A 71750-nucleotide genomic window follows, 5' to 3' on the forward strand; every position below is an offset into this window, starting at 1 on the left:
GGGAGGACCTAGGGCAGGGAGCAGAAGGCGGCGGCCGATCGATGTGGAACAGCGACCGTGCCGATATGTGTACGATGTAACTTATGTCCCGGGATTTGTGCCAGATTCGATCGCGTAACTTTAGGCGTTGAGGGGTTATGACTTTCTGTAGTTTTTTAAATCTAGGCCGTTTACTTTTAGCTGGTTAATCCAAGCCATTAGTTGTCTTGTGTTTTAATAATATAATAGATGAGAATATAAGATTGATGGCCGAATTGCGTGCTAGGTGGGATAGAGAAGAAAATGAAAAACTAGCTAAAGAGAAAAATGTAGCTAAAGTTTGGACTATTACCACCACAAGCAATGTTGATTCTTCACATGTTGCAGCACCTCCTACTATTAATGGTAAAATAATTGGTGTTGGCAATGTTTCTACTCCTAGTGCAAAGCGTACAAAACTTCCTGAAATTGCTAAAACTGCTGAAACTGCCTATGATAGAACTGCTGAAATTTTTTCCAACATTGGGGATGATGATCCCATTGCTTTAGATTATAATGGTTTGAATTTTGATGATTGCCACATGTCTGAAGTTATAAAGTTCTTGCAAAAACTTGCTAAAAGTCCTAACGCTAGTGCTATAAATTTGGCTTTCACGCAACATATTACAAATGCTCTCATAAAAGCTAGAGAAGAGAAATTAGAGCGCGAAGCCTCTGTTCCTAGAAAACTAGAGGATGGTTGGGAGCCCGTTATTAAGATGAAGTTTAAAGATTTTGATTGTAATGCCTTATGTGATCTTGGTGCAAGTATTTCCGTTATGCCTAAGAAAATTTATAATATGCTTGACTTGCCACCGCTGAAACATTGTTATTTGGACGTTAACCTTGCTGATCATTCTACAAAGAAACCTTTGGGAAAAGTTGATAATGTTCGCATTACCGTTAACAATAACCTTGTCCCCGTTGATTTTGTTGTCTTGGATATTGAATGCAATGCATCTTGTCCCATTATATTGGGAAGACCTTTTCTTCGAACCGTTGGTGCTATCATTGATATGAAGGAAGGTAATATAAAATATCAATTTCCTCTCAAGAAAGGTATGGAACACTTCCCTAGAAAGAGAATGAAGTTACCTTATGATTCTATTATTAGAACAAATTATGATGTTGACACTTCGTCTCTTGATAATACTTGATACACACTTTCTGCGCCTAGCTGAAAGGCGTTAAAGAAAAGCGCTTATGGGAGACAACCCATGGTTTTTACTACAGTACTTTGTTTTTATTTTGTGTCTTGGAAGTTTTTTAGTACTGTAGCAACCTCTCCTTATCTTAGTTTTGTGTTTTGTTGTGCCAAGTAAAGTCGTTGATAGTAAAGTTCATACTAGATTTGGATTACTGCGCAGAAACAGATTTCTTTGCTGTCACGAATCTGGGCTGTTTTCTCTGTAGGTAACTCAGAAAATTATGCCAATTTACGTGAGTGATCCTCAGATATGTACGCAACTTTCATTCAATTTGAGCATTTTCATTTGAGCAAGTATGGTGCCTCGATAAAATTCGTCAATACGAACTGTTCTGTTTTGACAGATTCTGCCTTTTATTTCGCATTGCCTCTTTTGCTATGTTGGATGAATTTCTTTGATCCATTAATGTCCAATAGCTTTATGCAATGTCCAGAAGTGTTAAGAATGATTATGTCACCTCTGAACATGTATATTTTGATTATGCACTAACCCTCTAATGAGTTGTTCTAAGTTTGGTGTGGAGGAAGTTTTCAAGGATCAAGAGAGGAGTATGATGCAATATGATCAAGGAGAGTGAAAGCTCTAAGCTTGGGGATGCCCCGGTGGTTCAACCCTGCATATTCTAAGAATACTCAAGCGTCTAAGCTTGGGGATGCCCAAGGCATCCCCTTCTTCATCGATAACATTATCAGGTTCCTCCCCTGAAACTATATTTTTATTCCATCACATCTTATGTGCTTTTCTTGGAGCGTCGGTTTGTTTTTGTTTTTGTTTTGTTTGAATAAAATGGATCCTAGCATTCACTTTGTGGGAGAGAGACACGCTCCTCTGTTGCATATGGACAAGTATGTCCTTAGGCTTTACTCATAGTATTCATGCCGAAGTTTCTTCTTCGTTAAATTGTTATATGGTTGGAATTGGAAAATGATACATGTAGTAATTGCTATAATGTCTTGGATAATGTGATACTTGGCAATTGTTGTGCTCATGTTTAAGCTCTTGCATCATATACTTTGCACCCATTAATGAAGAAACACCTAGAGCTTGCTAATTTGGTTTGCATATTTGGTTTCTCTAAAGTCTAGATAATTTCTAGTATTGAGTTTTGAACAACAAGGAAGACGGTGTAGAGTCTTATAATGTTTACAATATGTCTTCTATGTGAGTTTTGCTGCACCGGTTCATCCTTGTGTTTGTTTCAAATAGCCTTGCTAGCCTAAACCTTGTATCGAGAGGGAATACTTCTCATGCATCCAAAATCCTTGAGCCAACCACTATGCCATTTGTGTCCACCATACCTACCTACTACATGGTATTTCTCCGCCATTCCAAAGTAAATTGCTTGAGTGCTACCTTTAAATTTCCATTCTTCACCTTTACAATATATAGCTCATGGGACAAATAGCTTAAAAACTATTGTGGTATTGAATATGTACTTATGCACTTTATCTCTTATTAAGTTGCTCGTTGTGCGATAACCATGTTCACTGGGGACGCCATCAACTATTCTTTGTTGAATATCATGTGAGTTGCTATGCATGTCCGTATTGTCTGAAGTAAGGGAGATCTACCACCTTAATGGTTGGAGCATACATATTGTTAGAGAAGAACATTGGGCCGCTAACTAAAGCCATGATTCATGGTGGAAGTTTCAGTTTTGGACATATATCCTCAATCTCATATGAGAATAATAATTGTTGCCACATGCTTATGCATTAAAGAGGAGTCCATTATCTGTTGTCCATGTTGTCCCGGTATGGATGTCTAAGTTGAGAATAATCAAAAGCGAGAAATCCAAAATGCGAGCTTTCTCCTTAGACCTTTGTACATGCGGCATGGAGGTACCCCATTGTGACACTTGGTTAAAACATGTGTATTGCGATGATCCGGTAGTCCAAGCTAATTAGGACCAGGTGCGGGCACTATTAGTATACTATGCATGAGGCTTGCAACTTGTAAGATATAATTTACATAACTCATATGCTTTATTACTACCGTTGACCAAATTGTTTCATGTTTTCAAAATCAAAGCTCTAGCACAAATATAGCAATCGATGCTTTTCCTCTATGGAGGACCATTCTTTTACTTTTATTGTTGAGTCAGTTCACCTATTTCTCTCTACCTCAAGAAGCAAACACTTATGTGAACTGTGCATTGATTCCTACATACTTGCATATTGCACTTATTATATTACTCTATGTTGACAATATCCATGAGATATACATGTTACAAGTTGAAAGCAACCGCTGAAACTTAATCTTCCTTTGTGTTGCTTCAATGCTTTTACTATGAATTATTGCTTTATGAGTTAACTCTTATGCAAGACTTATTGATGCTTGTCTTGAAGTACTATTCATGAAAAGTCTTTGCTATATGATTCACTTGTTTACTCATGATACATTGTTTTGATCGCTGCATTCACTACATATGCTTTACAAATAGTATGATCAAGGTTATGATGGCATGTCACTCCAGAAATTATCTTTGTTATTGTTTTACCTGCTCGGGACGAGCAGAACTAAGCTTGGGGATGCTGATACGTCTCCGACGTATCGATAATTTCTTGTGTTCCATGCCACATTATTGATGATATCTACATGTTTTATGCACACTTTATGTCATATTCGTGCATTTTCTGGAACTAACCTATTAACAAGATGCCGAAGTGCCAGTTGCTGTTTTCTGCTGTTTTTGGTTTCAGAAATCATAGTAACGAAATATTCTCGGAATTGGACAAAATCAACGCCCAGGGTCCTATTTTGCCACGAAGCTTCCAGAAGACCGAAGAGGAGACGAAGTGGGGCCACGAGGTGGCCACACCCTAGGGCGGCGTGGCCCAGGCCCTGGCCGCGCCGACCTATGGTGTGGGCCCCTCGTGCCGCCTCTTTACCTGCCCTTCCGCCTACTTAAAGCCTCCGTCGTGAAACCCCCAGTACCGAGAGCCACGATACGGAAAACCTTCCAGAGACGCCGCCGCCGCCAATCCCATCTCGGGGGATTCAGGAGATCGCCTACGGCACTCGCCGGAGAGGGGATTCATCTCCCGGAGGACTCTACGCCGCCATGGTCGCCTCCGGAGTGATGAGTGAGTAGTCTACCCCTGGACTATGGGTCCATAGCAGTAGCTAGATGGTTGTCTTCTCCCCATTGTGCTTAATTGTCGGGTCTTGTGAGCTGCCGAACATGATCAAGATCATCTATCTGTAATTCTATATGTTGTGTTTGTTGGGATCCGATGAATAGAGAATACTATGTTATGTTGATTATCAATTTATATCTATGTGTTGTTTATGATCTTGCATGCTCTCCGTTACTAGTAGATGCTCTGGCCAAGTAGATGCTTATAACTCCAAGAGGGAGTATTTATGCTCGATAGTGGGTTCATGTCTCCGTGAATCTGGGGAAGTGACAGAAATCTCTAAGATTATGGATGTGCTATTGCCACTAGGGATAAAACATTGGTGCTATGTTCGAGGATGTAGTTACTGATTACATTACGCGCAATACTTAATGCAATTGTCTGGTGTTAGCAACTTAATACTGGAGGGGGTTCGGATGATAACCTGAAGGTGGACTTTTTAGGCATAGATGCATGCTGGATAGCGGTCTATGTACTTTGTCGTAATGCCCAATTAAATCTCACTATACTCATCATAATATGTATGTGCATGGTCATGCCCTCTTTATTTGTCAATTGCCCAACTGTAATTTGTTCACCCAACATGCTGTTTATCTTATGGGAGAGACACCTCTAGTGAACTGTGGACCCCGGTCCAATTTTCTATACTGAAATACAATCTACTGCAATACTTGTTTTACTGTTTTCTGCAAACAATCATCTTCCACACAATACGGTTAATCCTTTGTTACAGCAAGCCGGTGAGATTGACAACCTCACTGTTTCGTTGGGGCAAAGTACTTTGGTTGTGTTGTGCAGGTTCCACATTGGCGCCGGAATCTCTGGTGTTGCGCCGCACTACATCCCGCCGCCATCAACCTTCAACGTGCTTCTTGACTCCTACTGGTTCGATTAAACCTTGGTTTCTTACTGAGGGAAACTTGCCGCTGTGCGCATCACACCTTCCTCTTGGGGTTCCCAACGGACGTGTCAACTACACGCATCAGCCCCCTCGGCTGGCCTCCGACGCCCTCCTCTGGACTACTTAAACGGTTCGATCTAAAAACGCGAGGCACGAAGTCGAAGTCGCCAGAAACCCTCCAGAACGCCGCCACATCGCGAAACTCCGTCTCGGGGACCAGAAACTCCGTTCTGGCACTCCGCCGGGACGGGGAATTGGAGGAGATCATCGCCATCATCACCACCTACGCCTCTCCATCGACCAGCAATATTTCCCCCATCCTTGTGTGAGTAATTCCCTCGCTGTAGGCTGAAGGGGATGGTAGGCATTGGATGAGATTGGTCATGTAATAGCATAAGAGTGTTAGGGCATAGTGCCTAGTGTCCGTAATTGGTACTTTGATGATATTGTTGCAACTTGTTATGCTTAATGCTTGTTACTAGGGCCCGAGTGCCATGATCTCAGATCTGAACATGTTATTATTTCATCATGATATGCATTGTTTTATGATCTTACCTGCAAGTTGTATACACATGTCGCTGTCCTGAACCCGAGGCCCCGAAGTGATAGAAATCAGGACAACCGGAGGGGATGGCAGTGATGTGAGGATCACATGTGTTCATGGAGTGTTAATGCTTTGCTCCGGTACTCTATTAAAAGGAGTACCTTAATATCCAGTAGATTCCCTAGAGGCCCGGCTGCCACCGGCTGGTAGCACAAAAGATGTTGTGCAAGTTTCTCATTGCGAGCACGTACGACTATATACGGAACACATGCCTATGGATTGCTTTGTACTTGGACACCGTTTTATTATTATCTGCAAATGCCCTGCTTTGATTGTTACATGAGTTTCTCTCATCCATGCATTGCCCGTCATCCATCCCTGTGCCTACAATATTTTAATCCTGCTGTTTACTATAATCACTACTGCTGTCTCTGTTCCACTGCTGCTATTATTTCACTACTGCTACTGCTATGAACTGTTACTACTGATAAACTCTTGCGAGCAAGTCTGTTTTTAGGTGCAGCTGAATTGACAACTCCGCTGTTAAGGCTTTCAAGTATTCTTTGTCTCCCCTTGTGTCGAATCAATAAATTGGGTTTTACTTCCCGCGAAGACTGTTGCGATCCCCTATACTTGTGGGTCATCACTCACACAAGGCGATAAATGTGGCAAAGCAACTATATGTAGGAAAATGTTGCAATGCACTAGAGAGACGCTAGCAAAGCTCAACGAGACAGACACAAGATTTCTCAACTACGGGTGCAGTAAAGTAAACTTAGGCCCTCTCTTAATTCTTCTAGCACTTCACTTTCTTTTTGTAGTTTTCTTTTTGTAGAACACGCAACTATGTAGCTCTTTTTGCTTCTTTTAAATTTTCTATTTTTTTATATATATGACACAACTCCTTGATAACACGGCCAACAAGATATGCAAAGCACCAAAACCCTAATGAGCAGCCTGTCAAGCGGTAAAACTAGTCTCTTCTGGGGAAGTTCCTAATCACTTATATCGAAAGGCTGTGTCTATGGTTGGGAACAAGCACATTGTACGCTATGTGGACTCGGAGTAACAAAACTGAAACTTGATAATAATAGAGACTCAAACCCTAACAATACTATATGCAAAAACAAGATACGCAAAAACAATTACGAAAAACAACTAAAACTCAAAATTAGTGCAATCTAAGGCTATGGCAAACCCTAACCCTAATATTTTTTTGGGTTTTTCTGGATAGGAAACACTCACAACTCAACTATGGGGTGGATTGTGGATGGCTTACCGAGGAAAACTGGAAATCTGATACCAAGATGTTAAGGGGTGGCCCGATCTTCTCAGTAAGCAACGGTGGTGATGATGATCACGGGGTGATAGCAGCGGAGGAACATGACGATGTAGTGGATGATAACTTGTATGACGCAACGAGATCTCTCGATTGGTCCCTGTCGCTAATGCAACAGCTCTCAACCCTGCAAGATATTCACAACTCCACACACTTGTGCACGTAGCCGGCGACCACGAAGCGGTAAGTTGCAACCGTCTAATTCCCAATGGAACAGCAGATCACACAATACTTTACCAGGATCTACACAATATCAAGCAATATGGTGTAGGAAATTCAATAGTTTTCCAGAGCAAACAACTAAGACCTAGGGTTTATCTTAAACGTGGTCTAAAGCAGCTAGGGGGCGTCCTGGGCACTTATATAGGTATCCAGGACGACTTCTGGTCGAAAAGATACAAGAATAATCGACCCAGAATAGATCTGATCGAGAAAGACTCGGACACAGCCGATCTGGGGGCCGGTCGACTGGGCCTGGGACCGGGCTGGCCGGTTCAAACCGGGCCAGGGACCGGATTCCAACCGGGCTCGAGAATTGTGGCACAGTAACGTCCCCGGTTGGCATCAGCGTGGCGCCCGGTTGGCGACGGGGTGGATCCGGCCTGCCGCCCGGTCGGACAGGGCCAGGGACCGGGCGCGCCGGCATGGCGGCCGGTCTGACCGGGTGCTGGGCCGGCCTGGACTTTACCTTCTCCTCTCGCGCATGCCTCCCGCTCCTCCCTCGCGCGTCCATGAGATTTCTTCATGTCCAGCTCCTTGTCCAGCTCCACGTCCATCTTCACGTCCAGCTGCTCTTCTCCTCCTCGTGCGATGCTTGTCTCCTCTTCATACCTGATGATACATAAGTAATGGTACTTAGGTAGTATAATGTTTTGATCAATCAAAGTATCGTTTAAGAACAAGTTCACCTGTTGTTTAAGTAGATTCGCACGAGCCCTTGTAATAGGTCCAATCCGAACTGCATTGGACTTGACCTTCACAGCAGGTTCATCTTCAGTTGGTAATGACGAAGGTGGTAGTGAGGTAGGGATGTCCTCATCATTGACTCCATCTGGATCCGACATACCGTGCAAGCCGCAGAGCTTTGACAAGATCCGTGTGACATTCTGCCTGATGGATCTGACCTGCAGCGTAAGATGGATTCGAAATCACACCAAGACATGCTTAGATGAAAAGGTGATCAACACAATAGTTGTTTGTATCTTAGTGGTGTACAAATTTTCCTTTTGCATCATCTCCATCTGAGTTACAAAGCAATTTTCAGAGGCAAGACAAGAAGCAGAACAATAAACATAGTTGTATCCAAATTCTATCCAACTTAGGGTAGGTGTAGGGTATTTGAGCGGAAATTAGAAGTCTGTTTCTTGTACGAAACGTGTAAAAAGTTGTCCCAAACTTGCATGGGAAGTTCAGCCACCTCATATATATGATATATATGTAAACGGTGACGGCCGATTGAAATTAAGCAAACAATCGACAAACATCAGTATATCTACTTTTTTCTCATACCTTTGTTCTTGCTTCTATTCTTCGGCAACTTCCCATAGATTTTACCTGAGATCGATAACCGAGCTTGGAGAAGTCAAATCCATCCAAGTTCAACCCATAGTCTACGGAACCTCCGACGAGGTCCCTCCGGGTTGTCTTGCGTATCGCACTTCCAGCCAACCACCTTCGACGTGAGTTGTGGTGTATCGCCAGCGGCGTCGAGGGTGCACGAGGACGTGCTAGTGCAAGCCAAAATATTTTACGCCCTAGCATCGAACCATCGTCCTTCTCGAGGTCTCGCATCTAGTCGGAAACTTTCAGGCCCAACAAATAGTTAATTCTAAATTTTAGCTGTGCGTGAAAGCAAAAATTTAACGGAAGAGGTTTTAGCGGCAGTTGGCGAATATTGAAAGGCAAAATATCTAGTTCAATAAAAGCCAGATTAGGGAGACACATGTTCGTCGTATCAAAATCCTAGGGTGGTCCAAGCACTACCCTTGCTACCCTCTAGAGCTTGCACATGCGCTTAGGCCCTATGAATCGGGACAGAGGAAGTATTACGAAGAGGCACACTATGACAAGACAACTCTATATTTTTTATAAAGCAAAATCCTTATAACTATAATTAGTATGTCTATATATACATTCAAGCTATCCACATCATCTATTTCAAGCCAATCAAATATCCATGTTATCTCCACTAACATTCATGATGTATTTTTGCATGCAAGCTATCCATGTCAACTATCCACATAACTAATTTACTGTAAAAGTTCAGAAGAGATTGGTTTCGGCGTGCCCCAATGGGTGCCGATGGCTTTCCTTATATATGCCTCAATGGCTACAACATCTCAACAGATTACAAGATAGTTAGCACCGGATTCAATCTAACAAACCCCGGTGTCTATCTCTAACTATTCGTGGAGTACAAGCCAAGGTATATCTACATACGGTTACAATCTAACCTTCTAGAACAACTCGTTTAACACGCCCCCTCAAACACAACTCTCTAGATTGAGGTGTCGTTTGAAACCTTCGAGTTGCTTCACTGGAAGGGGTTTGGTGAAGCCATCCGCCACTTGATCACCATAAGGAATAAATCTGACCTCCAACATCCTCTTTGCTACACGCTCTCGAACAAAATGAAAATCCACTTCTATATGTTTTGTTCTGGCATGGAACACAGGATTGACAGATAAATACGTTGCTCCAAGGTTGTCACACCAAAGACAGGCAACCTTCGGTTGAGATACACCAAGCTCTCCAAGAACTGACTGTACCCAAATAACTTCTGCAGTGGCATTGGCTAATGACTTATACTCCGCTTCTGTGCTAGAACGTGATACAGTTGCTTGCTTTCGCGCACTCCATGATATTAAATTAGGACCAAAGAACACAGCAAAACCTCCCGTAGAGCGACGATCATCCGGGCATCCCGCCCAATCAGCATCCGAGAATGCACTGACCAATGATGAGGATGATCTTCGAATCTTCATGCCAAGATCCATACTGTGCTTCAAATATCTGATAATTCTCTTCACCGCAGCCCAATGCAGGCTAGTAGGCGCATGCAGGTATTGACATACCTTGTTAACTGCAAAAGAAATGTCCGGCCGCGTCATGGTGAGATATTGCAAGGCTCCAACTACACTCCTGTACCGAGTCACATCATCAGGTTGTAGCACAACACCTTCATAGGCCGAGAGTTTTTCAGAAGAAGACATAGGAGAGGTTACACCTTTACATGTACTCATACCAACACGCTTGAGCAAATCCTTAGTGTACCTCCCTTGCAAAAGTGTGATGCCATCATATGTCTTCTTCACCTCAATGCCCATAAAATAATGCAAATCTCCCAAGTCCTTTAATGCAAAGTCTCCTCTAAGCTGCTGAAGTAAAGATGTTACTGCTGTAGGAGTAGAGCTCGCCACTATTATATCATCAACATATACCAAAACAAACATAGTGATCGCAGGCTTTGCAAGGAAAAAGAGAGATGTATCAGAAATTTGATGGTGTAAAGCCAAGAACTTGAAGCTTTGCACTTAATCTAGAATACCAAGCACGAGGGGCCTGTTTCAAGCCATATAGTGCCTTGTCCAATTTGCACACTAAACCATTGCCTTGCTCAAAACCAGGAGGTTGCCTCATATATACCTCTTCCTCCAGAACGCCATGCAAGAACGCATTCTGAACATCTAGCTGCCTGAGTGTCCACCCTCGGGAAACTGCAATGGAGAGAACAAGTCTAATGGTGGCAACCTTGACTACAGGACTGAATGTGTCTTCATAGTCAATTCCATACCGCTGCTTGAAGCCTTTAGCTACTAGCCGAGCCTTATACCTCTCAATGGTACCATCAGACTTTCTTTTAATTTTATACACCCACTTGCAGTCTATAATATTCCTTCCTTGTTTTGCCGGCACAAGATGCCATGTCTTGTTCCGTTGAAGAGCCATGTACTCCTCTTCCATAGCACTCTTCCACTTTGGGTCGCCAAATGCCTCTTGAACATTTTCAGGTTCACCAGTGGCAGCAAAGTTCGCATATCGGATCATTCCTTCAAAGAGTTTTACTGGTTTCTGAATTTTATTCTGCAATCGGGTCAGAGGTCGTCCAGCCACAGAAGATCTGGGAGGCTCTAGCGCAGTGGATCTGCCAGCAGATGGCTGCTCTGCCTTCCTGGACGATGCAGCGGATTCGGTGTGGGCAGCCGAGCCGTGCGGCTGCGAAGAAGCGGACGACGTCGCCGCAGACGATCCCGTGGCCTGTCCCGAGGCAGACCCGCGCGTGTGCCGTGGGCTGCCTGGCGCGTCCGCGCCTGACGCGTGGCCCAACGGAGAGCTGGGAGCAGAAACCGCGTCGTCAGCGGTCCCGCCTGACCCTGGCGATGACGATCCCGACGAAGATTGTGTCGGAGAGGTGGAGCCGCCAAGTGAATCTGCATCGGAGTCAGCGTCCGAGACTCCTGCTCCGTGTACACCACCCTGCGTACCAGAAACACTTCCAGAACCGGAATTAGCAGGATTAGCAATTAACAGGTCATCAATTAATTCCCCCCTTTGATCAAAACGGGTTGACGTGAGAAGATCTGTGGGTAGAAGTAGAATTTCGGCATGAAGACGCGCACCGGCATTGGGATTGAGTTCCGAGAAGGGGAAGACATTTTCATCAAAAGCTACGTCTCGGGATATATATAATCTGCCACTAGAAATATCCAAGCATTTGTATCCCTTGTGCAAATTGCTATAGCCAAGAAAAGCACACCGGGTAGATCGAAACGAAAGTTTGTGGGAGTTGTATGGACGTAAATTGGGCCAACACGCACATCCAAAAGTGCGCAAGAAGGAGTATTCAGGCTTTCGTTTAAAGAGACGTTCTAATGGTGTTTCATGATGAATGACTTTGCTAGGAATACGATTAATGAGGAAGGTGGCAGTTAGGAATGCTTCATCCCAATATTTCAGTGGCATGTGGGCATGGGCTAGGAGAGACAAGCCTACTTCGACAATGTGTCGATGCTTTCTTTCAGCAGACCCATTCTGTTGATGGGCATGTGGACAAGAGACATGGTGTTCGATGCCTATACGCTGAAAGAAGGAGTTTAACTTTTGATATTCACCTCCCCAATCAGATTGGAGAGCAAGGATCTTCTTATCAAAGATTCGTTCAACATGGTTTTGGAAGTCATGAAATCGAGCAAAAACATCAGACTTATTCTTAATAAGATAGATCCAAGTAAACTTGCTATAGTCATCAACGAAGCTTACATAGTACTTGTGACCTCCAACAGAAGCACAAGCAGGACCCCACACATCCGAAAAAATGAGCTCTAAAGGAGCACTAGAGACACTACTTGACCTAGGATAAGGGAGTTGATGACTCTTCCCTTTTTAACAAGCATCACAAATAAAATTTTCTGAATCATCCTTGAAAGAAGGAAGATCATTATTCCTAAGGAATCTTGAGACAACTTCAAAAGAAGGATGCCCTAAACGCCTATGCCACCGAGAGGTCGATGGTTTATTGACTCCAAAAGCTTGTTTCGATGACGAGGGAAGACTTGGTGGGAAGGGATAAAGGCCACCATGACCTCTACCGTGAAGAATGGTTCTCCTCGTGCCCTGTTCCTTGACAAAAAAGGAATTTGGATGAATTTCAACAAAAGCATCATTATCGTATGCTAAACGATGGGCAGAAACAAGACTTTTTGTGGCTTGAGGGGAATGAAGAATGTTGTTTAAGTGAAGTTGTTTATCACAAGGGGTAGGAATAATCGAATGACCTATATAATTGATATCCATACCTGCTCCACTCGCGGTGTGGATTTGCTCGTGGCCGTGGTACCTGTCGCGGACCGTGAGCTTCTCTAGCTCGCCCGTGACATGATCGGTCGCACCGGTGTCCAGGTACCAATTGGTGTCGACGCCGTACGCCGACGATGATCCAGCCGGCTTCTCCTCGCCGGTGTACTCCTTGTTGAAGCGCTTCCAGCACTTGATCACCGTGTGCCCGTACTTGGCGCACACCTGGCACTGTGGGCGTGGGTTGCCATTGGCATCAAATGGCTGTTGGCTGTTGGGGCGGCCAGAGTTGTTGGTGAAGTTGCCGCCCCCGTTGCCGTTGCCGCGCCCACCATCGCCGCGTCCGCGGCCGCCACCGCGACCACCGCCACGATAGCCTAAGCGACCACCACCGCAGGAGGCAAGATTGACAGAGGAGGTACCACGGCCTCCTCCTTGCAGACCACCGAAGCTGAGCGGGCCACCTGATCCCTGAGCCCCGCCGTTCTAGATGTCGAGGCGGGTCTCAAAGTTCAGGAGGTGAGCGTAGAGCTCGGACAGCGGAACCGGATCGGCCCTGGTGGTCATCGACGTGACGAGCGGATTCCAATCCGCATCCAGTCCGGCGAGGATGTACGCCGTCAGATCGTCCTCGTCCATCTTCTTCCCGGCGGACACCATAGCGTCGCCGAGGCTTCTCATCCGAGCGAAGTACTCGGAGACCCGCTTTTCTCCCTTCTGGGCGCTTGCAAGTTGCATCCTGATCTGCATCACCTGCGCCCGGGATTGCGATGAATACATCGCCGTCAGTGCCGCCCACACTTCGGCAGAGTGTTCCAGGGACGACACTTGGATCAGCACCCCCCTCGTCAGCGAGGAGAGGAGGAAGCCCAGGACCTGCTGGTCCTGAGCCACCCACGTGGCATACACGGGATTGGGGACCACCAGAGTCTCCGTGCCGCCCTTCTCGAGATCGACCTCAACGTCGATGGTCTGGGGTGGCTTCTTTGCCCTGCCATCAAGGAAGCCAACAAGTTGGCGCTCCCTCAGAGGCGGCATCACCTGCGCCTTCCAAAGAGGAAAGTTATCCCCTCCGAGCTTCTCTGTCACGACACCGGCCTGCGGAGCCGAGAGCTGCATGGGGGAGAACGAGGATGAGGAGGAGCTAGACATGATGGAGGAAGTAGGCTCTGATACCATGTAAAAGTTCAGAAGAGATTGGTTTCGGCGTGCCCCAATAGGTGCCGATGGCTTTCCTTATATATGCCTCAATGGCTACAACATCTCAACAGATTACAAGATAGTTAGCACCAGATTCAATCTAACAAACCCCGGCGTCTATCTCTAACTATTCGTGGAGTACAAGCCAAGGTATATCTACATACGGTTACAATCTAACCTTCTAGAACAACTCGTTTAACATTTACAACCATCAATTTACAAGAAAATAATAAAAAATAAATTTAGCATATCGACTACTTTGACCAATTAATCATGCATACTTCTATATTTAATTTGTATTCATGTGTATTATATCATTTTATTTATATAATATATTTTCTTAGAAGATTTTGGCAGAACCGCCAGCGCATGTACTAACTTAATCACAGCATCACAATCAATTGCGCAGCTGTTAGACAGTCAAAGGGTCAAAGCCATAAAGATTTTGTCACTGCCCCCGCCATAAAGGTTTTATCACTCGCGTCGCCTTTGCTTCTCTTCTCCGTCTCCCTTCTTTCACTTGGCTCCCCCTCTCCTGTCCATCGAGCGACTTCTTCTGCTACGGTCGTACGAGTAAGAGTTCATCTCTTCCGGATCTCTTGTTTCTCTTTATCTGCAGAGGACGACCTGGAGTTCATCAGCTTTATTCTCACAGGACGGGATTCAGATTTACCTTTCGGTCTCTCTTCTACTTACCTTTTCCCCTGTTGTTTCCTCTGACACGATGTTCATCTTGAGCACGGCTGTTTTCTTGAAACTCCAGTGGGGAATCGGTGCTGACCTAGCTCGTTTGCTGTCTTCACTCCTTGATTTCTTGGTTCACTTTATTTCTCTCTTCCTAGATCTTGCTTATACCATGCGTTTCTGTGACGAAGCTATTGAGCACTCTTCCATCTGCCCCCTTTCCTTCCCTTTCACCAGGCTGCAGGAGTAGCAGGGAACAATGGCGGCGGCGTCGAAGTCGTCAATCGAGAACGTGACGGCGGTGGACTCCACCGCATTGGACTGCGGCGTATGCGAATGTCCACTGAAACCGCCGATCTTCCAGGTACACATGCGAATCTACACGGGGGCAACACCCGCAGATTTCAGTTTCACCTGGTATGCATTTGTTCTCTGTCTAATTTAGCTCCAAATTAACTGCAGTGTGAAGTGGGACACATGGTGTGCTCAGAGTGCAAAGAGAAGATGGCAGCAGCGAAGACGTGCCATGTGTGCCGGCGCACCCTTGCCGGTGGCTACAAGCGGTGCTACGGCGCGGAGCACATCGTGGAGTGCCTCAAGGTACCGTGCCCCAACACGGCCAACGGCTGCCCCGCCAAGCTAGCCCGCTACGCCGAGAGCGCGCACCTCCAGGTTTGCAAGTACCGGCCGTTCCAATGCCCCGTAGAGGACTGCACCTTCGCCGACCGATACCTGTCGGCGCTCAAGCACCACTTGAAATACACGCACAAATGGCCGTCAACCAACGTCTACGATGGCACCTCGAACCTGGCCCTCGTCGACGGCTTCAATGTAATCATACCCTGCCCCGGTTCCCGACCGCAGCCAACTGAAACTCTATGGCCATACTTTGGGATTCCCGTTTATCACATGCTCATCCTAAAGGTGACCCGGGAGTCGTATGGCCGCGTCGTCACTCCCGTCCACATACGTGCTCGGGACGCCAAGGAATGCCGGCTGAAGCTCGCGTACGAAACTCCTTGCGGCACCCATCGCCTGGAGTATGCATTCAACGTGCCGTCCACTGATGTCTCCGCCTCCGGTGGGGGTGGGCTGTCTTCTCCGGACGACCGCTTTGACTTCGTCGTCCCAAAATCCGTTCAGCCGCTCGACATGGATACTATCAAGGTAGCATTCTCATGCTGGTACCTTGACAATGTCGAGTCCTAAGTCATAACCAGAGCAAGGACTAGTCAGAGACCTGGAGGGTTAGTTTGGACTGCTCTTAAATTGTTGCGGGGCTAGTTTATGCATTTTGCTGGCGAGAAGAACTGTTACTCAGTGTGGTGCAGCCTGTTGATCTGGGCAAGACTAGTTTTTATTTTGTTAACCTCAGCCATGAACTATCTATAAGCTTAATCTGCTACTATGTCTATGTGCTACTCCACTACTCCTGCTATGTTCCTATGTGTGATGCATGGCTCCTTTTGTAATATGTTGGTGCTGCATCTATATCAAGTTTATATCTGCTATGGAATGAGCTCCTGAGGTCCTGGATCTGTTCGCTTAATCTACTTTGTGCTCCTGTATTTTTAACTCTGTTTCTTCTCCATGGCCGGTTTGTTACTCAAGTCTTGTGAAATTTCTTTTCTTCCTGGATTGTCCAACTTCTTGCTATAGTTTCTGCAGCTGTGGACTGGTTCCAGGTCTAACAGTTTGCAATCGCTGACTGATGCCCAGCTGTATGTATCAATGCATAGAAGCACGTTCCCTCTTTAGCCTGAGGCAAAAGCTATGGTGATTCTTGTTTTTCATGGTACATTCAGTTTCTGGATTGCAAATTACTACATGACATGAACTGACCAGAATACCTGGTGTATGTAAAATGAAATATGTTGTGTTGGAACATTTGAAGCCGTAAAATATCTTGTTTTCCAACTTCTTGCTATAGGGCGCGTTTGGTAGGCTGTGAGTCCTTTGGCTCGCATCGGCCTAGCAAAAATCAGCCCGTTTGGTTGCCTGTAAGAGGTTCACGTTGTAACCCAACTGGTTCTTAAAGAACCCCTGGGACAGGCTCTGGAGGAATGTCCGAATTGGCAGTTTCCAGCTGGCATGTCCCGTTGTCGTGCCATTTTGCACGCCCGCATGCATCGGTTGCACGCGTGGAGAAGCGCGGGAGACAGCGCGTTGTCTTGGTCCTCGCTCCCCACTTGACCTCACCGGTTCGTTCCTTCTCTCTCCCCGTTCACTCCTGGCATAGACAGCACCGCCCTGTCCCATCAATCGTCGCCATGGCCTCCTCGCCTCCTCCTCCGGCATCCTCTCCAGCACTGACGGATCCTGCCATACGGCCGATGGCCACCAGGTCCAACGAGGCGCTCCTGCGCCTCATCCGCGAGTACAAGGCAGGAGGCGGCGACTCGGCAGCTGATGACCCACAAGTATAGGGGATCGCAACAGTCTTCGCGGGAAGTAAAACCCAATTTATTGATTCGACACAAGGGGAGACAAAGAATACTTGAAAGCCTTAACAGCGGAGTTGTCAATTCAGCTGCACCTGGAAACAGACTTGCTCGCAAGAGTTTATCAGTAGTAACAGTTTTATAGCAGTAGCAGTAGTGAAATAATAGCAGCAGTGTAACAAAGACAGCAGTAGTGATTAAAGTAAACAACAGGATTAAAATACTGTAGGCACTGGGATGGATGACGGGCGTTGCATGGATGAGAGAAACTCATGTAACAATCAAAGCAGGGCATTTGCAGATAATAATAAAACAGTATCCAAGTACTAAGCAATCCATAGGCATGTGTTCCGTATATAGTCGTACGTGCTCGCAATGAGAAACTTGCACAACATCTTTTGTCCTACCAGCCGGTAGCAGCCGGGCCTCTAGGGAATCTACTGGAAATTAAGGTACTCCTTTTAATAGAGTACCGGAGCAAAGCATTAACACTCCGTGAACACATGTGATCCTCACATCACTGCCTTCCCCTCCGGTTGTCCCAATTTCTGTCACTTTGGGGCCTCGGGTTTCGGACAGCGACATGCGTATACAACTTGCAGGTAAGATCATAAAACAATGCATATCATCATGAAACAATAACATGTTCAGATCTGAGATCATGGCACTCGGGCCCTAGTGACAAGCATTAAGCATAACAAGTTGCAACAATATCATCAAAGTACCAATTACGGACACTAGACACTATGCCCTAACAATCTTATGCTATTACATGACCAATCTCATCCAATCCCTACCATCCCCTTCAGCCTACAGCGGGGGAATTACTCACACATGGATGGGGGAAACATGGCTGGTCGATGGAGAGGCATCGGTGGTGATGATGGCGATGATCTGTCAACACCCGGATTTTTAAAGTTCGGATGCCTATTATGTCATACATCGCAATCCCAGGAAATTGTTGTTGCGAGGCATAATAGTTAAGTATCACAGTCATCATTCATTACAAACCATAAAGTCTTACAAATTGGAATCACATGATCCATATTACACAAATAGTTGATCTAATGATCAACGAACAAACACAAGTTCATAGCGGAAGCGTAAGATACAAGGACTCTCTAGTCCACAGGCCAACGCTTGACGTTAGAAGCTCCTAGTTGTGGTAGACGTCCTGCTGATCGTCCTCCTCGTACTGCTGCTCGGCTTCATATTCTGGCCATTTGAATAGCCAGGGACAAAGCCGTGAGTACTTTAAGTACTCGCAATCTAACACTAAAGTAAGTACTAGCATTGACATAATGGTGTTCTAAGCTCTAAGTTTATTTGCATAAAGCCAATTTTATTTCATAAACACTTTTGTAAACAACTCCCCATGTGCTAACTAACTCAAGTGGGAACATTAGTGTCATTCCCACAACTCAGTTGTGATTCAAAGTCAAAGTCACCGTTCAAGTTCAAGTTCAAAAACACCAGTCACAAAGATATAAATTCTAATGACGGAAACAGAATGGCCTTTCCAATTGTCCATATCCGCGGACGCGGCTATTCGAATAGTTCTACACTCTGCAGAGGTCGCACACTTGTGCCACAACATTTGATTACATCCGTCAGGGATAAAACCCTGAATAATCATAACTCAGTACGCGGATCATCAACCGTTAACCTTTCACTTACACACCCTAGTATAGGCACCTCTCCCCATGAGCTTGGCCTCCCGGTGAAAACCAACTGTTAACCCGGGAACTGCACAGGGCTTGGGCCGGACATTCACCTCATATTCACGTCATATCACATCATTTCTTTTGTTGTAGAGGCAGCTTTCGGCATAACCCCGATGACGCTTGTTTAGAGGGAACCCATACTAAGACACATAAATTTCCGTCTAAGCCCTACCCATAATCAGGTATTGTGGGGGTACTCAAAAATTGGAAAGGTATCGCATCCAACTCAATCATCAGTTTTTAGCCAAAGTCACCAAGTCAACTTCAGTGTCATAATCACCTTCAAAATCTTTCAATGGAAATGACTAATCATTCCAAGGTTTTCACCATCATCATTTCATCAACACAAGTTCCCATCTAGAGTAGTCATTTTTATTATTTAGCACTAGCCACTAGGTATGAGAGGTGCTAAGTATTTGCTTTGCTTCTAGGCTAAGTTTGATACTCTTGTACTAACTCAATACTAACCTAGTAAATCATAAATCAAAGGTACTTTGATAAAACAAAGGTAAATAAAACTTGTAAAGTAAAACTGGGAAATAGGATCATAAGCATAAAGTAAATGGGGTAATGCCTTGCTCATGGTGAGCTTTGCACTTTGCAAGAGTGTTATCTTGCCTTGGTTGGGAAACTGATCAAAGTGGTCTTCTTCTTCTTGGAAGTAGACCTCCTCCTCCTCCTGGTACTCCTCGGTACTAGCGTCTAAAATACGAATACGGAGTACACAATCATCACACCAAACTAATTTACTAAACTATGCACAAACATGGTTCACACACTTAAACTAGCATCACACATTACTATTAAGTTGGTGGATGTGTTTTTCTTAATATTTAAGAAAAATAATTTCCTCTCATACTAGTCTTAATGTTACTTTGAATTATTCAGAGAAATAATTTCCTCTCATTATCTTTTTTAGATTTAATTTCTCTTATGCATAATATGTGACCTAGGTTGACCCAAGTCAACCTCTTCACACTTATCATTTGGAGAAAATGATTTAAATGAGGTGAGCACCTCATACCATTTAATTCTAGCATACCAAAGATTTAATATCACCAACAATTCCTATGGGACCTAAATAACCAGAGTCTCCACTTCATTTGGAATTGGTGGTGACAAGATTTAAATGAGAGAAAAATTCCCTCATAAGATTTCTTAATAGTTTTGGACAATACCTTTGACTAGAAATAGCCATAAAGGCATTTAAAACAACTAAGCCATGATCATTCAAAGTAGGCATGGCATATTTTTGTAGAAACAATTGGTATAAGTGAAATATGAATTATTGGAGGTGGAATTAGCTAAAAAGTATTTATGGTTGATTTTTAAGAATTATTATAAGACAGAAAAGTCCCTGCCTTGTTTATTTTGCCACTTTAATTCTACAATAGATCTAGGGTTCTATCCAGTGGCATTGTGTAGATAAAACCCTAAGGTTTCCAAAAATATAAAGTTTGCAAAATTTGGCCGAGTAGATTTGTCACTATTGAATTTCAAAGTTTGCATCAGATTAAGATATTTTTCTAATTTCCAAAATTGAATTCAAAACGTGGGCTCACAAGGAAAACGAGAAAAGGGAAAATGGGCCGGCCCAAGATCGCGTCCAGCGCAGCGGGCCGCCTGACAGCGTGGGGGCCACGCGTCGGCGGGACTTACTCACCGAACCGGTACGGGAAAGGAGAGGCGTTGGATCAGGCGATGATCGAACGGCCAGGGGTTGTCGTCGTCGACGGCGAGAAGCAGTGGCGAGCGTGGCGGCAGTAGGGGGTCGGAGCGGTCGTCGGAGCTCCGGCGAGCGTCGGAGGGGTGCGCCGCGACGTTGTCGATGATGGTGAAGCCGATGGAAGCAGCGGCGCATCCTGGGGCGGCCTCCTTCTCCGGCGAGCTTCGGCTACTGGCGGCGGCAGCGAGCTAGCAATTGCGGCGGTGTGGTGGCTATCTGGTGAAATTGAGGGGGCGAGGAGTGCTGTGAGGATGAGGGGGAGCAAGTGGCGTGCTCAGATCAGTAGGAGGGGTGCTGCTTTTATAGTTGGGGGAGGTGGCCGTGGAGCGGAGTAGCGGTCGTCGACGGCGTCGTCGTTCCAGGGGCGCCAAGGGGCAAGTGATGGGCGCAGTGTGTCGCTGGTGCTCTGGCGAAGATGACGCGTGTGACGGTGATGAAAAAGAGGCACTACAGCGGCGGCGAGCGTGATGGAAGCTTGCAGGTCATGGCGGAAGGGCGTGGATGCTCACGTCGTCTGCGGCGTTCCCGCGGGCCAGGGGCCATGTCCAGGCGTTGCAGGCGGTCGTCGTGCATCGACTGGCGGTGAGTGTGAGGGCGGAGGTGACGCAGGGGCGCGGGGCGGCTGACGCTCTGGCGCGTCCAGGGCTGGCGCCATGCGCGCTCTGGCGCGGCATGGGCGTGCCTGGGCGCGTCTGGGCGCGACGTTTTCTACCCGTTGCGGTAAGATTTTTCGTTGAGGCAGTGTTGGGTCTTGCTCAGGTGAGTGAGAGGGAGGGGAATGACAAGGTGATGCATGCTGGATTTGACCAGGTGAGGAGATGGCATGAATTGGCCATGCCATGCCACGGCATGGCAATGTTTGATTCATTTGATCTCTCCTTGACCAGTGCAAGTGGTGGTGATGGTGTGGTGAGGTGAGAGGGAGGCTCCAGGGTGCAGAGAGGGCAAGGTTGGACCAAGTCCAAGGTAGAAATGAGGTATGGGCTCAAATTTTTACCCTGCCAGCAAGGTGTTCGACAGAATGCCCGCAAGAAAAAGATTTTTGAATTTTGAAATTCTTTTTGGTGGGTTGTAATCAAATAATAAATGGAGCATTTTGGTGGTGGTGGTGGTCAAAATGGAATTGATATGCAAAATCACATTTTGCATATGATCTTACATATGTGAGAAAGTTCCAACTTTGCTTGCTTCCCATTTGAAATTGGTAAAGATTTTGGGGTGGTGGTTTTGGGCAAAGTTGTAGTGCTTGATGTTGTCTTGGATGAGGTGTAAAGAAATGGTCCAGGGTAGAAGTGAAAACTCAAAAGCCAGGGGCTCAAAGTGAGCATCAGACTAAAATTGCCTCATATGACCATAATCATATGTGAGCTCATATTTGCTTCAAATTTGATTTGAAAAGTGTTTGATGGTTTCCAAAGTTGTTAATAAGTGTTTAGTAACCATTTACACCCAATGGTGCAAACCAAAATGGTCTATAACCAAGATTTGTAAGAATGGCCTAAGCCTTATGTGTGTGTGAAGTTGATTTTTATTATTTCTTTTCTATTTCAATTTTATTTGGCTAAGGGTGATCAAGTGATCATTGCTAAGGTTTTAGGATGAGAGTAACACACAAACAAGCATCATGGCAAAAGCACACTCAATTAACTTAATAAGGTGAGCTAATATGCATAGTCCTATATGATGAGAAAAAGTTTTTGTTGGCTCCAAATTTTGGATTCTTGAATTCTCTCTTTGGTTCATTTTATTCAAACTTGGGATGTTACAAACCCTTCCCCCTTACAAAAGATCTCGTCCCGAGATCTAGAGAAAACTAGGTACTAAAGAGATCTGGGTATTCCTTCTTCATGTCTTCCTCGCGTTCCCAAGTTGCTTCTTCTTCGGTGTGATTACTCCATTGTATCTTCAGGAACTTGATACTTCTGGTGCGGGTGGTTCTGAATGCTTCTTCAAGGATGCGAATAGGCACTTTGCGGTAGGTTAGGTCCTTGTTGATATCAATGGCTCTGTGGTCGATGTTCTTAAATACTTCGGTCTTCTCAGGCACTTCTAGGCACTTCCGAAGCAGTGAGATGTGAAACACATTGTGTACGGCGGACATCTCTTCCGGTAGTTCCAACTGATATGAGACTTCTCCTCGACGGTCCAGAATCTTGAATGGTCCGACATATCTGGGGGCGAGCTTTCCTTTGAGTTGGAATCTCTGCATTCCTTTGAGGGGTGAGACTTTGAGATACACAAAATCTCCGATCTCGAATGTCATCTCTCGGCGTCTCTTGTCGGCGTAGCTCTTCTGTCTTGACTGGGCGGTCTTGAGGTACTCGCGGATCTTGTGCACCTTCTCTTCAGCTTCGCGGAGAACATCGGGGCCGAAGACTTGACTATCTCCGACTTCCGACCAATTCAGAGGGGTACGGCATTTCCTTCCGTATAGGGCTTCAAAGGGGGCCATCTGTAAGCTGGCTTGATATCTATTGTTGTAGGAGAATTCTGCATATGGTAAGCAGTCTTCCCATTTGGATCCGTACTCTAGCACACAGGCTCCCAACATATCTTCCAGTATCTGGTTGACTCTCTCGGTCTGTCCGTCAGTCTGTGGGTGGTAGGCTGTGCTGAAATTCAGACGGGTTCCTAGTCCTTCATGCACTTTCTGCCAGAATCTTGAGGTGAATTGTGATCCTCTATCTGACACAATTGACTTCGGTGTTCCATGCAGGCTGACTATTCTGGATATGTATAACTCGGCGAGCTTTGGGCCTTGGTATGTGGTCTTGACAGGGATAAAATGTGCAACCTTGGTCAACCTATCGATGACTACCCAAATGGAGTCATTTCCTCTGCTAGATTTGGGCAATCCTGTGATAAAGTCCATACCGACAGAATCCCATTTCCACTCAGGAATCTGTAAGGGTTGCAACAGTCCTGCGGGTCGTTGATGTTCTGCTTTGACTCGCTGACAGATATCACACTTGGCGATGTAGCTTCCTATCTCTCGCTTCATTCCGTGCCACCAGAATTGTTCCTTCAGGTCTTGGTACATCTTGGTTCCTCCGGGGTGAATGGAATACAGGGTATCATGAGCTTCTTTCAGAATGACTTGTTTCAACTCTGAATCTGATGGTACACACAGGCGTTCGTTGTACCAAAGAACTCCTTCTTCATCTACAGTGAATCCTGGTGCCTTTCCTGCAGCTATTTGACTCTTTATTCCGTCAATGCTGGCATTTCCCTTCTGGGCTTCCTTTATCTGGCTCATCAAAGTGGGTTGGAGCTCAATGCTGGCGAGGAATCCTTCGCTCACTAGCTCTAGTCTGAATTGTTCAAACTCTTGGTACAGACTTGGTTGCTCTATGGCGATCATGGAGTTCAACTGACACGGCAGTCTGCTCAAGGCATCCGCTACCACATTGGCCTTGCCGGGGTGGTAGTGAATTTCCATGTCGTAATCCTTGATTAAATCTATCCATCTGCGCTGTCTCATGTTCAGCTCCTTCTGGGTGAAAATGTACTTCAGGCTCTTGTGATCTGAATATATTTCGCATCGATTACCCATGAGGTAATGACGCCAAACCTTCAGGGCTAACACTACGGCTGCTAACTCCAAGTCATGAGTTGGATAGTTCTGTTCATGTTGCTTCAGCTGCCGTGATAGGTAAGATATCACTTTGCCTTCTTGCATCAACACACATCCAAGACCAGTCTTGGATGCATCACAATAGACATCAAATGGCTTGGTGACATCGGGCATGATTAATATTGGGGCTGTGGTCAATCTGAGCTTGAGTAGCTGAAAGCTTTCTTCACATTTGTCATTCCAGTCAAATTTCCGGTCCTTCTTCAGCAGTTGAGTCATTGGTCTTGCGATGCTTGAAAATCCTTCAACGAATCGGCGGTAATATCCCGCCAATCCTAGAAATGCTCGGACTTCAGTCTGGGTGGTTGGGGCTTTCCATTCCTCAACAGTTTTGATTTTTGCGGGATCTACAGCAATTCCTCCTGCAGACAAGATGTGTCCCAGGAATCCTACTTCTTTCAGCCAAAACTCACATTTGCTGAACTTGGCGTACAACTGATGCTGCCTAAGGGTTTCTAGAATCACTTCCAAATGTTGCTCATGTTCTTCTTCTGATTTGGAGTAGATAAGGATGTCGTCGATGAAGACAACGACAAACTTATCCAGGAATTCCATAAAGATCTTATTCATGAGATTCATGAAGTAAGCGGGGGCATTGGTTAGTCCAAAGGACATAACATTGTACTCATACAGTCCATATCGGGTGGTAAAGGCAGTCTTTGGAATATCTGTTGCTCGGATCTTTAGTTGATGGTAACCTGTCCTCAGATCAATCTTTGAGAAAACTTGGGCACCGGCTAGCTGGTCAAACAGGTCTTCTATCTTTGGCAAGGGATATTTGTTCTTGATTGTGACATCGTTAAGCTTACGATAATCCGTAACCAAACGAGTGGCACCGTCCTTTTTATCCACAAACAAAACTGGTGATCTCCAAGGCGACGCACTTGGTCGAATCAGACCTTTGTATAGCATATCATCCAGTTGTTTCTTCAGTTCCACCAGTTCTGCGGGGTTCATGCTATAGGCTCTCTGGGCTATGGGTCCTGTTCCCGGGATTAACTCGATGATAAACTCGATATCCCGGTCCGGGGGCATACCGGGTAGATCATCCGGAAACACATCAGGGTATCGACAAACGACCCTGATTTGATCCAGAGTTGGCTTTGCTACACTTTGGTTGCAGGTGAATTTTCTGGGTAGTCTTTCAGATAAGTGTTCTATTATTATTCCGGTGCTACTTGTCATGGTGATGGCCTTCTTGGCGCAGTCTATCAATCCATGATGTTTCGCCATCCAGTCCATACCCAGGACTACTTCCAATCCTTTTGTTCCCGGAACAATCAAGTTTGCATAAAAGTCTATTTCATGGATTCTGATGGGTACATCTTTGCAGAATTTTCTAGCTTTAGTGGTTGATCCAGGTATTTGAACTACCATGACATGTTTCAAGCTGATTGGTTGAATCTTACTAGTGCACACAAAATCTTCAGAATCTAACGAATGCGATGCTCCAGAATCAAACAACACTCTTGCTGGTATTGAGTTAACAGAGAACATACCCAGCACCACGTCAGGTGCTTCCTGGGCTTCCTCAGCATTCATGTGGTAGAGGCGACCTCCGCGGTTGTTCGGGTTGTTGGGGGCGAACTTCTTGCCGGTGGAGACACGGCGTTGCTGCTGAGCAGGTGGTGCAGGGTTGCCTGCAAGCTTGGCGAGCCTCTTGGGACACTCATTGGAGTAATGCCCCACTACACCACACTCATAGCAAGTGATGGTGGTCTTGTCCTGCTTGTTCGCGACGGGGATTGCATTGCTCCCGGTCCTTGGTGCGGTGTTGGTGTTGTTGTTGCTGTTGTTGTGGTTGGGGGCTCTCGGCGGAGCGCGGTTGAAGTTGTTGTTGGTGTTGTTGTTGTAGTGGCCTCCTGGCCTGGGGTTTCCTCCACTCCGGTTCTGGTAAACCGGACGTGACATCTGTGCATTGGGCTTGTTGGTCCTGAAGCCTCCGCCTGAGTTGGGGTGATACCTTGGGGCATTGCTAGGCCCACTCTGATTCATCATGCGGCGCTTGCGGTTCTCGCTGGCTTGGTGCAGTTTGCCTTCCATCTGGATGGCGGAGTCAACAAGGGCTTCGAGGTCGGCAAAGGGGATGTTGATCAACACAGTCTGCATCTCATCATGCAGTCCATTCAGGAACCTTTCCTTCCTCTTCTCAGTAGTGTCGGTCTCATCCGGGGCGTACCTTGACAGTGTGAGAAACTTGTCGCGGTATTCTACCACGGACATCCGGCCTTGCTTCAGTTCACGGAACTCATCTCTCATCTTCTTTATCAGACCCGGGGGCACATGGTACTTGCTGAATTTGAGCTTGAAATCAGTCCAAGTGATAAACTGTCCTGCGTTCATGGCACGGGTGCTTGTCCACCAAGCTCTTGCTGGTCCTGCTAAGTAGTGCGTGGCAAACAGCACTTTCTCATTCTCTTCCACTCCAGCTACTTCTAGATTGTTCTCCATAGTTTGGAGCCAATCATCTGCATCAAGTGGTTCCTCAGTCTTGCTGAAAACTGGCGGGTTGGTATTCTGGAAGTTCTTGAGCTTGGATCCTGGATGATCATGGTGGCCTTGATTGTTGTTGGCAAGCTGTTGAAGTGCTGCAATGTTGGCTTGTCTTTTAGCTCTTTCTGCTTCTCTATCTTCCAGCATAACTTGCAACATCTGCATCATAGCGTCTTGATTCGTGTTGCGAGTTGGAGGGGCCATCTGAGTATTGAGATAGATCATGAGATAAGAGGGAAATTTTCTATGTCTTGTTTTGTGTTTGAGTTCAAAAGCTTAAAACTTGAAGTCTTTTCATGATGACACAACATACTTTCATTCATAGCAAACAACACACATTACAAGCTAACACACTAAGGGTTTTAAGAACCCTTCTTCTCCAAGCTACGATACATGGGGCGGGATACAACTCACACCTACGATAGTGCATAAGTGAACTACTCCTCATCCTCATCAACATCGATGGGGGTGTGGTCATCATCTTCATCGTCCAGGAAGTCGTAGTCTTCCCCCTCGGTGTTCTCATCCTCCTCGAAGTCGTTGTCGTCACTCAGGTAGTTGCTTCCTCCCTGAATGTCTTCTCCATCTTCCTCCATCTTCTTCATCTGCTCCTCCTGGGCCTTGACAGTGGCCTCGAGTGCGGCTATCTTCGCGCGGAGGCGAGTGATGGTGGCATCCCTCTTCGCGCGCTGCTGGCGGAGGGTCCTGCGGTCGTTGGCGAGCATCTTGATGGCGTCTCCTTGCTCGATGATGCGGGCGTGAGTCTGGTTGGCGTACTCACGGGAGTGGTCGAGATCCTGCTGCGTGTGGTACAGCATGAAGTCGAGATGCTCCACATGGTGCTTCAGCTCCGGGTGGGATGACATGTCCATGGGCTCTCCAGCAGAGTTACGCCTCGCGAGGTGAGAAAAGCGAGGGTGCTTGAGTGCCTCCCCGCTCATCCCGCACAGGCGTGCGAGTCCCTCCTGAAGTGCGCGGGCAAGTCCGTCCAGCCAGTTGCTCTCCATGAAGGAGAAGAGGATCCTCTCAGAAGTGGGAGGCTCCATCTTGCCCCTCAAGTCAGCGGTGATGATCCACTGCAGCTCGCCTCCTGGCTGGTTCGCGATCTGCGATCCGTGGAACTCTGGGTGCGGGCGACCAAGGTGGTCGGACAGGGCGTTGAGGTCGTGCTCGAAGATCAAGCTTCCCCCATTCCCAAGCTGGTAAAACTTCGTGTTCACGGGCTCCATCTGAAAGTGAAGTAAAGGATTAAGTTAGAGAAGTGAACAAGTGTGGCAAAATTTTAGTTATATTTCTAAGGAAGAGCATGACTTTTTGTTTTTCCAAAGAGCTCAAGGAGAAGACAAAGATTAAAATTTTCAGAAATACTTCATTCCTTTTTGAAACTCAATTTTTCAGAATGTCCATTTCTAACTAGGGTCTCCTAAGGTCAAACAATGGCTCTGATACCAACTTGTCAACACCCGGATTTTTAAAGTCCGGATGCCTATTATGTCATACATCGCAATCCCAGGAAATTGTTGTTGCGAGGCATAATAGTTAAGTATCACAGTCATCATTCATTACAAACCATAAAGTCTTACAAATTGGAATCACATGATCCATATTACACAAATAGTTGATCTAATGATCAACGAACAAACACAAGTTCATAGCGGAAGCGTAAGATACAAGGACTCTCTAGTCCACAGGCCAACGCTTGACGTTAGAAGCTCCTAGTTGTGGTAGACGTCCTGCTGATCGTCCTCCTCGTACTGCTGCTCGGCTTCATATTCTGGCCATTTGAATAGCCAGGGACAAAGCCGTGAGTACTTTAAGTACTCGCAATCTAACACTAAAGTAAGTACTAGCATTGACATAATGGTGTTCTAAGCTCTAAGTTTATTTGCATAAAGCCAATTTTATTTCATAAACACTTTTGTAAACAACTCCCCATGTGCTAACTAACTCAAGTGGGAACATTAGTGTCATTCCCACAACTCAGTTGTGATTCAAAGTCAAAGTCACCGTTCAAGTTCAAGTTCAAAAACACCAGTCACAAAGATATAAATTCTGATGACGGAAACAGAATGGCCTTTCCAATTGTCCATATCCGCGGACGCGGCTATTCGAATAGTTCTACACTCTGCAGAGGTCGCACACTTGTGCCACAACATTTGATTACATCCGTCAGGGATAAAACCCTGAATAATCGTAACTCAAGACGCCGGATCATCAACCGTTAACCTTTCACTTACACACCCTAGTATAGGCACCTCTCCCCATGAGCTTGGCCTCCCGGTGAAAACCAACTGTTAACCCGGGAACTGCACAGGGCTTGGGCCGGACATTCACCTCATATTCACGTCATATCACATCATTTCTTTTGTTGTAGAGGCAGCTTTCGGCATAACCCCGATGACGCTTGTTTAGAGGGAACCCATACTAAGACACATAAATTTCCGGCTAAGCCCTACCCATAATCAGGTATTGTGGGGGTACTCAAAAATTGGAAAGGTATCGCATCCAACTCAATCATCAGTTTTTAGCCAAAGTCACCAAGTCAACTTCAGTGTCATAATCACCTTCAAAATCTTTCAATGGAAATGACTAATCATTCCAAGGTTTTCACCATCATCATTTCATCAACACAAGTTCCCATCTAGAGTAGTCATTTTTATTATTTAGCACTAGCCACTAGGTATGAGAGGTGCTAAGTATTTGCTTTGCTTCTAGGCTAAGTTTGATACTCTTGTACTAACTCAATACTAACCTAGTAAATCATAAATCAAAGGTACTTTGATAAAACAAAGGTAAATAAAACTTGTAAAGTAAAACTGGGAAATAGGATCATAAGCATAAAGTAAATGGGGTAATGCCTTGCTCATGGTGAGCTTTGCACTTTGCAAGAGTGTTATCTTGCCTTGGTTGGGAAACTGATCAAAGTGGTCTTCTTCTTCTTGGAAGTAGACCTCCTCCTCCTCCTGGTACTCCTCGGTACTAGCGTCTAAAATACGAATACGGAGTACACAATCATCACACCAAACTAATTTACTAAACTATGCACAAACATGGTTCACACACTTAAACTAGCATCACACATTACTATTAAGTTGGTGGATGTGTTTTTCTTAATATTTAAGAAAAATAATTTCCTCTCATACTAGTCTTAATGTTACTTTGAATTATTCAGAGAAATAATTTCCTCTCATTATCTTTTTAAGATTTAATTTCTCTTATGCATAATATGTGACCTAGGTTGACCCAAGTCAACCTCTTCACACTTATCATTTGGAGAAAATGATTTAAATGAGGTGAGCACCTCATACCATTTAATTCTAGCATACCAAAGATTTAATATCACCAACAATTCCTATGGGACCTAAATAACCAGAGTCTCCACTTCATTTGGAATTGGTGGTGACAAGATTTAAATGAGAGAAAAATTCCCTCATAAGATTTCTTAATAGTTTTGGACAATACCTTTGACTAGAAATAGCCATAAAGGCATTTAAAACAACTAAGCCATGATCATTCAAAGTAGGCATGGCATATTTTTGTAGAACAATTGGTATAAGTGAAATGTGAATTATTGGAGGTGGAATTAGCTAAAAAGTATTTATGGTTGATTTTTAAGAATTATTATAAGACAGAAAAGTCCCTGCCTTGTTTATTTTGCCACTTTAATTCTACAATAGATCTAGGGTTCTATCCAGTGGCATTGTGTAGATAAAACCCTAAGGTTTCCAAAAATATAAAGTTTGCAAAATTTGGCCGAGTAGATTTGTCACTATTGAATTTCAAAGTTTGCATCAGATTAAGATATTTTTCTAATTTCCAAAATTGAATTCAAAACGTGGGCTCGCGCGGGAAAACGAGAAAAGGGAAAATGGGCCGGCCCAGTACTGCGTCCAGCGCAGCGGGCCGCCTGACAGCGTGGGGGGCACGCGTCAGCGGGACTTACTCACCGAACCGGTACGGGAAAGGAGAGGCGTTGGATCAGGCGATGATCGAACGGCCAGGGGTTGTCGTCGTCGACGACGAGAAGCAGTGGCGAGCGCGGCGGCAGTAGGGGGTCGGAGCGGTCGTCGGAGCTCCGGCGAGCGTCGGAGGGGTGCGCCGCGACGTTGTCGATGATGGTGAAGCCGATGGAAGCAGCGGCGCGTCCTGGGGCGGCCTCCTTCTCCGGCGAGCTTCGGCTACTGGCGGCGGCAGCGAGCTAGCAATTGCGGCGGTGTGGTGGCTATCTGGTGAAATTGAGGGGGCGAGGAGTGCTGTGAGGATGAGGGGGAGCAAGTGGCGTGCTCAGATCAGTAGGAGGGGTGCTGCTTTTATAGTTGGGGGAGGTGGCCGTGGAGCGGAGTAGCGGTCGTCGACGGTGTCGTCGTTCCAGGGGCGCCAAGGGGCAAGTGATGGGCGCAGTGTGTCGCTGGTGCTCTGGCGAAGATGACGCGCGTGACGGTGATGAAAAAGAGGCACTACAGCGGCGGCGAGCGTGATGGAAGCTTGCAGGTCATGGCGGAAGGGCGTGGATGCTCACGTCGTCTGCGGCGTTCCCGCGGGCCAGGGGCCATGTCCAGGCGTTGCAGGCGGTCGTCGTGCGTCGACTGGCGGTGAGTGTGAGGGCGGAGGTGACGCAGGGGCGCGGGGCGGCTGACGCTCTGGCGCGTCCAGGGCTGGCGCCATGCGCGCCTCGGCGCGGCATGGGCGTGCTCGGGCGCGCCTGGGCGCGACGTTTTCTACCCGTTGCGGTAAGATTTTTCGTCGAGGCAGTGTTGGGTCTTGCTCAGGTGAGTGAGAGGGAGGGGAATGACAAGGTGATGCATGCTGGATTTGACCAGGTGAGGAGATGGCATGAATTGGCCATGCCATGCCACGGCATGGCAATGTTTGATTCATTTGATCTCTCCTTGACCAGTGCAAGTGGTGGTGATGGTGTGGTGAGGTGAGAGGGAGGCTCCAGGGTGCAGAGAGGGCAAGGTTGGACCAAGTCCAAGGTAGAAATGAGGTATGGGCTCAAATTTTTACCCTGCCAGCAAGGTGTTCGACAGAATGCCCGCAAGAAAAAGATTTTTGAATTTTGAAATTCTTTTTGGTGGGTTGTAATCAAATAATAAATGGAGCATTTTGGTGGTGGTGGTGGTCAAAATGGAATTGATATGCAAAATCACATTTTGCATATGATCTTACATATGTGAGAAAGTTCCAACTTTGCTTGCTTCCCATTTGAAATTGGTAAAGATTTTGGGGTGGTGGTTTTGGGCAAAGTTGTAGTTCTTGATGTTGTCTTGGATGAGGTGTAAAGAAATGGTCCAGGGTAGAAGTGAAAACTCAAAAGCCAGGGGCTCAAAGTGAGCATCAGACTAAAATTGCCTCATATGACCATAATCATATGTGAGCTCATATTTGCTTCAAATTTGATTTGAAAAGTGTTTGATGGTTTCCAAAGTTGTTAATAAGTGTTTAGTAACCATTTACACCCAATGGTGCAAACCAAAATGGTCTATAACCAAGATTTGTAAGAATGGCCTAAGCCTTATGTGTGTGTGAAGTTGATTTTTATTATTTCTTTTCTATTTCAATTTTATTTGGCTAAGGGTGATCAAGTGATCATTGCTAAGGTTTTAGGATGAGAGTAACACACAAACAAGCATCATGGCAAAAGCACACTCAATTAACTTAATAAGGTGAGCTAATACGCATAGTCCTATATGATGAGAAAAAGTTTTTGTTGGCTCCAAATTTTGGATTCTTGAATTCTCTCTTTGGTTCATTTTATTGAAACTTGGGATGTTACATGATCTCCTCCAATTCCCCGTCCCGGCGGAGTGCCAGAACGGAGTTTCTGGTCCCGAGACGGAGTTTCGCGACGGTGGCGGCGTACTGGATGGTTTCTGGTGACTTCGACTTCTCGTCTCGCGTTTTTAGATCGAAACCCTTAAGTAGTCCAGAGGAGGGTGTCAGAGGCTGGCCAAGGGGGCCACACGCTAGGGCAGCGCCCCCCTCTAGGCCGCGCCGGCCTGTTGTCTGGGGGGCCTGGGCCTCCCCCAGGTCTGCCCTTCTGGCTCCGTGATTCTTCTGGAAAAATAGGCCCTTTGACATAAATTCCGGGGATTTTCCTGAAGTTGAATTTCTGCACAAAAACGAGACACCAGGGCAATTATGCTGAAAACATCGTTAGTCCGTGTTAGTTGTATCCAAAATACACAAATTAGAGGCAAAACAATAGCAAAAGTGTTCGGGAAAGTAGATACGTTTTGGACGTATCAGTAGCGCAGATCGATGCTGGCCGCGTGCCGGTGTTGAATCGACCATCGCCATTCGCGATCACTAGGCCGACAGGCGTCGCAACCCGTAGCGTCACCGTCCTGGCTCTTCAAGACGCCGGGATTCGATCGGCGGATCCGTCGGGGATGGTTTTTTTTGCCCCATCCCCACTAGGGTTTCCGACGGCGAGGGCGACCGCAATGGCGGCCGGTGTACCGGGCTCCAGCAGGGAGATAGAGCCCCCGCCAGGGTTCGCGTCGACCCCGATGCACGCGGTGATGCCATGGGGCATGCCGCGTCCGCCTCCCCCCTATGGCGCGTCTCCCGTCCCGCCGCCGCCGGGCTTCAGCCGACCTCGGGCACGTCGGCAGCCGACAACATCATGGGTGTACCCCTGTCTGACCACGGCACCAGCGCCGCCCCAGATGACCAACGCTCCGGCTCCTCCTCCGCCTCCTCCCGGATTTGGAGTGTCGCGTCCTCGAGGACCTACCGCTGCCTCTGCGCGTCCTGTTCCTCCTCCGACTGGGCTGCTATCGCTCCACCCAATCGTAAGTACCTTTAATCAACTCCTTGTCACTTGTTTACATCGACTAGATGACATTGTAGATGTGAATGTAGATAGGATTCATGGCAATGTGCATGCATGTTATCGACAGTGCTTATGCTTGCCATGCCAAGCTCAAGCACCATCATGGACTTGACAATGTCAAGTTCATGACAGTGCTTGAGCTTGGCATTGCCATTGTCCATGGCATTGCTAAAGCACCTGGCAATGACAAGCTGAAGCACCACGATTGCCTTCACAGTGCTTGCGCTTGGCATTGCCATTGTCCATGACATTGCTCAAGCACCTGGCAATGCCAAGCTCAAGCACCATGATTGGCTTTCACAGTGCTTGTGCTTGCCATTGGCACAATGTCAAGTCCATGATATTGCTTGTCCATGACATTGCTTCTGCTTGGCAATGACATTGCTTGATTGTGCTTGAGCTTGGCATTGCTAGCTTGTGCTTGTGCTTATGCAAGTCCATGCTTCTGCTTGTCCATGCCACTGATTTGTGCATTGCTTAACTCTTAGCATTTCCACTGCATCTGCAGAACTGGCCCTTCCTGGAAGCGTTCTCGGAAGGGCCAATACTGAACGCAAGGGACGAGGCCGTCCGGGTGAAGCTTCGTGACCCCAACGTAGCGTTCATGCAAGCGCACCAGCAGATCACGAAGCCAAGGAGTCACGCCGGCTGTCCTGCTAACCTGGGCCACGATGCCAGGCAGCGTCTGCCGGCGTTCTTCGTGCAGGTGGAGAGCCACAACCTCCGTGCCCTCGCCGTCCCGCCGTACATGGAGCAGCTCCTGATCACCAAGTACACACTCAAGTACAATGGCCCGCTCGGTGAAGGTCTGCTTCTACTTGGGCCAGCGTTGCGAGTGGAAGGTGCAGCTGCAGTGGACGGGACATCACGTCGGCTTCATCAAGTCTCCGAGTTCTCCAAAAGGCTTAAGCTCCAGGTCGACGACACGATCGTCCTCACCCCTCAGGACGACGACTTCAAGGTCGATGTCTTCAGGAAGGAGACATCCTGCTGCAGCATCTTCGGCTGCAAGAGGCACCGCGAGGACCCTTATGCTGATCCTCGCCGTTAAGGTGCTGCTGCTCCATCGCTGCCTCTATTTATGTTTGATCCTGTAGTTGTGCTGGCCTCTAGGAGGCTGTTAAACATTTCTTTTATGCATATCTCACTGTTGTGCTGACCTCTAGGAGGCTGTTGAACACTGCTTTTGGACTAGGTAGTCTGTCTCCAGGTTTAGGCAAGTGTCTTACCACTCTGACGCTAGATTAGGAACCGTTAAGTACTCTATTCGTTGTGTATAAGTGTTTGCTCTGCTTATGATCGTGTTTGAGCTGTTTGTGTGCCGTTATATGATGGTAAGGTCACCATATTTGATGTTGTGAGGAGAAGCTATTGTTAGGGTGCCCAAAATGGAAACCAAACACATGTGATGTGGAGATGGAACGCTGTCTACAGGCATCCAAACAATGTGCACTTCTGTTCGGCCCGGTGCAGCACAACCTACCAAACGTTGGCCAAAAATGGTCCGTGGCCCGTTCGTGACGAGCAGAGACGCCCATCTCGCTGCGCGAGTCATGCATGAATTCGGCCCAGGCAACCAAACGCGCCCATAGTTTTCTGCAGCTGTGGATTTGTTCCAGTCCAGCTTCTCGGACAGCTGAATGATAAATTGTATGTATCAATGCATAGAACCACATTCCCTCTGCAGCCTGAGCCGAAAGCTATGCCAAAAGCTATGACGATTCTTGTTTTTCATGGTACATTCAGTGTCTGGATTGCAAACTGCTACATTACAGGACCCGATCTGAATACCTGGTGTATGTAAAATGAAATATCTTGTTTTGGAACATTTGAAGCTGCAGTCTGTTTCTTTCGTACTATGTAGAGTCTGTCTGTAGGCATCCCGTGATTTTTTTGCGGAATGGCTCTACTCATAGGATTCTGAGGAATTCTAAAACCTGGGCTTAGAATTTCTGTATTTTTTCCCAGTGTTTCGAAAAGATATACTGGAATGTACAAGAGAAGACACCTGCGCATTTTCTGGTCAAGTATTTCGTTTTTAGAAAACATTCTATAGTCTTGGATCAAGTGTTTTGTCTTTTTTGATGGAATGTACTAATACTTCATTTCTTGAGATAATGAACTGCATTTTAAAATTAGTGGGCGTACTATCTTCTTTTAATCAGTATACTGCAATTTTGTGAGCAAGCGTGCTGCATTTTTAGACTCTACTACGATGGATAGTGACCACCAAACCAGTTTAGCGGCACATGATAACCGAACGGACGACGACGCGAAACCCAACCCTAAATGAATCCCCTCATCCCGCACTTTTTTGCCCAACCCATCCGTTTTCATGTGGTTTGCAACAGAGAAAAAGAAATCCAAAGCATTAGATTTGGGTCATGATTCCTGCTGACCCGTGAGTTGCATTTGAGATTTGAGGGACATCATCTTAGTTAGGATAAAATTAATTATCAATCAGTCGAGCGGTAGTTAACATGATTTATGTAACTATTTTTAAAATAGTTTTGAGCTGCGCAATACGTGCATAACTGAATCCCAATTTGCTCATATCGTGTAACTGAGCCTAAGTTTTGCATCAGTTGCAAGTTGTATGTAATTAGATAAACCATCATGTATCTAGTTGCACATGTCATAGCACCAAAGTTGCATTTCTTCCTGTACTGTGCCTTGTAATTTTTTTTAAAGTTTTACTTTACAAGCAGTAACAGATTGCGTCTTCTAGATTTTATGAAAGCATGGCCAGACAAAAAAAAAGGTGGACGCCCAGACCAGACCAATTTAGAGCATCTCCTGTCACGTCCCCAAAGCGTCCCCCAAAGGAATTTGGGGCGCGTCGGACAAAAAAACCGTTCCAGCCGCGTCCCCCAAAGCCCATTTTTGTCCGGCGCGGTGTCCGGCGCCCCAAGCCCGTCCCCGTCCCACAGGGGACGCACCGGGCACGCCGGACACAACGAAAAGCGAGACGGGAAGTGGCGGGGCCGATCCGTCAGCGGCACGGAAGGCTAAAACCCCGTCGCCTACCTTTGGTCAAGCGACGTTAATAGCGTCCCTGTTTTCTCAGGCGACGCAGGGACGTGTCTCGTCGTGCATGGCCGCGTGACCGTCCGCGCCGGAGTTATTGTGTGCAACCACCCGCTGCCGCCGCTGTTTTAAGACGCCCTGCAGTTCTCGCCGCTCATCACAATCCTTATCGTCGCCGCCGCCTCCCCCCTCCCAGATCTTCTCCTCGCCGCTCCAAAAAATGTCGACCTCGTCCTCCCGCAAGATCGCCCCGGCGAACGGCTTTGGCCGCGGCAGCCTCACCGTGGCGCAGGCGTGGGCGCTGTACCACGCCCGGTATCCAGTCCCGCCGGACATGCGGCTGCCAAGCAGCGGCGGCTGGAAGATGGCCGTGAACGGCATTGGCATCCCGCCGCCGCCGAAGCCGGACACGGATCAATGGAGGGACGCCATCAAGGCCCGGCGGGCTCAACTCACCCCCGCAGAGCGGTTGGATCCAACGTGGGCGGTCACCAACAACGACGCCTGGTGGACGACGTACTTCAAGGCGAAGTACGACGTCGAGATGCACAGCACCGAGAACCTCGTCGGCGGCCCCAACAGCTGGAACAAGGACGGTCGCGCCCTGTTCTGGGGCGTTCCGGGGCGCACCCTCGACAACGTCATCCGCGGCATCCGCAACGGCGCTCCAAGGCTGGAGATGCCGTCGTCGCCACCGCCGTCTCCTCAATGGCAGCCGAGGAGGACGACGTACTCCTCCTCCTCACACTCTTCTTCCTCGGGACCGGCGCGATCGACGCCGTCCTCGTCGTACCGGTCGGCGCCCTATACCGTCCCCAAACGGGAGGTCAAGGAGGAGCCGGTGACGCCCGTCAACACGAGGCGTGGCGGCAGCGGCAGCGGCAGCCGACGGCAGCAAGGGAGGCGCGGCGGCGCCCTCCTCATCCCGAAGCCGGAGGTGAAGGAGGAGCCGGAGGAAGCGTCGCAGGCGGCGCTGATGGCGGAGTACGAGCGGCAGCAGCGGCTCATCGCCAGCAGCGACGACCCCGAGGACTGCCCAGGGCTGCGGGCGGCGTTCTTGGCGTCCATGAACGACAAGGACGCCTGGAGGGGCGACCTGGACGCGGCGATCGCCATGTCCATCCGCGACTCCGGCAAGCCGCTGGTGGACCTCACCGACGACGGCGAGGCAGGACCAAGCGGCTTGGTGAAGGACGAGCCCGTCGACGAGCACGTCGAGGAGCGCGTCAAGCAGGAGGTCGTCACCGAGGAGATGTACAACTTCCAGCAGTACTACGACGCCTCCGGCCGCCGCAAGTGGTTCTAGATTAGGTTTAGTTTAAATTTAGTCAAATTTCGTTCGAATCTATGTAATATATGGCAAGTTTGGATGAATCTCGCTTAAGTTTAAGATTTGCGAAATTTGGTTTGGGGGACGCGACTGGGGAGCGACGTCCCCCCAAACGCGGCACGAACGAAACACATCTCCCAAACGCTCAATCCAACGCGGTTTAGGGGACGGTTTGAGGACGCGACCGGAGATGCTCTTAGACCTGCAAGCCCCCTTCTTCGGTCGAATGGAGACTAGTGGCATGGGCTGGCCCTACAGCACACCAATACCAGAAAAATTATCAGCGAAACTCCCAACACGTCGCCTCATGTTTCTTGTCTTTGCCCTCGCCTCGCCTCGCTTCCCTGTTGTGCTGCTCCGCCGTCGTACCCCGGCCTCCTCCTCTCAAACCCTAAAACGCCGACGGCCTTCGCCACGATCCCTTGACCGCCCCGTCCCATCCACGGACCACGGTCCGATATTCTTGCACCGGACGTTTCTCTTCGATCCGAATCTGCACTTCCCATCCTCCAGGCGCAGGTACCATTTTTTATTTCTCCCCATGTAATTCTTCCTCTCCGTCCTACCATTGATTCCAGTTACTCGCTTGATGCATGTTGAGAGGATTTATTGTGTACCCAATCTTTAGATGCTGTTTGATGCATTGTCAAAATCCCCCGCACCCTCCACTGTGGGTAGCGAAGATTGCCAGTTTTGTTAATTATTGTTTTTGACCAGCTTCAGAGCATCTCCACCGGCTCACCCTAAATTGTGGCCGGCAACAGCACCGGCACTGTGCTGTTGTGGGTATCGGCACACGATGATATCGTATTGGGACTGGCTGACCACACCAGCGCTCCCAATGTTTTTTTAGGGATTGGTTAAAAGTCAAATAATTCAATAACGACAGCGAATTTTTAAAATTTTAGGTCTATCTTACAAATTTGAACAAAAAATGGTAAAAATTAAAAACTAAGTCCTAATCTAGTTGGATAAATCGCTGAAGTCGAAGCCATCGTCGCCGCCCACAAGGTCAATGACGCATTTCTTGATTTATCGACTAATTATACATAGTGAGTAGGCAGAGATCCTCCAGAAAAGGAACAATGTACATGAAAAAAAAGATTGATTATTGATTGATTTTTCCAACGGACTCATTCCATGAGTAAACGATTGAGAGCAGCTGTTCTCCCACGCCGACCAGGCCTCGCTGTAGCCCCTAATTGCTGCCGGAGTGTTGTCGAAGGACTGGCAGAGCGCCAGGTGCAAGCCAGGAACCAGATAGTTGGGGCTGCGGAGCGCCGCGTGCGCCCGCCGATATTCTTCCCTCGGCTCCGGCTCCTATTTGACCTTCTTCTGGTGCTGTGGTAGGTGTTCTTTCTTGGGGCAGCAGAGAAACATGAGGCCCGTCGGAGGCGATGGAGGCTCGGGTTTCGGCTATTGGAACACAACTCCGCTAAAGCGTGGCAGCGTGCCTGGCTCCAGCCGTGGTGTCTCCGCCAAAGGGTGGTGGCAGGCTGCACAGGCAGCCACAACGGGACATCCCTTGCGAGTATGGGGCCAATGGCGATGAAAGCATGCACGACAAAGAAGACTGCCATGATGACTGCGTGGTGAAGATGAGGGGCGCAAGACGTGGTGGCGTCCGGACGTAGCCATAGAAGGTTAGCACATCGTTGAGCGTGCGGCCGTGCCACCAATGGCGGCGCTGCCGGTGGTTGTAATGGCCGGGAAGGTAAGGCTTCTCGTAGTGGTTGAAGGCGGCCTGCTATTCCTACAGGAACATCGTCAGCCACAGCTGGCCCGTAGCTGGGGTTGGCGAGTCCCTCGTTGTAGAGGAGGGCGTGAAACTGCTCGATGAGATCCGCCAGGCGCTCGCAAAGTTTTAAATAGCCAGCTATAGCCTTTTGGAAGACCTCCCACTACGGCTATGCCATTTATAGGCTAAATGAGAAAAACCACTAATAGCCAACTATAGCCTATTTAGCCCCTAATTAGCCTCTATTTAGCCGCTAAACCTCATGGTTTCTGAATTTTTCTTCTCTTCTCCTTTTTATTTCTTATTTCTGAATTTGTGTTTAATATGATTCCATAAAACTTGTGAGTTGAATAGTTGAATACTTGTTTGCCTTGAATAGTTCAATGAGTTGTAGCTTGAATCGTGTTTGAGTCATAGTTTTCCACTTTTTTTGTGTAAGATATGACTAAAATTTTCCATAGTTTTGAAAAAAAAAAACTCTAAATGGATTAGCCTGCTATAGTTTGGCTATAGCCTTTCTTAGCCTCTGAAAATTTCGCGGCTAAATGAAATAACCCGCTATTTTAAACTATGGGCGCTCGTCTTTTGGCACCTACGACACCACCAGCCCCTGGGCACTGATGTTCCATCCACTCAAGACCTGGTATCCAGCGGCACGAGGGCGCTGTTGTCGGCGAGGACGGTGGCCTTGTCAAGCTCGGCCTGCCACCATCGGAGCTGTTGTCTTCGCCGTTGAACACCATTGAGATCAAGCGAAGGGGAGACGAGAGGGACGAGCAAGCGAGTAGACATGGTGGTGCGAGTGGACGAGCAGAGTGCCTCCTCTTAAATGGACCTGCGCGTAGCTGGATGAAAATACACTTTAAGCCGATTCTAATATAATAGATTTTATATTATAGATGTTAATATTTTTGTCAATATTTAGTAAAAATTTACAAACTTTGATTTTGACTAAACCCAGAACAACGGAGGAAGTGCCATTGTGGCAATCAATTAAGCAGCTAGCGGTCAAGTGATCAACGCCGTAAAGGTCTTGTCACCAGCCCCCATGCCATAAATTTTATCACTGCTTCGCCTCTCTTCTCCTTGGCGTCCGTTTTTTCTCCTTCGCGGCTTCACTTCTCTCCCCCTCTTCTGTCCGTCAAGCGTCTTCTTCTGCTATGCTCGTAAGTGCTCAGCTCTTTTCGATCTCTTTGTTTATCTTTAATATGTAGAGAACGTTCTGTAGTTCATTCTTTCTTTCTTTCTTTCTTTCTTTCTTTCTTTCTTTCTTTCTTTCTTCCTGCGATGTAGATGCTTTATTCTCACGTGACAGCTTTAGATTTAGCTTTAGATATGTTTTTGCCTTTGTTTCCTGTAACCCGTTGTTCATCTTCAGCGCAGCTGGTTTCTTGACACTATAGCAGGGTTCGGGTGCTGTGCCTTGTTTCCAGTACTCCACGGGCATGTCACACCTTACATGTTCATAGATTTAGCAGAATATTTCATCCTTTTTCTAGTTTTTAACCATCGGTTCATTTTTTTCTCTCTTCCTCTTTGATTATTGCATACACTAGTGCGACGAAGGTATTGAGCACTCTTCTTCCCCTTCCTTTCATACCTGCAGGCCGCAGGAGTAGCAGGGGGTTATGGCATCGTCAATCAAGAATGTGATGCTTCTGGACTCCGGCGCATTCGACTGCGGCGTATGCCAGTGTCCACTTAAGCCGCCAATCTTCCAGGTACACATGCGAAACTCCAAGACGCAGCTAGCTAACAGTTCACGCAGATTTCATATTCCTTGCTAATTTAGTTGGACTTAACTGCAGTGTGAAGTGGGACACATGGTGTGCTCAGAGTGCAGGGAGAAGATGGCAGCAGCAGAGACGTGCCATGTGTGCCGACGCACCCTTGCCGGTGGCTACAAGCGGTGCTACGGTGCGGAGCACATTGTGGAGAGCCTCAGGGTGCCGTGCCCCAACAAGGCATACGGCTGCTCCTTCATGCTGGCTCGCTATGACGAGAGCGTGCACCTCCAGGTTTGCCAGTACCCCCCGTTCCACTGCCCCGCAGAGGACTGCGTCTTCATCACCGGCAACCAGCCGGCGCTTCTGGAGCACTTCCAATACACACACAAATGGCCGTCGACCACCGTGCACTGTATTGTCCCAAACAGTGCCACACGGCCCAAACCCACGGGGACGAACTTGGCACTCGTTGACGGCTTCAACGTACTATACATCATCCCTTCTGGGCCGGTCATCCTGAAGGTGACGCGGGAGTCATGTGGCCGCGTCATCACTCTTATCAAGGTACGTCGTGCTGGTCGAAGGGCCAAGAGATGCCGGTTCATGCTGGTGTATGAGACTCCTTGCGGCACTCACCGCCTGGAATATGCATTTAATAACATGGCCTCCACTAATCCCTCCCTCACCGGAGGAGGCCTGTCTACTACCGACGACCACTTCAACTTCGTCGTCCCAAACTCGGTTGAGCCACTCAATTTGATATTTTCACCGCCGCATTCACATTCTTGTTGGCAGTTTAACGATCTCGATGCAGAGGCCGGGGCTGTGCTCCCATTTCGAAAACAACTTTGGCAATCTCGAGCCTGAAGTCTATTACCAGAGCCTGCTGACTGCTAAGGACTAATCGGAGGCCTGGACGGTTATTTTTGTTTAGTTTAGACTGCTCTTAAATTGCTGCGAGGCTGGTTTATGCATTTTGCTAGAGACGAGAACTGGTACTCAGTATGCTGCAGCTATTGCTCTAGGCAAGATTAGTTTTCATTTTGTTAACCTCAACCATGAACTATCTGTAAGCTTATTCTGCTAGTATGTGTATGTGGTACTCCTTGCTATGTGCTCCTTTTGTAATACGTAGTATGTTGCAAGGAATGCGCTACTGGAGTCCTGTATCTGTCCGTTGCATTCCACCTGTTCCTTCTTTTTCTGTATGTTTCCCCTCTATGCTTTGTTACTCAAGTTATGTGAAATTTCTATATCTTCTGGACCGTGGCAACTTTTTAGCTATAGCTTACAGGCAGCTGCTCCAGGCCCAAGTTCTCGAACAGTTGATGCATTGTGTCTATCAATGCATAGAAGCACATTCCCTGTTCAGCTTTGCCCAGCTATGCCGATTCTTGCTTTCCATGCCAAAAACCTAGCACCGACAGTTCGTTCTCCTAAAATTGCAGTATACTGATTAAAAGAACATATCACACCTACTAATTATAAAATGCAGCTTATTATAAAAACACTTAACCAGAAAAAATACACAGGTGTCTTCTCTTGTACATTCCAGTAGATTTTTTCGAGATGCAGGGAAAATTTTCCATAAATTCTAAGCTCAGGTGTTAAGAGTTCTTCAAAATCTTATGAGTTCAGCCATTGGGTAAAAATTCCACCGGATGTCTACAGGCACACTCCTCTGTTGTATCATTGTATGTTTTTTTTTTTTTGTTGCGAATATATCATTGTATGTTCCCTCAGCCTACATACGAAAGAAACAGAATGCAGCTTCAAGTGTTCCAAAACAAACTACTCCAGGTCGATCGGTTCCTGTCATGGAGTTTGCAGTCCAGAAACTGAATGTACCATTTCCGGAGCTGCATTAAAACATCAAAACATCAAAACATCCTTTTTAGCGTTGTTGCTTTTAGCATCCCTTCTATGTGACTGATACACCTTTTATGGTGTATCATAAAATTGCAGCATACAACCCTGAATGAATTCCCTCCTCCTGCACTCTTTCTCCTTTTTTTCCCACCTATCCATTTACACGTGGTTTGCAACAGAGAAAAAAAAAGTCCGGACCACTAGATTTGGATCTTGATTCCTGCTGACCCGTGAGTTGCATTTGAGATTTGAGGAAGGTAATCTAAGTTAGAATAAACTTAATTATCAGTCAGTCGAGCTAGCGGTAGTTAACATGATTTAGGCAACTAACTTTTCAAACCATTTTTGTGTAACCTTGGAAACAGTTACACTCCATGTGCAACTGAACATAAAGTGTGTACTATAGCTTAATGTTGACAGTTGCACTCTGCAACTGAACAATTTTTCAGCGTGTACATCGAGATGTGCAATTGATTTTTCAGTTGCATTTTTGTTTTCAAAAATTCGACCAATCTATAAATAATCTTCAATAATAGTAAAAAAGTTCTAATACTTATAAATACGGTTTTGGACCACTTAGCGACGACTATAAACTAGCGTGGGCGGAAGCCACGCCCCCATCCTCGCCCCTGCATTACTAGAGCCGAGGAAGTTAGCTGTAGTAGATCTTGTTTAGTAGACAAATAGGAACTGATCGTGACAAGGCTCCAAAGGACCAACACACTAGAGGAGTAACCATCGCTAATGATGACAACCGTTGATGAGAAGAGACTGACCTAAAATTACACAACGGACATGAAACCGACCAGATTCTAGGAGATCCACCGCACAAACAAGTCCACATGTGGCGCTAGACGCACCACCGGAGCAAGGATAGAGAAAAGAGGACCTTATTATGACTTTAAGATGTAGCCCCACTGCCTCACCATCTCGAAGAAGACACTGAACTCCAATCTAAACAGAGAACAATGCGAGAGGCTGTGGTCCACCAATCCTCCAAATCCCCAAGGCCACCATAGACATAGCAGACCAGCGCCGGTGCTAGCGAGGGAGACAAAACCCTAGACAGATTTTCGAATGATCTTGTTAGTCGGCTACGTTCCGGCTTGTCCGTTTGTTTTCTTGTTGGTCTCCCCTTTTGTGAAGTCGAAGCTGCCTTTGGGCGGTGTACGATGACCTTTGAGGGGTGGTCCGACAGTGAAGGTCCTCTTCGGCGCAGGTCTTGGGCATCTCCACTCCGAGCCTTGTCTTCAGAATCAGGACTGCCGGTCTCTTCTCGAGGAGCCATCTGTTTGGCATAGGCCAGCTTGAACTTCGCGTTTATGTAGCTTCTGTGGGTAGCCAAGATGACAGGGTGTGCCTCTCGCGACGGCGTGTTGGTGGTTCTGGGTGTGGGCTTTGCCCTATTGTTGTAGGTTTTCGCTCGATTTTCTCCTAAAAATTGGACACCTTCTGCTTAATTAATAGATGAGGCAAAGCTTTTACTTCTGTTAAAAAAAATGGTCTCCCAGTCTCCCCTCTATCATGCACCTTATGTGCCTACCAAAACATATAATCGACTTTTCAGTTGCACGTTGTGTGTAAATAAACCTGGTTACCATTTTTGTTCATTTATCCCCTGTTCTTCCTCTCCGTCCTACCATTCATTGCAGTTACTTGCTTGAGGCATGTCAGAGAGGATTTATCGTAGACTTACTCTTTTGATGCTGTTTGATGCAATGGAAAATCCCCCCGCGCTCTTCGCCGCTACCATGACCATTATTCAGTACTAACAGTAGGTGGCGAAGCATGCCAGTTTTGTTAATTTTTTTTTGGACCAGGTTTAAGTTCAATTCAGGTTTTACACGATTAGTACTTTGTGCTGAATGTTTCTATGGGAGAGCAGACAAACTTGTTTCTAATTAATGTTTACTTAATTAGAAAAATAAATCTTTGTGATACGGGTAATGGTTTGATAACTATCTGGATGAGGTGCTCTCGTGGATACGATCAACATCAAGGCTCCTGGTTTTTCATGGTGGACTCCGCAGATTGGTGGCACCATCCCATCCTTTCTGCTCAACCGACCGGAGAAAAGGCACATCTTCAGTGATCATGCTCATGTTGCGGTGGATCATCTTCTACAACATGAGTCCCAACGTTGCCACCTTGTTTGTCACTATTAAGGCCGATGCCAGGCAGTGGGCATTAGCAGGGGGAATGAGTTGACAGCGCTCCTCGTGGCAGTGCTTGGTGAGTAGGGTATCGCGTTATACATGTGGAGTGTTGGCCCTCTTTGGAATTGTACATAATCTTTTCCTCCATGAATACAACGACACACAAGACTTTTTGTGTTTTCTCGAAAAAAATACTATGGTTTGTCAAGTACTTGACTCACTGTTAGTTTGGGTCTACGAGGTTCTGTTTTGGTGCTGACAATTAATTTTCTTACGCACAAGTTTGATTAGTAGAGGGTGGTTATATACTTATATAAAGTTATATGTGCTGCAGCTGCAGCCTCACGCCTATGCAAAAGTGTTGATACACTAAGTTTATTTAAGATTGGTAATGTGTGCTGTGCTTGTCATATATCTGGATGCTTCACCTCTGTTGCTCTGTCCAGTGTATAAACTCCCTATGTAATTAGGATATATTGTGTCCCTTTAAAAACAAAGCAAGGCAGAAATAAAACTTTGGTCTGGAAATGCTTTCATTGATTTCGTCTAATCATCAGTTCACTTTATATGTCTTGCTTCAACTTGCTCTGACGAGCTATTTGGTTTCCCCTTTCATGCTGCAAAATTAATTAACACATTCAGCACTCTTTCCCCAACCTCTCTTTATTTTTCAAATCTGGTTTGGAATTTTACTGTTGCACAGACAACCTGTTGCTCTTCATTATTTAACTTCTTTTGTGAGAATATTTAACTTGTTTTGTATGTACTAGCATGTACACTTATCTTACTTTACGATGTCACACTAACAATAAACTCAATGCCTTTAAACTTTGCCTTGATGGACAAGGTCAAGGGTGAAGAATTAACATGAAGAGTCAACCAAATACATCACTTTAGTTAGAATAATCATAATAAAAAAATCGAATTTGATGGTTCTTTTACCTAAATGTCTACATAAAATTTAGGGTTTAAAGGTGCATTACTTCTTTGGTACAAAACAGGCAAGAGTAGTTCGTAGTTTCTTGATCCTGAATTTAGTTCTTTTTCTTTATATGACATAGATGAATGCAATTTGATTATTCTTTACATTGTTATATAGAATACAATTATTTACTTTTGATTTGCACTTGAAGGAAATATTGGATTACAGTGACAACTGTTCTGTATTTCCTTTCTACTTTTTATTAACATGATTTCTTTATGTAAAACCTTCTAGCTGGGAACCTGCGGATATTCCTGAATATGCAGTTGCTTAAGATACAACTTTATTTTATTCACCGTATATTAGGATGTTTATACATGTTTTGACGAATGTTATCTTCATTTTGCGATATACCACAACTTTTATTTGCAGTTTCAGATTAACTCTGACATATTCATAGTAATCTTCTGATCTCTTACATAAGCAATTTCCATATGTTTTCTTACGCTGCATTTTGCAGCCTGCTAATAAGTATTTTACTCTTCTCAATCATTGCACCTATTCCATTATATTCTCGCACAATAAAAAATTGTGACCTACATTATATTATAATTGTCTTTTAATAATATGTTGTGCCGCTGTTATGTTTTTATTTTGGTCATTCCTAGTGAATCAGTCCTTTCATATGCCGTAACTTATTATATCTAGGCGAGTCCTTGGTTATAACAAATGTATATAAACACGGTAACAGATCTTTTAGTCTAACGGGCACATGGATTATAAAGAGAGCGTGTCAAACAGTGTCGAGGTATGTAGTCACAAAGTTCAGTCCAAGATTCCAAGCTCAAGTTCATGTATTAGTGTTTCGGCATGCATGATAAAGACCGGTTGTTTATACACCATTAATGTTTTTTCAATGCGCATGTAAGTAATGAGGCCTGTGCAGCCATCTTCAATCTTTCTCCAGAAAATGGACTCAAAACGTCAATTTATTCTTATGGATGCATAAATTCAGATTAAACTTTTTGTTACAAAAACAACAACAAAAAATATAGTTGTCTGAGTTTTTCTTTTATTTTGATCTATGCTGCTGATACAGTGACTTGATCTCTGCGGTGGTTATATCTCTGGCAGTAAAGATTAATTAACTGGTGCTAATCTGGTCGGCTGTTTAGTTTGTACTGAATGATGTATTAGCTTTGCTCCAATACATGAATGGTTGAAATTAGGAATATTGCAGTACATTATTTGTGACATTACTCAGCTTAGCCTCTATCTAACTGTTGAAATATTTATTACATGGGGATGTCTAGAGATTGTCATACAAACATCTCGCTCAATCTCTGTGTTCGTAGACCTGTTTCACTAAAATATACAACTTATCTCATTGTACATAATTTAGCACATTTTACTGATAAACTCATTTCTTGTTATTTTAGTGATAAAATGGCCGTTGCCTGCCACTTCAACCAGCAGTTATGTCAACCTTTCCTCTTTACACAATAAGCCATGTTTCCATTCATATGTGTGCAACACCTACAATTATATTTTTTTACATTTTCTTCTTATGAGTGCATTCATAAATCAGCAATTATCATCTGCGAGTAACAAATTTTCATTACAAGCTAGCATAAAAGGCTAAGGTCGACTATTTTCTGCACTTGACAATATTACATGATACCAATTAAGCTAGCCTATTGGAGTATGTAATAGGAGATAACCTGGGTTTAGACTATCACATGTATTACTCACTGGTAAATTTTCATGCAGAGAAGCCTAGGCCCTCCCACAGCGGCCAAGTATGGCAGTATTGGAGGCACCAGGGACGTCAGTCAGCAGGAAGAGGATGCGCTTCACGGTACCGCCAACACATGCATATTCAGGTTTTGGGGGATATAGCAGCGAGGAAGAAATTCAAGAGCGCACAGAATCTAATGGTGGCAATGAGGAGAGGCAAGACGAAGAGGATGGGCAGGGTCAAGAGGAAAGCCAGCACGATCAAGAGCCCTCAGAGTCCGAGGGTGATGATGAGAGTCTGGATGAAGAAGACGCGCAGGTAGAGCAGGAAAGGAAAACCGATCAAGAGCAGTCAGATAGTGACGAGGAGAGTGGGCCGGATGAAGAAGACAAGCAGGTAGAGCAGGAACGGCAAATGACTAAAGAGAGCTCCGAGCCTGATGGTGAAGATGAGGTGCAGGACGAACTGGATGAGCTGCTAGAGCAGTCAAGGCAAATGGATCAGGAGAGCTCAGAATCTAATGGTGACGACGAGGAGGAGGACGAACTGGACGAGCAGGAAGGGCAAATGGATCAAGAGAGCTCAGAATCTGAGGGTGAAGATGAGGAGGAGGACGAAGTGGACGGGCAGGAAGGGCAAATGGATCAAGAGAGCTCAGAATCTGGTGGTGAAGACGATGAGCAGGACGAAGAGGGCGACCAGGAAAGACAAATGGATCAAGAGAGCTCAGAATCTGATGGTGAAGTTGAGGAGCGGGACGGAGAGGACGACCAGGAAAGGCAAATGGATCAAGTGAGCTCAGAATCTAATGGTGAAGACGAGGATCAAGACGAAGAGGACGACCAAGAAAGGCAAATGGATCAAGTGAGCTCAGAATCTGACGGCGAATATGAGGAGCGGGACGGAGAGGATGACCAGGAAAGGCAAACGGATCAAGAGAGCTCAGAATCTGATGAATTGAGGAGGAGGACGAAGAGGATGAGCAGGTAGAGCAGGAAAGGCAAATTGACCAAGAGAGCTCAGAATCTGATGGTGAAGACGAGGAGCAGGACGAAGTGGACGAGGAGGTAGAACAGGAAATGCAAATTGATCAAGAGCTCTCAGAATCTGAACAAGCACACTCGGAAAGCCAAAGCATTCAAGCTCCTGTGGAGTCTGCTGGTAGCGAAGAAGAGGACGAGCAGATAGAGCAGGAAATGCATATCGATCAAGCATACTCGGAATTTGATGGTGAAGACGAGGAACAGAACGTAGAAGAACACTTGGGGGGAGGAAAGCCAAAACAATCAAGAATCTGTAGGTGGGGACGAGGAGGGACAGGAAGAAGAGGACGAGTAGGTGGAGGATGTTTCAGACGGGGGATGTGTTCACAAAAACTCCTCTGAGCTGGTATTGGCACCACCACCGTCCAAGCATACATCGATAGCGAACATGACGTTGGACGAGGACATGCTCGATTGCGGTGTTTGTTTCCTACCCCTCAAGCCACCAATCTTCCAGGTACACATGCGTCTCATCAACTATAACCAAGAATGTGCATCTTTCATCATTTGTTAATTGGTTGATGGTTGATTCCCATCCATTTATCTTGGTGTTACCATGTTAATTGCAGTGTGATGCTGGCCACGTGGTGTGCTCGTCGTATCGGTACAAGCTGGCCACGTTTGGGAGGTGCCATGTGTGTAGCACCGCCATTACCGGTGGCTACCGCCGGTGCCATGCCTTGGAGCAGCTGGTGGAGTCCATCCGGGGGTCATGCCCCAATGCAACCTATGGCTGCGCTGCCAGGGTGCTCTACTATGACCTCCATGCTCACCTTCTGGATTGCCCACACGCTCCGTGCCACTGCCCTAGAGAAGCATGTGGCTTCGTTGGCTCGACATCGGCGCTCCTTGATCACTTCGTCGGCACACACAAGTGGCCATGCATCACCGGGGTTCGGAACAGCGAGAATCGTGCCATCCACCTCCATGATGGCTTCAACTTCATGGCTGTCGTCCATGACACCAGATAGTACCTATTCCTGTTAAGGGTGACGCGCTCACCATTTGGCCGCGTGATATCGTCCGTGTGCTTACACCCTCAACCCGCAGCCGATGGTTCTCGGTCAAAGAATGTGAAGTGCAGGCTCCAGCTCATCTACTTGCGCGACATCTTCGATGACTCTGACGTGCTGTCCCATGTCCAGGATTCTTCTTTCAAAGTGGCATGCACTGATCTCTCCAGTGGGATGCCCAACATCTGCTTCCAGTTCATCGTGCCCTATGAGGTTCAACCAGAAGCTGCGGCTACTGTCGAAGTCAAAGTATCTTTCACCATCTGGTAGATCAACTGCTTATCTGCCTTTAGTTAGCTTTATCGATTATTAGAAGTATAGATACTTGATGAACAACTTTGGTGAGGATCTATTCGATGGAATACTAGCATAGTTTTCAGATCTGGAGCTAGTTTGCCTGAATATTTTTCACCTGCCTGTCACGATTGTCACGTCCCGTTGCTACCGGTGAAGATCGGGGCGTGAGATCGACTCAAGGAGGATACAATGGTGGCTTGTGGTAGCCGCCTGACCATGGATGCTTGTGGAGAGCAGCCGGACCTGAAGAAGAAGGGGCAGAGAGGAAGCGAGCCGAGACGAGGAAGACGAAGACCAACTGGTTCTATTTCTGTTTCCTCCCTCCCGTGCTGCCCTGGTGTCTATCTTTACCAGTCGTGCTCCAAGGCTTGATCTGGGCCAAGCCCATGTACACAACCCATAGCTCAAGTGCATTCCAAGGGGTATATAGGGTGTTACACTACCGCCCCGGCAAAACATTGCTTGCCCCAAGCCATGGCTTGAATTCTGCTACCATTAACGCCTCCAGGATCCCACAACATTCCATCATGCATTGACATATTGCATAGCTCAAAAATAGTGAACCCATATAACCTGGCCGGCAGGTGGAAGTAGCATCCCAAGCCAGCTTCTTGCTGATTCCTGTGAACCAGCTTCTCCTGATAGAATGAAGCACTTTGCCCACCCTGGTATTGCCAAATGACGCAAACGCTAGGTCTGATGCACTATCGTCAAGAGAACTTCCCAGCTCAGAAGCTCTGCAATGAGTTTCAGTTTCTCCTTGTGCAATATGCTTTGGTGCTCTTTTCGAAATAATTGACCAGATGGCAGGTTCCGAAGGCCAGAACAGTTGCACAGAAAGCTTCACTTCCAGCTCAAAACAAGTAGCAGCAATGGCCACATCGACCAAACTCAAATCAACTTGGAATGCACAAACTGATTGATATGTCACCAGCAACTCCACCGAGCACAAATAAGCGATACCTTTTGTAAATGGAGCCATATGCTGACTAGTGCGTTCTAACAGAACAAAGGTTGAGCATTGGTACTGAAGGCGCCACGCCTCCATGGCGGCATTATGCGCAAGTTTGGCTGCCCACAACGTCTAGGGATGAAACAACTTTGAATCCATGGTGGCCAACACATGATGAGTACTATAAGTTCCATCTTGTCCTGGACTAAATCCACTTCGCCTCCATGGAGATATTTTACCAAACAACCACATCTGGTATTTCTCGTGTAGTGGACATTGCAGTGGGGTGACACTGTATGACCCCTTGACAATCAACACATGGTCATACCTCATGAGTATAGTCAGGCGCTGCTGCACCTCTGTGTCATATCCTGTTGTGCAAGGAATTTTTAGATCAAGCTGAATGAAAATTGACATGCCACCAACATGCGTGAGCACCTCATCTGACATCCAAACCTCATTTAGAAGCAGAGTGTCACACACCATATCTGTCGCATCCATCACATGTTTCCGAAATAGAGATGAGCTTCCAATATCAGTGAGGTTCTCCTGTGAGTCCTCCTTAACCCAAGATTCTGCCAGATGAGCCATATCCATGAACTTGCCTCTCTCACCTTCTGCTGTTCATATCATGTGGCACATTGTCAACTGGGTGCTCGGAAATCAATTCATCCTTGTCGCGAGACATCATGTGGACAACATTCGCCTCACCCGCCATGCTAACTGACCTGATTTGAATTCCATCAAACACTGGACGAGTAGCATCTACCACTGATATCTCAAATGGAATCATTTCGACCTGGAGCTCCTCATGGACTCTAGGACCAAAGTGTGCTTCTACTGCATCCATGAACCCAGACCAATCGCCAACAACTTGACGCAACTTGTATGCCTCAAACCACTCCTTGGCTTCACCATCCATGTGCATTCTGGCAGCAATAACCCACAAACACTTGCTTATATTGAAGCGGTGGAAGTACTGAAGACATTGAACTCGCCAGAGGCCTGGATTCGTGCCATCAAAATGAGGGAAGGATTTATTGCATGACTGGTCTATGTGGACAACAGGAGCACCGTCCTAACTGGTGAGGACAAAAGTCGAACACCTTGTGGGCGTGGCAGGAGCGAGGACGACACCCTCATGAAGAGCACCAACATCCATGACCCGATGCTTGTCAATGATGGAGGACAACGATGGATTGGTCGCCGGCTTGTGCCCCACACGATCCTACACGAAAATCGGTGTGGTCGTGGTGGCCAATGAAGCAGTGGTGGCCACCTGCCCTCCATGCTCCTTGACCCCCAAGCGCTGCGCACAAGAGGCCAGCAGCGCCCGTGACTCGTTGAGGCTCACCATGTGACAAGGTATCAACTTGTCAATGCCTACAGGTTATAGGCTAGGGTTTAGTTAGAAGTAGAGGGCAAGTAGATCTCGAAGGTTTCAGCCGAAAAGTACTCGACGATATGAAAACTAGGGTTTGTGAGACAATGAATCGATGCTTTCTTTGTCCCTCGACTCCCCCTTATATAGGAGGTGGAGCCGAGGGATTCGTGATGTACAAGTTACAGAGTTCGGGAAGGTTTCCAACTCCTCCCGTAATATTACAAGTGTTCTCTCCTAATACAACTCTAGCTTTCCTTAACTAGCAAATTGGGCTTCCGAATTCTCCTTATCCTTCGGGTTGTGGGCCTTCAATAAACCCCGGGTACTATCTTCGGCAGGCCCATTGGGATACCTATGTCAGTAGCCCCCGAGATTTTGCTTGAATCGTAGAGTCAGGGAAAATCTCCACCTTTATATTTATTCGATAACTCTGAACTTTACCACATATCTTTGCATACAAATTTCTATATTGTACAGGGATAATGGTAGTTGGGGCTAGTTCATCTGACGGATAAGGTACTAGTTAACTGCTCTAGTGGCAATCCGCAAAAACCTACTTCAAGATCACGTCCCTGGACATGATCTCGGGATACTGGTGTAAACTTCGACAGGTGCCTCTTAAGGTCTTACCATTCTGTCGAGTCCCAGTCATATTTATCGGGTACCTAACGCGTCCGTTAGGATTTTTCTTCGTATCTGTTGATACGGAAAAAAGTAGCAAACCGACGTCAGAGACGGCGCCACGTCACACAGAACGGATCCGGGGTCTTACCTTCGCAAAGTTTTGTAGCATTCAGAAATTATTCGCAACTTTGGCGTTCTGAGAATATCTTGTCGAGTGCTTTTTCGGCTGTTGGAATAGCACATTTTATTGACTCAACGGATGACTTATATTGCTCTCCCGATGGGAGTATATGTAGAGTTATTTATATAACTCGAAATATGCTCACTTTTTCTTCTTTTTCTCTCTCTCTTTTTTATAATTTCATCGGGCACGCGAACAGCGTTCCCGATGGGAGTAGCCCCCGAGGCTACAGCCAAGGACTTGTGCTTGGTTGTAGGCTCCACGCCTTATGTCGCTATATTTTTCACCTGTCGCATAATTTTTCAAATCTCTTGGGTGCGCGAACAGCGCTCCCGATGGGAGTAGCCCCCGAGGCTATGATCAAATACTTGTATTTGATCATAGGCTCTTGACACGCGTACAACACGCGACCGTTGGGAACCCCAAGTGGAAGGCGTGATGCGTACAACAGTAAGTTTCCTTCAGTTAGAAACCAATGTTTATCGAACCAGTAGGAGTCAAGAAGCACGTTGAAGGTTGATGGTGGCGAGATGTAGTGCGGCGCAACACCAGGGATTCCGGCGCCAACATGGAACCTGCACAACACAACCAAAGTACTTTGCCCCAACGAAACAGTGAGGTTGTCAATCTCACCGGCTTGCTGTAACAAAGGATTAGATGTATAGTGTGGATGATGATTGTTTGCAGAGAACAGTAGAACAATGTTTGCAGTAGATTGTATTTGATGTAAAAGAATGGACCGGGGTCCACAGTTCACTAGTGGTGTCTCTCCCATAAGATAAATAGCATGTTGGGTGAACAAATTACAGTTGGGCAATTGACAAATAGAGAGTGCATGACAATGCACATACATGATATGATGAGTATTGTGAGATTTAGTTGGGCATTACGACAAAGTACATAGACCGCTATCCAGCATGCATCTATGCCTAAAAAGTCCACCTTCAGGTTATCATCCGAACCCCTTCCAGTATTAAGTTGCAAACAACAGACAATTGCATTAAGTATGGTGCGTAATGTAATCAATAACTACATCCTCGGACATAGCATCAATGTTTTATCCCTAGTGGCAACAGCACATCCATAACCTTAGGGGCTTCTGTCACTCCCCCAGATTCACGGAGACATGAACCCACTATCGAGCATAAATACTCCCTCTTGGAGTTACAAGCATCAACTTGGCCAAAGCATCTACTAGTAATGGAGAGCATGCAAGATCATAAACAACACATAGATTGATAATCAACATAACATAGTATTCTCTATCCATCGGATCCCAACAAACACAACATATAGCATTACAGATAGATGATCTTGATCATGTTAGGCAGCTCACAAGATCCGACAATGAAGCATAATGAGGAGAAGACAACCATCTAGCTACTGCTATGGACCCATAGTCCAGGGGTGAACTACTCACTCATCACTCCGGAGGCGACCATGGCGGTGTAGAGTCCTCCGGGAGATGATTCCCCTCTCCGGCAGGGTGCCGGAGGCGATCTCCTGAATCCCCCAAGATGGGATTGGCGGCGGCGGCGTCTCTGGAAGGTTTTCCGTAACGTGGCTCTCGGTACTGGGGGTTTCACGATGAAGACTATTTGTAGGCGGAAGGGCAGAGTCGGGAGAGTCACGAGGGGCCCACACGCTAGGCCGGCGCGGCTAGCACCTGGGCCGCGCCGCCCTAGTGTGGCGCCGCTTCGTGGCCCCACTTCGTCTTCTGTTCGGTCTTCTGGAAGCTTCGTGGCAAAATAGGCCCCTGGGCGTTGATTTCGTCCAATTCCGAGAATATTTCCTTACTAGGATTTCTGAAACCAAAAATAGCAGAAAACAGCAACTGGCTCTTCGGCATCTCGTTAATAGGTTAGTGCCGGAAAATGCATAAATATGACAGAAAGTATGCATAAAACATGTAGATATCATCAATAATGTGGCATGGAACATAAGAAATTATCGATACGCCGGAGACGTATCAGCATCCCCAAGCTTAGTTTCTGCTCGTCCCGAGCAGGTAAACGGTAACAAATATAATTTCTGGAGTGACATGCCATCATAACCTTGATCATACTATTGTAAGCATATGTAATGAATCCAGCGATCCAAACAATGTAAATGACATGAGTAAACAAATGAATCATATAGCAAAGACTTTTCATGAATAGTACTTCAAGACAAGCATCAATAAGTCTTGCATAAGAGTTAACTCATAAAGCAATAATTCAAAGTAGAGGTATTGAAGCAACACAAAGAAAGATTAAGTTTAGCGATTGCTTTCAACTTGTAACATGTATATCTCATGGATATTGTCAACATAGAGTAATATAACAAGTGCAATATGCAAGTATGTAGGAATCAATGCACAGTTCACACAAGTGTTTGCTTCTTGAGGTGGAGAGAGATAGGTGAACTGACTCAACATAAAAGTAAAAGAAAGGTCCTTCAAAGAGGAAAGCATCGATTGCTATATTTGTGCTAGAGCTTTGGTTTTGAAAACAAGAAACAATTTCGTCAACGGTAGTAATAAAGCATATGTGTTATGTAAATTATATCTTACAAGTTGCAAGCCTCATGCATAGTATACTAATAGTGCCCGCACCTTGTCCTAATTATCTCGGATTACCTGGATTATCATTGCAATGCACATGTTTTAACCAAGTGTCACAAAGGGGTACCTCTATGCCGCCTGTACAAAGGTCTAAGGAGAAAGCTCGCATTGGATTTCTCGCTATTGATTATTCTCAACTTAGACATCCATACCGGGACAACATAGACAACAGATAATGGACTCCTCTTTTAGGCATAAGCATTCAACAACAATTAATTTTCTCATATGAGATTGAGGATATTTGTCCAAAACTGAAACTTCCACCATGGATCATGGCTTTAGTTAGCGGCCCAATGTTCTTCTCTAACATTATGCATGCTCTAACCATTTTAGTGGTAAATCTCCCTTACTTCAGACAAGACGGACATGCAGAGCAACTCACATGATATTCAATAAAGAGTAGTTGATGGCGTCCCCAGGAACATGGTTATCGCACAACAAGCAACTTAATAAGAGATAAAGTGCATAAGTACATATTCAATAGCACAATAGTTTTTAGGCTATTTGTCCCATGAGCTATATATTGCAAAGGTGAAGAATAGAAATTTTAAAGGTAGCACTCAAGCAATTTACTTTGGAATGGCGGAGAAATACCATGTAGTAGGTAGGTATGGTGGACACAAATGGCATAGTGGTTGACTCAAGGATTTTGGATGCATGAGAAGTATTCCCTCTCGATACAAGGTTTAGGCTAGCAAGGTTATTTGAAACAAACACAAGGATGAAGCGGTGCAGCAAAACTCACATAAAAGACATATTGTAAACATTATAAGACTCTACACCGTCTTCCTTGTTGTTCAAATTCAATACTAGAAATTATCTAGACCTTAGAGAGACCAATTATGCAAACCAAATTTTAGCAAGCTCTATGTATTTCTTCATTAATAGGTGCAAAGTATATGATGCAAGAGCTTAAACATGAGCACAACAATTGCCAAGTATCACATTATCCAAGACATTATAGCAATTACTACATGTAGCATTTCCCAATTCCAACCATATAACAATTTAACGAAGAAGAAACTTTCGCCATGAATATTATGAGTAAAGCCTAAGGACATATTTGTCCATATGCAACAGCGGAGCGTGTCTCTCTCCCACACAATGAATGCTAGGATCCATTTTATTCAAACAAAACAAAAATAAAAACAAACCGACGCTCCAAGCAATGTACATAAGATGTGATGGAATAAAAATATAGTTTCACTAGAGAAACCTGATAATGTTGTCGATGAAGAAGGGGATGCCTTGGGCATCCCCAAGCTTAGATGCTTGAGTCTTCTTAAAATATGCAGGGGTGAACCACCGGGGCATCCCCAAGCTTAGAGCTTTCAATCTCCTTGATCATATTGTATCATCTCCCTCTCTTGATCCTTGAAAACTTCCTCCACACCGAACTCAAAACAACTCATTAGAGGGTTAGTGCACAATTAAAATTTACATGTTCAGAGGTGACATGATCATTCTTAACACTTCTGGACATTGCACAAAGCTACTGAAAGTCAATGGAATCGAAAAATCCATCAAGCATAGCAAAAGAAGCAATGCGAAATAAAAGGCAGAATCTGTCAAAACAGAACAGTTCGTAAAGACGAATTTTATTGAGGCACCAGACTTGCTCAAATGAAAATGCTAAAATTGAATGAAACTTGCGTACATATCTGAGGATCACTCACGTAAATTGGCATAATTTTCTGAGTTACCTACAGAGAATTAGGCCCAGATTCGTTACATCAAAGAAATCTGTTTCTGCGCAGTAATCCAAATCTAGTATGAACCTTACTATCAACAACTTTACTTGGCACAACAATGCACAAAACTAAGATAAGAAGAGGTTGCTACAGTAGTAACAACTTCCAGGACTCAAATATAAAATAAAGGTACTGTAGTAAAAACATGGGTTGTCTCCCATAAGCGCTTTTCTTTAACGCCTTTCAGCTAGGCGCAGAAAGTGTATATCAAGTATTATCAAGAGACGAAGTGTCAACATCATAATTTGTTCTAATAATAGAATCAAAAGGTAACTTCATTCTCTTTCTAGGGAAGTGTTCCATACCTTTCTTGAGAGGAAATTGATATTTAATATTACCTTCCTTCATATCAATGATAGCACCAACAGTTCGAAGAAAAGGTCTTCCCAATATAATGGGACAAGATGCATTGCATTCAATATCCAAGACAACAAAATCAATGGGGACAAGGTTATTATTAACGGTAATGCGAACATTATCAACTCTCCCCAAAGGTTTCTTTGTAGAGTTATCAGCAAGATTAACATCCAAATAACAATTTTTCAATGGTGGCAAGTCAAGCATATTATAGATTTTCTTAGGCATAACGGAAATACTTGCACCAAGATCACATAAAGCATTACAATCAAAGTCATTGACCTTCATCTTAATGATGGGCTCCCAACCATCCTCTAGCTTCCTAGGAATAGAAGTTTCGCGTTCTAGTTTCTCTTCTCTAGCTTTTATGAGAGCATTTGTAATATGTTTTGTGAAAGCCAAATTTATAGCACTAGCATTAGGACTCTTAGCAAGTTTTTGTAAGAACTTTATAACTTCAGAGATATGACAATCATAAAAATCCAAACCATTATGATCTAAAGCAATGGGATCATTGTCTCCAATGTTGGAAAAAATTTCAGCAGTTTTATCACAGGCAGTTTCAGCAGTTTTAGCAGTTTCAGGCAGTTTTTCGCGCTTTGCATTAGAAGTGGAAACATTGCCAACACCAATTATTTTACCATTAATAGTAGGAGGTGCAGCAATATGTGTAGCATTAGCATTACTAGTGGTGGTAATAGTCCAAACTTTAGCTATATTATCTTCTTTCTCGTTTTCTTCTTTCTCCCACCTAGCACGCAATTCGGCCATCAATCTTATATTCTCATTAATTCTAACTTGGATGGCATTTGCTGTAGTAACAATTTTATTATCTATATCCTCAGGTTTAGCAGCCATTTTATTAATTAAAGAAGATTGTGACGCAGACATGTATGAGATTCGGTTTTCAGCATTTGCAAGTTTAGTTTGCAACCCAGAGATCTCCATATTCAAATTTTCAAGTTGATTTCCTATATTCTTCAAAAAGGTAGATTGTTCATTCATAGTTTTAGTAAACAATTTATTTTGCTCATATTGGGATTGCATAAAGCTCTTAGTGGATCTTTCAATTTCTAACATCTTTTCTTCATTAGGTGAAACATATCTACCATAAGAGTTACCATTAGCAGGATATGGCATAGAGTTATTGTAATTGTTATTCTTAACGAAATTCACATCAACATATTCTTCTTGAGCAACTAATGAAGCTAACGGAACATTATTAGGATCAATATTTGTCCTATCATTCACAAGCATAGACATAATAGCATCAATCTTATCACTCAAGGAAGAGGTTTCTTTGACAAAATTTACCTTCTTACCTTGTGGAGCTCTTTCCGTGTGCCATTCAGAGTAATTAATCATCATATTATCAAGAAGCTTTGTTGCTTCACCAAGAGTGATGGACATAAAGGTACCTCCAGCAGCTGAATCCAATAGGTTCCGCAAAGAAAAATTCAGTCCTGCATAAAAGGTTTGGATGATCATCCAAGTAGTCAGTCCAAGGGTTGGGCAATTTTTAACCAAAGATTTCATTCTTTCCCATGCTTGTGCAACATGCTCAGTATCCAATTGTTTAAAATTCATTATGCTACTCCTCAAAGATATAATTTTAGCAGGGGGATAATATCTACCAATAAAAGCATCCTTGCATTTAGTCCATGAATCAATACTATTCTTAGGCAGAGATAGCAACCAATCTTTAGCTCTTCCTCTTAATGAGAAAGGGAACAATTTTAATTTTATAATGTCACCATCTACATCCTTATACTTTTGCATTTCACATAATTCAACAAAATTATTGAGATGGGCAGCAGCATCATCAGAACTAACACCAGAAAATTGCTCTCGCATAACAAGATTCAGTAAAGCAGGTTTAATTTCAAAGAATTCCGCTGTAGTAGCAGGTGGAGCAATAGGTGTGCATAAGAAATCATTATTATTTGTGGTTGTGAAGTCACACAACTTAGTATTTTCAGGAGTACCCATTTTAGCAATAGTAAATAAAGCAAACTAGATAAAGTAAATGCAAGTAACTAATTTTTTTGTGTTTTTGATATAGCAAACAAGATAGCAAGTAAAGTAAAACTAGCAACTAATTTTTTTGTATTTTGATTTAGTGCAGCAAACAAAGTAGTAAATAAAATAAAGCAAGACAAAAACAAAGTAAAGAGATTGGGATGTGGAGACTCCCCTTGCAGCGTGTCTTGATCTCCCCGGCAACGGCGCCAGAAATTTAGCTTGACACGCGTACAGCACGCGACCGTTGGGAACCCCAAGTGGAAGGTGTGATGCGTACAGCAGTAAGTTTCCCTCAGTTAGAAACCAAGGTTTATCGAACCAGTAGGAGTCAAGAAGCACGTTGAAGGTTGATGGTGGCGAGATGTAGTGCGGCGCAACACCAGGGATTCCGGTGCCAACGTGGAACCTGCACAACACAACCAAAGTACTTTGGCCCAACGAAACAGTGAGGTTGTCAATCTCACCGGCTTGCTGTAACAAAGGATTAGATGTATAGTGTGGATGATGATTGTTTGCAGAGAACAGTAGAACAAGGATTGTAGTAGATTGTATTTGATGTAAAAGAATGGACCGGGGTCCACAGTTCACTAGTGGTGTCTCTCCTATAAGATAAATAGCATGTTGGGTGAACAAATTACAGTTGGGCAATTGACAAATAGAGAGGGCATGACAATGCACATACATGATATGATGAGTATTGTGAGATTTAGTTGGGCATTACAACAAAGTACATAGACCGCTATCCAGCATGCATCTATGCCTAAAAAGTCCACCTTCAGGTTATCATCCGAACCCCTTCCAGTATTAAGTTGCAAACAATAGACAATTGCATAAGTATGGTGCGTAATGTAATCAATAACTACATCATCGGACATAGCATCAATGTTTTATCCCTAGTGGCAACAGCACATCCATAACCTTAGGGGCTTCTGTCACTCCCCCAGATTCACGGAGATATGAACCCACTATCGAGCATAAATACTCCATCTTGGAGTTACAAGCATCAACTTGGCCAAAGAATCTACTAGTAACGGAGAGCATGCAAGATCATAAACAACACATAGATTGATAATCAACATAACATAGTATTCTCTATCCATCGGATCCCAACAAACACAACATATAGCATTACAGATAGATGATCTTGATCATGTTAGGCAGCTCACAAGATCCGACAATGAAGCATAATGAGGAGAAGACAACCATCTAGCTACTGCTATGGACCCATAGTCCAGGGGTGAACTACTCACTCATCACTCCGGAGGCGACCATGGCGGTGTAGAGTCCTCCGGGAGATGATTCCCCTCTCCGGCAGGGTGCCGGAGGCGATCTCCTAAATCCCCCGAGATGGGATTGGCGGCGGCGGTGGCTCTGGAAGGTTTTCCGTATCGTGGCTCTCGGTACTGGGGGTTTCGCGACGAAGACTATTTGTAGGCGGAAGGGCAGAGTCAGGAGAGTCACGAGGGGCCCACACGCTAGGCCGGCGCGGCCAGCACCTGGGCCGCACCGCCCTAGTGTGGCGCCGCCTCGTGGCCCCACTTCGTCTTCTCTTCGATCTTCTGGAATCTTCGTGGCAAAATAGGCCCCTGGGCATTGATTTCGTCCAATTCCGAGAATATTTCCTTACTAGGATTTCTGAAACCAAAAACAGCAGAAAACAACAATTGGCTCTTCGGCATCTCGTTAATAGGTTAGTGCCGGAAAATGCATAGATATGACATAAAGTATGCATAAAACATGTAGATATCATCAATAATGTGGCATGGAACATAAGAAATTATCGATACGTCGGAGACGTATCAGCTCTCGCCATTTCTATTTTGTCTTTCTCGAATTTTTCATTTTTCCAAAGTAGCCCCCGAGCATTTGATCAGAAACTTGTATTTGATAAAAGGCTCTCAAAATAGTCCATAATCCTCTGCTGTCGCCTTTTTATATGAAGCTGCTTAGTCGAAACTTTCTCTTGCTAATGTGACATCACTGCTGACGATAGCCACGACCGCTGTTCCTGGAATACGCGAGAAGTTCTCTCTCACTGCCTTGCGGGCCAAAATTACGCATCGTATTGACACGTCGCGCAAGTGGGGGACACACGTCCTCCGTTTTTCCTGGCGCACGTACTGTAGCGCCTGTGCTTTCTCGTCTATATGAAATTACTTTTTACCCCTTGTCCACGTGCCGAGTGGGAAAGATCCAAGATCTCCGCCCAAGATATGAACCTGCTGAAGAAGATGGGGTTCAACAAGAAGGAGAACTCGCTCCGCTTCCCCAAGGAGGAGAGCTATCCAAGGCCTCCAATCGAGTATCGGGTCAGTTTCGTTGACCACCTCATCCGAGGTCTTTCTCCCCCAATCCACGAGTTTCTTCGGGGTCTTTTGTTTGTCTATGGGCTTCAACTGCATCAGTTGACGCCTGACATAGGCATCCCAAATGGGCCTGCCGAAGATAGTACCCGGGGTTTACTGAAGGCCCATTACCCGAAGAATAAGAAGATTCGGGAGCCCAAGATATTATTAAGGAAGACTAGAGTTGTAATAGGAGGTGTTATTTGTAATCTTACGGGATGAGTTAGAAACCTTCCCGGACTCTGTAACTTGTACGGCACGAATCCCTCGGCTCCGCCTCCTATATAAGGGGGAGTCGAGGGACACAGAAATAACCGAATCATTGTTTACAAACCCTAGTTTCATAATCGTCGAGTACTTTTCGGCTGAAACCTTCGAGATCTACTTGCCCTCTACTTCCAACTAAACCCTAGTCTACAATCCGTAGGCATTGACAAGTTAATACCTTGTCAATTGGAGCCGTCTGTGGGAATTAGAGGCGTCAAGGATCTGGTCTCGATGGCACGTTCAAGATCATCGACTTCATCAACCGCAAAATCATAGACTTCATCAATCGCAAGCAACGCAATGGATCGAGGTAAACAGATCGCTACTGGTCCTGTTGATTTTGTTCCTCACCCGCCCTCCCGTTTGGATGCCTATGCGTATCTGGAGGAGCCTATGGAGATGACGTTCGGAAGGTTTCACTTTCGCGTCGAGAAAGAGGGATCGTATCGTGTCGAAATTCCGATTTCGTCAGGATCGTCGATGGTCGATTCCGATTTTTCAAGCTATACATCGTCAACCGAATCAGGAGAGGAAGAAACTTCGTCGTCACGCTTCATCAGCACCAGGGCGAGAGAAAAACTCGCCAAGATCTTCAGCGACATGTCGTTTGAGTCATCTGCGGACTCATATATAAGCGATGGCTCAAGCAGTGTCGACAGCTACAACTTCATCGACAAATCTACTACAGTGGGCAAGGTCTTCGCCAATCTTAACGATGGTGTCACCAAACCCAGCATAGATCTGAATACAAAGTATCATCAGATTTATGTCATCGGAGAGCCAAGCCATGACCAAGAAGAAACATCTGAGGCTTTCGACGATTTGGGAAATCCATACGTTGATCCCTCTGATTTGCGACGAGGTCTAGGCAATAAATATATCGGGCCACAGCCACGAGACAGAGTTCGACTCCCGCAAGCAGCATGGGATAGAGCAGCAAGAGCTATGGATGGCTCAGAACCAATGGCTACCACAGCCACACCAGAAGAATTACAAGCATATCAATATAGGCTTGCACGAGCTGCAAGGGAATTGGAAAAACAGGCAGCCGAGTTAAATAGAAGAAAGGAGGCAGCCTCTGCATCAAGTAGGCGAAGGGCAGAGCTGAGTCGACAATCTAGAACTTCGGGAGATAGCCACAGAGAAGCTCGGAACAGAGCAAGATCAAGGTTACAAAACGTACCTGAAGCAGAAAGAGAGCACTTGGTGCAAAACCTCGACATGTATTTTATGTCGATAGACACGAGAGGAAACATCATACCCAAGACACCAGAAGCTGGGTATATGGCGACGCAAGCTTTTATCCTTGCATCCAAACCACCCCCAGGAGATCCAAGGGAGGCACTGTACAACATGGCAATGGCAGGAGTTGGAGCCATGGGAACGGCGTTTGTGACAACACCTCCCGAAGGAACAGCAAGGCAAAATAGTCCACGACCTACGGCAGCAGCAGCGGTGGCTCCCGAAGGACCAAGTGGAGCAAGGGACACGGCAGCACAAGCAAGAGTCGACAGAGCGCGACAAAGCAGGAGGGAACATCGGCAGTCCCCAGAGTTAAACGACGAAGATATGTGCGGCTTGCCGTGCTTCACGAGGAGAGTGCGAAAAACTCGAGTCCCTTCGGGATTCAAGTTACCTGATAATTTCAAAAAATTCGACGGCCTTCAAGATCCAGAGGATTGGCTAGTTGATTATCTCGAGACGGTGAAGCTCACAGGAGCAACTAGAGCAACAGCTATGCAAAGCATCCAGGTGCATTTGAGTGGAGCCGCACGATCTTGGATAAAGAAACTTCCTCCAGGATCCATAGATAGCTGGGAAAGCTTCGAGGACGTGTTCGTCAAGAATTTCCGGTCCACGTGCAAGAAACCTGCGTCATTAGAGGAGTTGAGAGCGTGCCAACAAAAGCCAGACGAGCCAATGAGAAAATATATCCAAAGATGGAACATCATCAAAAACTCGGCAGAAAATATATCTGACGAGAGAGCGATAGATGCGTTTATCGCAGGAATCAGGCGTGGAGATTTTGTCGAGGACTTGGGGAGGACCAACCCAAAGACAGTATCTGCTTTAATGGAAATAGCAAACAGATGGGCAGATGGAGAAGATGCTGTTCACAACAAACGGCACAGGTCGCTAGAGGAAGACCGCGACCGAAATTATCAGCCAAGGCGACGATTCCCTCGGCAGTACCCGAGCTATGACGCTCCAGGTCAAATCTCGGCAGGCTTCCGAGCAAACACCGGAGGAAACAATAGAGATGATTATCAAAGAAGCAATGAGGAGCAAAGCGACAATAGAGATGACTCTCGAAACAATAGGCAAAATAACGGGCCAAGGTTCCCAAGGCCTTTCGTGTCTCCCGAAGAGATGATGAATGGGCCGTGTCAGATGCACTTTTTCCTCGACAGCAACGGGAAAAGACAGTCAGGACATCTGCAGAAAGATTGTCGCAATTTCCAGGCGATGTTAAGGTGGGCAGGGCATGCTAATGCTCAGGCAGCACAGAGAAATCCTCGAGAACCCAGGAGTGAGATTCACTTGCCACCTCCTCCCGCGATTACAGACGACAATCGACATCAGCTCAGAATAGCGGCAGCACCTCCACCACCGCCCTATGTTGATCCTAATTCTAACGGTGCGGTCTCGATGATTCAGAAGGGAAGGCCATCCAACAGAACTCAGAAAGTAATCTCGCGACAGGTGTTTATGGCAGAAAAGATGCCTCCACCAACAGTCGAGTATCTTAATTGGTCAGGGCAAGACATCGGCTTCGCCATCGTGGATCATCCGCAGCAAGTTCCTCGACCAGGACAGTCAGCACTCATACTACCAGCGGTCATCGCAGGATTTGATGTGTCTCGCATATTTATAGATGGAGGCAGCAGTTTAAACCTTATGTATGCAGATACATTGAGGAAGATGAACATATCCCTAGCAAATCTGAAGCCAACAGACACGAGGTTCCATGGTATCACACCGGAAAAACCAAGTTATCCACTGGGGAAGATTAACCTCGATGTTCAGTTTGGAACCCGAGAGAATTATAGAATCGAGAAGCTGGAGTTCGAAGTCGTGGATTTTCCGTCGCAGTACCACACTTTGTTGGGACGACCAGCATATGCTAGATTTATGGCGGTACCACATTACACGTACCTGCTATGGAGGATGCCTGGACCTAAGGGACCAATCACAATCAAAGGAAGCTTTGCTTTGGCCGATAAATGCGACAAGGATTTACACCGGATATCAGAAACTTTCGGGATGCAAGCTGAGTATTTGGCGTCAAGGAGTATGACTGACTACGACGTGCTGCCAGACGTTGGAAGGCCAAATAAAGAATCAACTTTCAGTACTGAGAAAAATTCTAAGGAGGTGCAGATTCACCCGACATACCCGAAAAAGACGACGTCCATTGCAAACGACATGGACCTCGCATAGGAAAGCGCGCTCGTCGAGTTCCTCCGTGAGAACTGGAAAATCTTCGCATGGTGTCCAGCTGACATGCCAGGAGTACCCAGGGAACTTGCCGAGCACCACCTAAATTTGGATCCTTTAGCGAGACCAATCAAACAACCTTTGCGGCGTTTTTCGGAACCAAACCGCAAGGCTATGCTGTCAGAAATCGATCGACTACGAGAAGCTGGTTTTATCAAGGAGCTGCACATAGAGGCCACATGGGTAGCAAATCCTGTGTTGGTGCCGAAGAAAAACACTAAGGTCCTTCGCATGTGCGTCGACTTTACGTGCCTCAATAAACATTGTCCAAAGGATCACTTTCCCCTCCCGAGGATCGATCAAATTATCGACTCCACGGCTGGATGTGAACGTCTTTCCTTCCTGGACGCATATTCTGGTTATAACCAGATCAGATTGAAAGAAGAAGATGAAGTAAAGACAGCGTTCATCACACCTTATGGCGTGTTTTGCTACAGAACAATGCCCTTTGGTCTGAAAAACGCGGGAGCAACATATCAGAGGATGATGCAGAAGTGTTTGGCGACACAGATTGGGAAAAACGTGCAAGCATACATCGACGATGTCGTCATAACGTCAAAAAAGGGGGCGACGCTGATCGAAGATCTCAAGGAAACCTTTGACAACCTCGACAAATTCTGCCTCAAACTGAATCCGACGAAGTGCTCCTTTGGCGTCCCAGCAGGAGAACTTCTGGGGTTTCTAGTTTCAGCAAGAGGGATTGAAGCAAATCCCGACAAAATACAAGCTATCGTAACAATGAGGAAGCCAACAAAGTTGAAAGAAATACAGCAACTAACTGGGCGAGTCGCAGCTTTGAGCAGATTCGTCGCCAGGCTGGGGGAAAAGGAGTTACCGTTTTACGCTCTGATAAAACAAGGGGAGAAATTCCAGTGGAACGAAGAAGCTGATAGAGCTTTTGAGGATCTGAAACGCACAATCTTGACACCACCAATCTTAGTGGCGCCGAAGGAAAAGTAACCTCTCCTGTTATACATTGTAGCCACACCCCAAGTGGTTAGCACGGTGCTGGTTGTCGAAAGAGAAGAAGAAGGAAAACTCCATGGAGTGCAAAGGCCGGTATATTTCATCAGTGAAATTTTATCGCCTTCCAAACAGCGGTACCCGCAGTACCAGAAACTAGCATATGGAGTAATTGCAACGGCAAGGAAGTTGCGCCACTATTTTTCGGCACAATAGTCAACGAAGCACCTCTTTCAAATATACTGAACAATCCAGAAGCTACAGGGCGTGTCTCCCTTTGGGGAATAGAACTTTCCCCTCGGGACATCACGTATGAAAAAAGAAAGGCAATCAAGTCGCAAGTTCTACCAGATTTCATTGCAGAGTGGATGGAGCTGCAAAATACGGGACCCCCAGATTTGTCGAGAACTTGGACCATGAACTTCGATGGGTCCAAGAGAGTAGAAGGAGCTAGCGCAGGAGTGATACTTATATCACCTAAAGGCGACAAGTTAAAATACGTCCTCCAGATGATGTTCCCCAACGCATCCAACAATGAAGCAGAATATGAAGCCCTCATACACGGGATGAAGATGGCGAAAGCTTGCGGGGCAACTCGATTAAAAATCTTTGGCGACTCACAATTGGTGGCTCAGCAAGTTATGAACCAATGTGACGCAGTCAATGATAGCATGATGGCATACAAGGAGGTGTACAATGAGCTCGAGAAGCTGTTTGATGGATGCGAGGTAAATCATATCAGTAGATTGAGCAATGATGAAGCCGACGTTCTCGCAAACATTGGGTCGCAGTGCCTCCCAATCCCGCCAGGAGTATTTTGGGAGGAGATAGCGGAGAGATCCACAAAGCCGAAGAAGTCGTAGAAAAAAGCAAAGGAAGAAAAAGCTTCGGCATCTTTCAAAGAAGCTGCGGAGGATGAAGAGGACCAAGAGCTTGTGATGATGGTAGAAGTTCCTTGGATGCAAACGTACATATCAATATCCTCAGGAAAGAAATACCCGACGATCCAGTTGAGGCAAGGAGAGTTATTCGACGATCCAAAGCTTTCACAGTGGTCAAAGGGGAGCTATACACGCGAAGTATTTCAGGGGTCTTGCAAAGGTGCGTCACACCCGAAGAAGGAAGAAAAATTCTGAAGGATGTACACGAAGGAATATGTGGCCACCACGCAAGTAGTCGAGCTATTGCAGCCAAGGTTTTTCGGGCAGGATTCTATTGGTTGACAGCAATTGAGGATGCCAAGGAAATAGTACGAACCTGCGACGCGTGCCAAAGATTTGCCACAAAACCTCACTCTCCAGTGGCAGAATTAACACCAATACCATTGTCGTGGCCCTTTGCCCAATGGGGACTTGATATGGTGGGAAAGTTACACAAAGCTTCGCCAGGTGGATATGAGTACCTGCTGGTTGCTGTCGACAAATTCACCAAGTGGGTAGAAGCGAAGCCAATAAATTCACCAGATGTAGCGTCGGCAATAAAGTTTGTGAAAGGACTCGTTTTTCGGTTTGGAGTGCCTCATAGCATTGTTACAGATAACGGTTCAAACTTTACGTCCAAGGAATTCAAGGAGTACTGCGCAGAAGTAGGCATTAAATTACACTTTGCGTCAGTTGGGCACCCGCAAACCAATGGCCAAGTCGAGAAAGCCAATGGTATCATTTGCAATGGCATCAAAAAGCGCCTGCTAGGACCACTTGAAAAAGCTCGACATACCTGGCCAGAGGAATTGCCAAGTGTTTTGTGGAGCATCCGAACAACACCAAATACGGCGACACAAGAAACTCCATTTTTTCTCGTCCACAGAGCCGAAGCTGTATTACCAATTGAAATAGAGCATGATTCTCCAAGAGTAACAGAGTATGACGAAGAAACATCACAAAAAGCTCGGGAGGATGATATGGACGCACTCGATGAAGCTCGAGATGAAGTACTTTCACGAGTCACCAAATACCAGCAGGACCTCAAAAACTACCACAGTCGACGGTTAAGACCCAGATCTTTCCAGGTCGGGGATTTGGTCTTGCGGTTAAATCAAAAAAGTACCGAAAAGCTCGAATCACCGTGGCTAGGCCCTTACGTTGTCACGGAAGTCATCGACGGAGGAGCATACAGGATCAAGGACAAGAAGACAGGGGCTCCAGAGAAAAACCCTTGGAACGTGGCGCAGCTCAGGCGGTTCTACGCCTAGAGTCGAAATATAGTCCTCCCCTGTAAAAATATAATGTACTGAAACGCCCGCGAGTTTTCAGACGCACTCTTTTTCTTTTCGGGGCACCGAGTGGGGCCGGAAAGGTTTTTAATGAGGCGGGCTCGCGATGCTGCAATATAATAAAGATAGTGGAGATATACTTCTTATTCTTCGACACGCTCGGGGGCTTAACGCCTTCAAATCTCAAAATAAGTACAATATAGATAAATTAGACTTGCCGAAATATTCCGCCTTGGTACAATAATACCTCGCCAAATATAACATCGGAAGCTAACAAGTTATAAATATAGTATACTCATTGCTTTGGTCTGAAAACCTCGCAACAAAAATATAGAACTTCGACACTAAGATACTCGGGGGCTTGCAACCTATCGATGGAAAAATCAAGACATCTTCTTACGACAAGAGGAAAAATTTTCGAGATGGCAAAACAGTATAAACTCTAGCCAAAGTCTCGGGGGCTTCAACAATATAGACCACTTTACAATGTAAAACAAATTTCTTTGGAAACAAAAAAAGAAATCAAAAAAGATACAGACACAATGTCTTGCAATATAGTACAGCTCAATCGAGGCCTAAAATACTATCTATGGACAAGCCTCTGGTTGTTTTATGTTCAGCATAAGTTCCTTTGACGAAAAATTCTGAATCATCCATCATCGACTCGGCCACAGGAGTTACCATCTCATTGATTGTGTCAATATCATTTTTTTGCCGTGATTTCTTGGCCAGGCAATCAGCAACAATCTTCATCAGGTCCAACTTTGGATGGCAAATGTTTATCATAATCATGGCGAACCTTGCTCCGGCAGTCAATTGAGCTTGCACAAAATTATGGATGCGAGGGGCATCTCTAAAAGTCTCCAGCAATCCAGGAAGAGTTTTGGGAGCCTCATTTCTAGGAAATAAAGTCTTGTAAACAAGGGTTAACGTTGTCGTGCAAAAATTGAGAAATTCACGCACCTGAAAAGCACGATCTTGGAACCTGACAATTTGCTGAGTTCGTTCAGGGGTGGCTGATGTCTACGCCCCCCTCCTTTTCCTGTAGACAGTGTTGGGCCTCCAAGAGCAGAGGTTTGTAGAACAGCAGCAAGTTTTCCCTTAAGTGGATCACCCAAGGTTTATCGAACTCAGGGAGGAAGAGGTCAAAGATATCCCTCTCATGCAACCCTGCAACCACAAAGCAAGAAGTCTCTTGTGTCCCCAACACACCTAATAGGTGCACTAGTTCGGCGAAGAGATAGTGAAATACAGGTGGTATAAATAGATATGAGCAGTAGCAACGGCACCAGAAAAGTGCTTTGCCCAGGACAGTAAACAAGCAGTAGTAACGCGGCAGTAGTAACGCAGTAAAACAGTAAACAAGCAGCGATAGCAGTATTTAGGAACAAGGCCTAGGGATTACACTTTCACTAGTGGACACTCACAACATTGATCACATAACAGAATAGATAAATGCATACTCTACACTCTCTTGTTGGATGATGAACACATTGCGTAGGATTACACGAACCCTCAATGCCGGAGTTAACAAGCTCCACAATTCAATGTTCATATTTAAATAACCTTAGAGTGTAAGATAGATCAATACAACTAAACCAAGTACTAACGTAGCATGCACGCTGTCACCTTCATGCTAAGAAAGGAGGAATAGATCACATCAATACTATCATAGCAATAGTTAACTTCGCAATCTACAAGAGATCATGATCATAGCATAAACCAAGTACTAACACGGATGCACACACTGTCACCATTACACCGTGTAGGAGGAATAAAACTACTTTAATAACATTGCTAGAGTAGCACATAGATAAATTGTGATACAAACACATTGCAATCATAAAGAGATATAAATAAGCACTTCACTATGCCATTCATAACAGTGAATAAGTATTCTGTGAAATATAGCCTAAGAGACCCACACGGTGCACACACTGTCACCTTTACACACGTGGGACAAGGAGTCTCCGGAGATCACATAAGTAAAATTCACTTGACTAGCATAACGACATCTAGATTACAAGCATCATCATATGAATCTCAATC

At 45.8% G+C, this 71750-nt stretch overlaps 3 protein-coding genes and 1 non-coding gene across 5 annotated transcripts; 3 read left to right on the forward strand and 1 right to left on the reverse strand.

The window, feature by feature from the left end:
- Window positions 1-13446: 13446 nt before the first annotated feature.
- Window positions 13447-13585, reverse strand: LOC127327967 (small nucleolar RNA Z247). The gene has a single exon (XR_007868883.1). It is a non-coding gene; the product is annotated as a small nucleolar RNA Z247 (small nucleolar RNA).
- A 1068-nt stretch (window positions 13586-14653) lies between these two features.
- LOC127336708 (uncharacterized) lies at window positions 14654-16310 on the forward strand. Its single transcript, XM_071827841.1, has 3 exons — window positions 14654-14716; window positions 15065-15191; window positions 15290-16310. Exons 2-3 carry the CDS (start codon window positions 15087-15089, stop codon window positions 16034-16036), a joined length of 852 nt encoding a protein of 283 aa, XP_071683942.1. The 5' UTR covers window positions 14654-14716; window positions 15065-15086; the 3' UTR covers window positions 16037-16310.
- Window positions 16311-38365: 22055 nt separating this feature from the next.
- On the forward strand, window positions 38366-42770 carry LOC127348656 (E3 ubiquitin-protein ligase SINA-like 8). 2 transcript variants are annotated; one of them, XM_051374608.1, is made up of 3 exons: window positions 38366-38559; window positions 41385-41499; window positions 41587-42770. In XM_051374608.1, the coding sequence occupies exons 2-3, from the start codon at window positions 41407-41409 to the stop codon at window positions 42370-42372; spliced, it is 879 nt and encodes a 292-aa protein (XP_051230568.1). In that variant the 5' UTR covers window positions 38366-38559; window positions 41385-41406; the 3' UTR covers window positions 42373-42770. The 2 variants fall into 2 exon arrangements, with proteins under 2 accessions (XP_051230568.1, XP_071683035.1); XM_071826934.1 differs by lacking the exon at window positions 38366-38559 and adding an exon at window positions 40418-40944.
- A 6851-nt stretch (window positions 42771-49621) lies between these two features.
- LOC127330835 (E3 ubiquitin-protein ligase SINA-like 10) lies at window positions 49622-50350 on the forward strand. Its single transcript, XM_051356920.2, has 2 exons — window positions 49622-49690; window positions 49803-50350. Exons 1-2 carry the CDS (start codon window positions 49622-49624, stop codon window positions 50202-50204), a joined length of 471 nt encoding a protein of 156 aa, XP_051212880.1. The 3' UTR covers window positions 50205-50350.
- Window positions 50351-71750: the final 21400 nt, after the last annotated feature.

Source organism: Lolium perenne, chromosome 1 (assembly GCF_019359855.2).
Source record: "Lolium perenne isolate Kyuss_39 chromosome 1, Kyuss_2.0, whole genome shotgun sequence".
Classification (NCBI taxonomy): Eukaryota; Viridiplantae; Streptophyta; class Magnoliopsida; order Poales; family Poaceae; genus Lolium; species Lolium perenne.

What these genes read in the sequence shown, in the direction of transcription:
- LOC127336708 (XM_071827841.1), top strand. Translation starts at nt 15,087, where the DNA reads ATGGCGGCGGCGTCGAAGTCGTCAATCGAGAACGTGACGGCGGTGGAC. An exon ending in TGAAACCGCCGATCTTCCAG is followed by an intron (nt 15,192 to 15,289) that starts GTACACATGCGA and finishes AATTAACTGCAG; the next exon opens with TGTGAAGTGGGACACATGGT.
- LOC127330835 (XM_051356920.2), top strand. Translation starts at nt 49,622, where the DNA reads ATGACGTTGGACGAGGACATGCTCGATTGCGGTGTTTGTTTCCTACCC. An exon ending in TCAAGCCACCAATCTTCCAG is followed by an intron (nt 49,691 to 49,802) that starts GTACACATGCGT and finishes TGTTAATTGCAG; the next exon opens with TGTGATGCTGGCCACGTGGT.
- LOC127348656 (XM_051374608.1), top strand. Translation starts at nt 41,407, where the DNA reads ATGGCATCGTCAATCAAGAATGTGATGCTTCTGGACTCCGGCGCATTC. An exon ending in TTAAGCCGCCAATCTTCCAG is followed by an intron (nt 41,500 to 41,586) that starts GTACACATGCGA and finishes ACTTAACTGCAG; the next exon opens with TGTGAAGTGGGACACATGGT.